Here is a 72,089-nt window from a genome sequence, read left to right on the forward strand (position 1 = left end):
GAGATATCAGCTTATCCTGTTAGAATGGCTATTACTAAAAAGTAAAAAAATAATAGATGGTGGTGAGGATGTGGAGAAAAGGGCATTCTCATACACTGTTGGTGGGGATGTAAATTAGTACAACCTCTATGATAAACAGTATGGAAATTTCTCAGCAAACTAAAAATAGAACTACCATAGGTTCCATCAATCCCACTCCTGGATACCTACCCAAAGGAAAAGAAATTAGTATATCAAAGGGACCTGTTCATTGCAATACTATTCACAATAGCAAAGATATGTAATCAACCTAACTGTCCATCAATGGATAACTGGATAAAGTAAATGTGGTATATATACACAATGAAATACTATTAACCCATGAAAAATCATGAGATAAGGCTGGGCTTGGTGGCTCACACCTGTAATCCCAGCACTTTGGGAGGCCAAATTGGGAGGCTCATTTGAGCCTGGGAGTTTGAGACCAGCCTGGCCAACATGGTGAAACCCCATCTCTACTAAAAATACAAAATTTAGCCAGATGTGGTGGTGGGCGCCTGTAGTCCCAGCTACTGTGGAGACCAAGAAGCACAATAATTGCTTGAGCCTAGGAGGTGGAGTTTGCAGTGAGCCAAGATTGTGCCACTGCACTTTAGCCTGGGCAAAAGAGCAAGACGCTGTCTCAAAAAAAAAAAAAAAGAAATCATGTCATTTGCAGCAACATGGTGGAACTGGAGGTCATTATGTTGAATGAAATAAGCCAGGCCTAGAAAGACAAATATTGCATGTTCTCACTCATTTGTGGGAGCTAAAATAGTTGATCTCATAAAGATAGACAGTAGAATGGTAGGTATCAAAGGTGGGTGGGTGCGGCTGGGGTATGAAAAGAGGTAAGTTAAGGGGTACACAAATACAGTTAGATAAAAGGTAGAAGTTCTATTGTTCCACAGCAGAGAAGAGTGATTATCATTAACATCAATGTATTGTATACTTCAAAGTAGCTAGAAGAGAGGACTTGAGTTCTTCCCAATATGTAGAAATGATAAATGCTCAGAGTGATGGACGACATCTCAATACCCTCACCTGACCTGATAATTACACATTCTATGCATGTTACAAAATATCACATGTACCCCATTGATTTTTAAATATTATATATCAATAAAAAAATAAGCCGGGCATGGTGGCTCACACCTTCAATCCTAGCACTTTGGGAGGTCTAGGCGGGAGAATCACTTGAGCCCAGAGTTCAGGACCAGCCTGGGCAACATGGCGAAACCCTGTCCCTACAAAAAATTAGCCAGGCATGGTGGAGTGAGCCTGTAATCCCAGCTACTTGAGAGACTGAAGTGGGAAGATCGCCTGAGCCCGGGAGGTCGAGGCTGCAGTGAGCGAAGATTGTGCCACTGCACTCTAGCCTGGGTGACACAGTGAGACTCTGTTTCAAAAAACAAAAATAAAATAAATAAGCCAGGTACAGCCAGTACCTGTAATGCCAGCTACCTAGTAGGTTGAGGCAAGAGGATTGCTTGAGCCCAGAAGTTGGAAACTGCAGTGAGCTATGATCATGCCACTGCATGGGCAACACAGCCTGGGCGACACAGTGAGATCCTGTCTCTAAAACAAACAAACAAATAAACAAGTTAGAAATAAATACAGCATTTAAATTATTAGCATTATGAAATTTAAATATATAGTCATTATGTAAACATGTAATATTATTTAACACTGAGTCAGTAGGATTGGAACAGCAGAGAAGGAAATATACTCCTGCTTCACTAAACCTGTGCCTTTGAAGGAGAATGCTTCCTATTTGGCTGATGACTTTTTTGTAATTTCTCAAATTTTTCTCAGAGTTCTAGAGTGGCTTTTTAAATTCTTGTTGAGAAAAAAATAATTCTTCTTGGCCATCTCACTAAGTTCTTTCAGCCTCCTAATCTATGATTTGTAGAATGAATTCCATTCTGACATTGAAGACGTTCTTTTTTTTTTTTTAATACTTTAAGTTTTAGGGTACATGTGCAGGTTTGTTACATATGTATACATGTGCCATGTTGGTGTGCTGCACCCATTAACTCGTCATTTAACATTAGGTGTAGCTCCTAATGCTATCCCTCCCCCATCCCCCCACCCCACAACAGGCCCTGGTGTGTGATGTTCCCCTTGCTGTGTCCATGTGTTCTCTTTGTTCAATTCCCACCTATGATTGAGAACATGCGGTGTTTGGTTTTCTGTCCTTGCGATAGTTTGCTGAGAATGATGGTTTCCAGCTTCATCCATGTCCCTACAAAGGACATGAACTCATCACTTTTTATGGCTGCACAGTATTCCATGGTGTGTATGTGCCACATTTTCCTAATCCAGTCTATCGTTGTTGGACATTTGGGTTGGTTCCAAGTCTTTGCTATTGTGAATAGTGCCGCAATAAACATATGTGTGCATGTGTCTTTATGGCAGCATGATTTATAATCCTTTGGGTATATACCCAGTAATGGGATGGCTGGGTCAAATGGTATCTCTAGTTCTAGATCCCTGAGGAATCGCCACACTGACTTCCACAATGGTTGAACTAGTTTACAGTCCCACCAACAGTGTAAAAGTGTTCCTATTTCTCCATATCATCTCCAGCACCTGTTGTTTCCTGACTTTTTAATGATCGCCATTCTAACTGGTGTGAGATGGTATCTCATTGTGGTTTTGATTTGCATAGACGTTCTTTTTATACCTTCTAACTTCGTGTTCCAGCCACAGAGCTGCCATCTGGTCATTTCTTCTCATTGCAGTCCCTGGGTTGGTGTCATTTTTTTCAGATGCTATGTCATTTTTCCAGAAGGGTGTGTCAAAATAGTACTTTATAAAGCATTTTTTCCTCACACTTGATTTTGTTGCTGCTGTGAACGGTAGCTTACTTTCAGTTATCTTTTCTAAATGATGACTGCAGAACAACACTATTGATAAGTAGATCTTTTAGTTGGGAACTTTGCTCAACTCTCTTATTAGGTCTAAGAGTTAACTGCTTTGGAGATAAAAGCATCTACAAATAATCAGTTTGATCTTTTTCCTTCCAGTCCTTATTTTTTTTTTGTCGCATTGGTCAGAACGTCCAGTACTATGTAGGATAGAACTGTAGGTCCATATGATTTTTTTTCTTCCAAATTTTAAAGACATTGTCTTCTAATATTCAGGGACCCTGTTGAGAAATCTAATATTACGTAAAATTCCATTCTTCTGTAGGGAAACTGTTTTTAGTCTAGAAGCTTTAGGATATTCACCTTTTCCTTGGAGTCCTGTAGTTCTATAAGGATACACTTAGGTATAAATCTTTTTATTTATCCTAATGGCATTTTGTGCTGTACACTTACATCTTTTTAGCTCTAAGAATTTTCTTCTATTTTCTCCCAGTTAGTTGTCTCTTTTTTCCTCCTGTAATGACTATTTGACTAATATTAGGCTTCCTCAGTTGATCCCCATTCTCCAACTTTTTTCTTGTATTTTGCATGGTTTCATCTTTCTGGTTTACATTCTGAGACATTTTCCCAACTTTCTCTTCTAGGCCTTTTATTGAAATTTTAATTGAGGAAACGATACTTTTGATTTTAAGGAATCTTTCTGGCACTTAGTCCTTTTTTTTAGAGGGGCATATCTCACCTATTGTCTCAGATATTCCTAAGTATACTAATGATATCAACTTCTTTTAATTGCAAGTGATAGAAAATCACTTCCTAAACTGCATAAGGAAAGAAGGAACTTAATGCTCACAAAACTAAAAAGTTCAGTAGTAGGGCTTACTTTGGGTATAGTTTAGTTTGATATAGGAGCTTAAATGATGTCACAAGGACCTGATTTCCATTTTCATCTTACCTTTGCTTGTTGTAGCTCCATTCTCACTCTCCCTTCATGGTAGCAATAGACAGCAGCAGGCTCAACCCACACAAGCTAATATTCCATGAGAATGAGTGAAGTCCTCTTCCTAGAGTTCCCAGTAGGGGTCTCATTGCAGTGTGCTGTCTCTGACTGGACACATTCCTAAACAAATTCCAGTTGCTGTGGGAATGGAGGTGGGAAGGTGTACACTAGTGCAGCCATAGTCATCTTTCTTCCATTAGGGAAGAGCCTGTCTGACCATAGAGTTTTGGCCTAGGTTGCAGAGTAGATTCAAACACAAAGGCTGACTGTAGCAGGATACGGCCGAACAGAGCAAAATGGGGTAACCTCAGGACAGGGAGTCCTAGCCATAACACATAACAAATACTTTCTGCAATAATATAATATAGATAAATATTGGGCGTTTTGAATAAGTAGGGGCAAAAGGTAAATGAGTATTGGGCATTTTACTGAGATGGAGGGTAGTAAACTGGGGAGTGGTAAGTATGTACCATAAAAATTGTCCAGAGGTCCCTTATATCTCACTGTTACAGATGTATGTGAGTATGTGTGGAGGGGTAGGCAGAGAAATAAACCTTTTGTGTGTGTGTGTGTGTGTGTGTGTGTGTGTGTGTGTGTGTTTGAGACAGTGTCTTGCTCTGTTGCCCAGGCTGGAGTGCAGTGGTGCAAACACAGCTCACTGCAGCCTTGATCTCCTGGGCTCAAGCCGTCCTCCCACCTCAACCTCCCAAAGAGCTGAGATTACAGATGTGAGCTTCTGCATCCAGCCTAAACCCTTGATGATTAAAAGTATGTCTGTGTTTATATCTGAAATTTCACCAGTTTTTTTAGAACAGGGAGGTGCTACTGGGTGGATTGAGAAGGTTGAAAACTATTAATCACTCACATTTTATTGAGAATGGTCTTAATCAATTTTTCTATTTCTAGAAGAGATCAGCCTATACTGTACTTACACATATGGGAACATGGGAGAGAGAGAGAAGACTTTCTCAACATGACATCAAGGACTTCAAAGAGGAAGATGTCCTAGGGAAAGGGAGATTGGAAGAACTGGAGCTAAGAGGAAAATGAAGACATATCCTTTACTACTTTGATGCCATTTTCTCCTTTTCTCAGAGACTGGATCTCAGCTCTATTCTTTCTTTTTCCCCCTCTTTATTCTTTTAAGTTAACGTAACAAGTAGGACTTTTAGCATAAATAACTAACATGAGTAGTTTATCAGTCCATGTCTACCCTCTACCTGCTTCTGTGAACTGTCAACACAATGTGAATTTTCCTGGTTAGTTTGTATCAAAGTCCAGAGATTAGCCTTTAGAAGCAACTATATGAGGACAAAGGATGGGATGAGTAGATTTTATTTGCTGAATAAGGTGGAAGCATCACCTCCGATGTTAATAATTTTTTTTCCTTTACTTTCCTAAGCTCACTCTGCATATTACTCTGGTTGGAGTGTTAGTTCCAATTTAGGCAGCAGGCTTTCTTGTAACTCTTTTTATAATTCTCTCTGCTTTAATAGTTTTGGTTGCTGGAAGGATGAATCAATAAATTATTTGGAAACTGAGATATGGGTCAGACCATCTTCATTGTTAGACCTCACCTAAGGAAGCAGCAGCTAGGAAAAACTCTAGATGAAGTTTGTAGACTAGGAGTAAGCTGCTTTGATGACTGCTGGCTGGGGGATGGCAGGCTTCTGTTTCATAAAACGCACATGCTAGATGAGATCTCCAAGGTTATTACCAGCTTTGACATTTTATTATCTGGCAGACAATGTATAGGTTCTGATGTTTACCAAGAATCAGTGCAGACAGTTCTAGTCTATTTCTTTTAAGTTAATCTCTTCACCTGATAGTCACATCTCATTAGTGATGAGACCAGGCACTGTAGGCTTTACTGGGGGGCAGGGGAGAGGGGAGAGGAAAGGATGAAATCCCCATTTCCTTTATATTTCTATTTATATCACATGTTCGCCATCTCTTTTTGTCTCTTTCCTCTATTAGACTGTGAGCTTCTTGGGAACAGGGGCTGTGCCTTGTTCATCTTCTTCCCCATGTCCAGCATGGATGGTGCCTATCTAACATGGTGTTTACCAAATATCTGAATGCCTAAACTAGATAATTCCACCAACCTTCAATTCTACCGTTAAATTATAACCTTGATATAATTTGCCTTGTTTTTTCCCCATAATATTTGGAAAACCTCTTACTCAGTGTATTCTTATGCTATTTTATCTTTTTATAATTTAATTAAAAAAATTATTTTGTAAAGAAAGGGTTTGCCCAGGCTGGTCTCAAACTTCTGAGCTGAAGCAATCCTCCTGCCTGGGCTTCCCAAAGTGCTGGGATTACAGGTGTGAGCCACCACGCTGCTATTTTATCTTAATGATTCAAAAATAACTTTATGTTAGAAAGAGAACCAGTCTATTTTTCCTAGTTGCAATATCCATTTTCTTTAACTGGCATCAACAGTACTTTGGGGAAGGAGAAAATTTATATGGGGTTACTAGATAAAATTCAGGATGTCCATTAGAAATTTGACTTTCAGATAGATAACAAGGATCTTTTTAGGGTGAATATGTCCCAATTGTTTGTTGTGTTTCTGAAATTTTAATTGAACTGGGTGTTCTATTTTTTCCCCTAAATCTACCAATCCCAGGCTCTACTCTTGGAGTATCCAATATTCCATGCCGAAGCCTTCCAAACTTAGGTTCTAGAATATAATGGAGAAATAGAATCTTGGAGGCCAGGATCTAGCTCAGAAGACATGATCTGTTAGGCCAACACCCTTCTCTTACCACAGAACCATCTAAATTACAACCAAAGGTAAAGAAATATCCAACTGAGAGCACACAGCAGCAGCGCTCTGCTTTCCCCCCTTTTTTTTTCTTTTTGAGATGGAGTTTCGCTCTTGTTGCCCAGGCTGGAGTGCAATGGTGTGATCTCGTCTCACTGAAGCCCCCACCTCTGGGGTTCAAGTGATTCTCCAGCCTCAGTCTCCTGAGTAGCTGGGATTACAGGCGCGTGCCACCACGCTCGGCTAATTTTTTGTGTTTTTAGTAGAGATGGGGTTTCACAAAGTTGGCCAGGCTGGTCTCAAACTCCTAACCTCAGGTGATCCACCCGCCTCAGCTTCCCAAAGTGCTGAGATTACAGATGTCAGCCACTGCACCTGGCCTCCCATCTTTCTTTAAAAGGGATTTATTGTATATATTATGCCTGAGTAGCAACCCGCTCAAAGGTGGTAGTGGGACAATGGGTGTAGAAATACTGAATGGGCAGAAACTGGAAGCATTCCCTTTGAAAACTGGCACAAGACAGGGATGCCCTCTCTCACCACTCCTATTCACCATAGTGTTGGAAGTTTTGGTCAGGGCAATCAGGCAGGAGAAAGAAATAAAGGGTATTCGATTAGGAAAAGAGGAAGTCAAATTGTCCCTGTTTGCAGATGACATGATTGTATATTTAGAAAACCCCATTGTCTCAGCCCAAAATCTCCTTAAGCTGATAAGCAACTTCAGCAAAGTCTCAGGATACAAAATCAATGTGCAAAAATCACAAGCATTCTTATACACCAATAACAGACAAACAGAGAGCCAAATCATGAATGAACTCCCATTCACAATTGCTTCAAAGAGAATAAAATACCTAGGAATCCAACTTAAAAGGGATGTGAAGGACCTTTTCAAGGAGAACTACAAACCACTGCTCAATGAAATAAAAGAGGACACAAACAAATGGAAGAACATTCCATGCTCATGGATAGGAAGAATCAATATTGTGAAAATGGCCATACTGCCCAAGGTAATTTATAGATTCAGTGCCATCCCCATCAAGCTACTTTAAAGTTCAAAAAACTAAAGTTCATATGGAAACAAAAAAGAGCCCAAATTGCCAAGACAATCCTAAGCCAAAAGAACAAAGCTGGAGGCATCATGCTACCTGACCAAACTATACTACAAGGCTACAGTAACCAAAACAGCATGGTACTGGTACCAAAACATAGATATAGACCAATGGAACAGAACAGAGCCGTCAGAAATAATACCACACATCTACAACTATCTGATCTTTGACAAACCTGACAAAAACAAGAAATGGGGAAAGGATTCCCTATTTAATAAATGGTGCTGGGAAAACTGGCTAGCCATATGTAGAAAGCTGAAACTGGATCCCTTCCTTACACCTTATACAAAAATTAATTCAAGATGGATCAAAGACTTAAATGCTAGACCTAAAACCATAAAAACCCTAGAAGAAAACCTAGGCAATACCATTCAGGACATAGGCATGGGCAAGGACTTCATGTCTAAAACACCAAAAACAATGGCAACAAAAGCCAAAATTGACAAATGGGATCTAATTAAACTAAAGAGCTTCTGCACAGCAAAATAAACTACCATCAGAGTGAACAGGCAACCTACAGAATGGGAGAACATTTTTGCAATCTACTCATTTGACAAAGGGCTAATATCCAGAATCTACAAAGAACTCAAACAAATTTACAAGAAAAAACCCCATCAAAAAGTGGGCAAAGGATATGAACAGACACTTCTCAAAAGAAGACATTTATGCAGTCAACAGACACATCAAAAAATGCTCATCATCACTGGCCATCAGAGAAATGCAAATCAAAACCACAATGAGATACCATCTCACACCAGTTAGAATTGCAGTCATTAAAAAGTCAGAAAACAACAGGTGCTGGAGAGGATGTGGAGAAATAGGAACACTTTTACACTGTTGGTGGGACTGTAAACTAGATCAATCATTGTGGGAGACAGTGTGGCGATTCCTTAGGGATCCAGAACTAGAGATACCATTTGACCCAGCCATCCCATTACTGGGTATATACCCAAAGGATTATAAATCATGCTGCTATAAAGACACATGCACACGTATGTTTATTGCGGCACTATTCACAATAGCAAAGACTTGGAACCAACCCAAATATCCAACAATGATAGACTGGATTAGGAAAATGTGGCACATATACACCATGGAATACTGTGCAGCCATAAAAAGTGATGAGTTCATGTCCTTTGTAGGGACATGGATGAAGCTGGAAACCATCATTCTCAGCAAACTATCGCAAGGACGGAAAACCACACACTGCATGTTCTCACTCATAGGTGGGAATTGAACAATGAGAACACATGGACACAGGAAGGGGAACATCACACATGGGGGCCTGTTGTGGGCTGGGGGGATGGGGGAGGGATAGCATTAGGAGATATACCTAATGTAAATGACGAGTTAATGGGTGCAGCACACCAACATGGCACATGTATACATATGTAACAAACCTGCACGTTGTGCAGATGTACCCTAGAACTTAAAGTATATATAAAAAAAGAAATACAAGTCTTAGATCTTGTTCATGGGCTTCTGAAGAACAAACTTGAAGTGTCTCAAAAAGATTTAAAATTTCTCATATAGAATTGAAAATTCTTCCCAAATGGAAAATTTTTATACATTTTTGATTTATTACGGAAATAATTGAGGGGATAGGTAGACAACATTTTTTTCCAGTTTTTTTCCTTGATTCTCCAATGCATGCATTATGACTGACATGGATTTCTACTTTTTCCCCCTTTATTCCTTTCTGGGTTTATTGCTGACTCTAAAACTTGGTTACTCCAAGGAGTACCTGAAGATCCAGGAACGGTTTGGAAAGTGCTGCATGAATCATTAACACTGCTTGATAGTGGGTGTGACAGCCACTTATTAAACATATCCCCTCTCATCACAGTAGCATTTGCTACTGGGACCATGTTCAGAATCTGACCAGGGATGGCCCCTTTCCCATCCTTCTCTGGTCCCAGCCTTTGCAGAGGAGAGCATCTGTGAAGTCGAGATAATGCCACCATTGTGTATTGTATATTGTGCATTGTGAACACCCTTCTCTTCCCACAGAACCATCTAAATTACCAAAGGTAAAGCAGTGCCCTGTTTCCTATCTTTTTATCTTTTTGAGACGGAGTTTCGCTCTTGTCTCCCAGGCTGGAGTGCAATGGTGTGATCTCGTTACTTTTAGTGATTATTGCATAGACATATAATGTCTTTTGTAGTAATTATTGCTTATGCAATGGCAAAAGCATTTTGTTTTCTCTATCAAGGTTAACAACATTTAAAAGTGAAAGGATCTTAAACCTTGTTCTTAGGACGAGGTTTAATATGTTATATGTAGCATGCTATATACATTAAGTTATGTTGTGTTCTGTCAAATAAATGACTAAGTAATCAATATAACTTTTCACATCGGTAAAGTTTTAGTGGGAAGGACTTTAAATTTGCCTTTGCCTTTGAGTACATTACCAAAATAATCCACGAGATGGCAGCAGAGAAATGTTCATTTAAATTTATCATCTATGGAGAGGTTGCTACAAGTGCACTTTAACAAAAAATAGACTAACCTTTGTAATTTGGTCCTTTCTAAACATAGAGCAACCAGTTAGAATTTTTAAGTCATTTCTCATGTCTTTTATAAGAGACGTAATGAGAGTTTTATTTTATTTTAATTTTTATTGGTCTTAAAGTTGTTTTCCTTGCTCACTACATTTTGCAGCAAGAACCAGGTCTAAATGCCTGGAAATGTACTTGCCGGGCTATGTTTTTCTTTCACAGTGAGCATTCTCATAAGTAATCTTAGAAAAGCTGGGAACAATAAATTTTGGGACATCACTAAGAGTGTTCTTTGTGGTGATTTACAACCTGATGCCACCATCCTTTAGGAACAAAAAGAAAGTGAAAAGAGATGGTTTTCAGGTATTGGAGCCTGAGTTTAGGTGGGGGAGTGGGTGGTGAGTGGGGTAAGAAGAGAGGGAGTGTGTGGGGAAAAATGATATTTCCATAGAGACTGCAGTTTTCACCTAAATTTGTATTATATTTACATTATCAGCTACGTTTTCACTTATTTGTTAGAGGGAGTAATTGGAGTTAACAATAGATAGTTGCAGGTGCTTTTTATTCAGAAGAAAAATTGTTTTCCTATAAATGACCTCAATTTTCTAATTTTAGTGTCATGTATTTCTTATGAAGTGATAAAAGGCACAATATAAGTCTGTTCTATAGATATAATTAATAACAAATTAATTACCACTGCTCTGTGTCATTTATTACTTTGGATTTCATTATGCCTGAAGCTTGGAAACTTAATTACACACACACGCGCGCACACACACAAGCACACACACACACAACACATATGCACGCTTGAATGTGCTTTTTGTTTATATAAATAGGACATGCTTGTTGCAAACTTTTAAATCATACAGGAATATATGAAACAGAAAATGAAGAGTCCCACAATCCCTTGAGGTAGTTTGTGAATATTCTTGCAGATATTTCTCTAAGGAAAGATGAACACATTTACATATTTTAACAAATGAGATCATACAGCACTGATACTGCGTTGCGACTTAGGTTTCAAATTTACTCTATAATGGACATCTTTCCATGTTTGGTTTTTATAAGCCACAGATTATTCCATTACATATTCGTGACATAATGTTTTAAACTAACTCTATTGATGGATGTTGTTTTCCATGTTTTTTGTTGCTATAATTACAATGCTGCACGGAGCAATTTTGTATGTTTCTCTGTGAGTATTTAAAATCTAAACTTTTGACCAAATAGCATTTTCAGAAGTGGAACACCACAACTGAAATTAGTAATAAAATCCTATGATGACACCCATATGGGCAGAGCTGGTACATTACACGTGGGAACATGTTGGTGAAGCTCTCTTCTTTTTGAGAGCACTAGGATGAAGCCTGTGTGTGAACAGCGGCAGCGCGCGCCCGCTCTAGGCTTGCACCAGGCACTCCGTGGCCACGGCTTCCCCCGAGCTCGGCTCTCCGCTGCGGTCTTCACACCTGTGAGGCCCCGATAGTACTGGCTCCAGGCGCACCTCGCTGCGCCAGCAGGTGTTGGCTTTTATCTACTCAGCCAGGCAGGAATGAAATGCGCTGTCCCTGGGGACCCTCTTTCTCTTCGATTCCTCCACGGTGCCAGAGATCAAGGAGGGGAAGTTCTGAAGTCTGGGAAGCCAGGGGCAGGGCATTGTCAAGGAGGCACGCAGGACTCTGGAATGCGCTCCGCCCGGGTCCAGCAGGGCCGGGACTGTTTGCCTTCGGGGCACAACGGAGGCCCCATCTGTTTGCTCCAGCGTTTTCCTGAGTGGTCGCCTTATGGCGGCCCCCTCACCCGCAGGCCCGCCGAGCTGCGGAGATCATCTCATCATCTCTGCCACTTCACACGGAGGGGCGAACGCTGGCAAAGTATTGTTTTATGACAATTTCTCAGCCAAGGGATTCAGACTCTTATTTATTTCATGAAAAGGAAGGAAAACATTTTATACAAATAATGGAAATTCAAATATAAGACAACAGGTGTAACATTTCACATTCAGAATTCCTTTTCAAGTCCCAAGAGTGTTTTTTAATCGAATCTTGTATCCCAGTCATTATATAAACCGAGTATCTGGCCTTTTTGGGGGTTCTGGAGGGTGTCTCTGGGATTGCAGCAATGGATGATCTCAACCTTTATCAACTAGGTGATATTTAAAAATATCCTGGGTAACTAGGATCTTGAAAAAGATCCGGACTCTTCCATTTATAAGGTCCTAGGATTTCTAAACAAGACCATTAGACACAACTTTTTCTTACCATATAAGGCAGCCATTTTCTCATTATTTCTATATCTTATTTTTTATTTTTTTTGAGACGAAGTCTCACTCTGTTGCCCAAGCTGGAGTGCAGTGGCTTGATCTCGGCTCACTGCAACCTCCGTCTCCCAGGTTCAAGTGATTCTCCTGCCTCAGCCTCCTGAGTAGCTGGGACTACAGGCACATGCCACCATGTCCGGCTAATTTTTGTATTTTTAGTAGAGATGGGGTTTCAGGATGTTGGCCAGGCTGGTCTTGAACTCCTGACCTCATGATCTGCCCGCTTCAGCCTCCCAACATGCTGGGATTACAGGCGTGAGCCACCGAGCCTGGCCCTCATTATTCTTTTACAATAATGTCTGCCTCTTCTTGCTCCATTTTGAACTGCGTCTAGTTTTGTAGACTGGACTCCTAGATGTGGGTCTAGTGTTTAAGAGGCACCCTTTAGGTTCTGAAGGCAGCAAATGCATTGTTGATGACTACAGAAAAAGAAAGCAATATGGTTTTGCTGCTTATGAGCAAAACATTGGAAAGTTAAAGCACTGAATGTGCCCTCTGCACTGCAGAGGCTGTGTTTTATATGTTCTGTATCTCTGTGAAGTTTGAATAGTAACAATGGCCAAATAGTAACAATGGCCAAATGTTCTGTATCTCTATGAAGTTTGAATAGTAACAATGGTCAAATAGAAAACTTGTAGTAAATTAATATTTTGAGTTCATTCATTCAACAAGTTTGCATTGAGAAATTGCTGTATGCCAGCTATTGTTCTTGTCACTGTTTTATGAGCAAAAGAGATAAAACTTCTTGCCCTCAGGGTACTCAATTTTTAGTACATAGGGACAGTAAGCAAATTAACCATTCTTAGTATATGAGGTGGTGATCAGTGCCAAGGAGAAAAACAAAGCATGGAAAGGGGATGAATTGCATTGTTAGGTGGGACGTCAGGGTAGGCTTTACTCATGGATGAGTGGGATGGCATTTGAACAGTGACCTGAAGGAATGGATGGAAGGGAAAGCAGTGCCCCAAGCAGGACGGATGGCAAATGCCTGGCAAGTATGAGGCCAGGCCTTTGTGGTGGGGGTGGATTGCAGAAGGAGAGAGTATGATGCCAGCTCAGGGAGGGAAGAGGGCTGGACTACATGGGCCTGTGTAGTCTGGACAGGACTTTGCCTTTACTATGAGTAACCTGGGGGAACCATTTTGGATTTTAAGTGGAGGAGTAAAGTGATTTGATTTGATTTTTAAAAAGGTTATTGGAGCTGCTGTATTGAGGACAGACACAGGGGCAGGAAGGGAGACCTATAGAACTGATTGCTGCAGTCCTAGAAAGACATGACCGTGGCCTGTCCCGGGGGTAGCAGTGGAAATAGAGATTGTGCCTGTATTTTGAAGGTGATGCTGACCTTCCAAATCAATTTTTCCTGATAGTCCAGGATCTACCTAGCAAGCCTCCAAGGAAGGAGAGAATTTCTAAAACAATTTAAGTGAATGGAGAAGCAGAAGAAAAAACTTAAAAGAGCAGAGTGGGGTGGGATCATTAAGGAGATAATCCTGTCAAGGGAGGGAGAGTTTTGGGAGGAGGCTAAGAATTCAGGTAATTCCTAGCATCTTGATGAACCACACGGTAAAGACTTTTGATGTGATCGGAAGGCCTGTGCGATTCCATTATGGTTTAAGAGTGAAATAGCCCCCAATTTATAGCAGAACATGGAGAAAATACCTTCGTCAGCAGTAATAAGGCTAGTCTAAAGGCAAAGAGTGTTGGAAAAATATAAGAAACTCAACAAAGCTGTAGTGAGCGAGGGATAGAAGGGAAGGGGTAGTTATGAAAAATTTGTTACAGAAAACATTGGCAGAACTTGGCAACTAATTTAGCATTCTGAGTATGGGCTAGGAGATGAATTCAATACTATTCCAAGGTTTCTACTTTGTAGCTTTGAAGAGATGCTGGCAGTCTTTCCAATACTTGGAAACTAGAACCAGGGAAGGGCCACGCATGAAGAGTAGGTAATGTGTCTCTTGAGAAATGCTTAATATAACAGTTCTTATAGAAAAAGCACTAGGCAGAGTACATAAACTCATGGTATGAAAATTCAGGATAAAGGAGATTGGGGTGTTTAGTGGGGCCAGGCGAAGTAATAGCCAAAGAGCAAATGATTTTCTCTTATCCTAATTAGAAAAAGGAAATGGTCATTGCAGTGCTCTTAGATGATAAAAAGCTTCCGGGAGAGGACAGAAAGGCTGAGGGAGGCCGTGATCCAGGCCAAAGTTTCACTGGGCACCAGCTCAAACAGGATGCTGAGAGGCTGATGGTGCCCTGTGGTGTCACAAGTTACAGAGAAGTTTGATGTAGGGTCTCTGGACCATGGGCCATAACAACCCAATTGGCAAGGAAGCTAGACTTTTGTCTTGTCCTCCGAGGATACCAGCAGGATTGGAGATTATTTTATTTTTTTCAGTATTGCTGGGAACAAGTTTTGGGCAGAAAAGAAAAAGAGAAAGATGCAAGTGTGAATTAACATGAGAGAAGAGACCTCCATGAAGTTCCTATCTATTTTTGTATTTTTATAAATAGCCAAGTGATGAATAAAACCGACTAAGTGTTTGCTATAACAGGTCATACAATTGACATTACTGCTATATTTTCACAAAGAAAAGAACTCTGTGCCTTCAGTAACTGCTTGCCTAAAATCCATAATTCCTTATTTGACAAAACTCACATGGCTCTGGTTCTGTGTCATTTGTCAAATTAGATTCTAAGAATACAAAACTGCCAGGCGCGGTGGCTCACGCCTGTAATCCGAGCACTTTGGGAGGCCGAGGCAGGTGGATCATGAGGTCAGGAGATTGAGACCATCCTGGCTAATGTGGTGAAACCCCATCTCTACTAAAAAATACAAAAAATCAGCCAGGCGTGGTGGCAGGCGCCTGTGGTCCCAGCTACTCGGGAGGCCGAGGCAGCAGAATGGCGTGAACCCGGGAGGCGGAGCTTGCAGTGAGCCGAGATCGCACCACTGCACTCCAGCCTGGGCAACAGAGCGAGACTCCGTCTCAAAAAAAAAAAAAAAATTCAAAATTGAGCAAGATATGAATCTTATCCAAAAGATCCTTACAGTTTAACTTGGGAGAGAGAGACATTCAAACAAGCAATTACAACACGGTGTGATAAGGTCAACAAAGTAAAAAAAAATGAAAATGGCTTGGGCTTTGTAGTCGCACAGATAAGCTGCGTCACCACTGCCTTCCTTGTGTAAACTTGAGAAATTTACCTCTGATTTTCAGTCTCCTTATTTGAAAATGGATATAACTTTTGCCTTGCATTTCGGGGGAACAATATAGGCTACAAAACAGCATGGACAGTAAGAAGTTTGAGAAAATCAGATATGAGGTTTTCTGAAAGTAAATTTTTACAGTAGGGAATCAGGGAAAGTAGACAGAGGAAAGAGGCCTTTGATCTTTTAAATTTGGTAATGTCTTTATGAAAAATACTGCTATCTGCTAAATACATTACTACATATCATTCCAGGCCCTGGCTTTATAAGACAAGTAGAAATCTCACATTTCAAGCAACTTGACTCTTTCCTGTAGTCTTTATTTCAGCCAGACTGCTACTGTTTCCCTACATGTCTTGCTCTTTCCAGCTTTGGATCTTTTATTTGGCTGTTGTCACCGTACCACTTCCTTGCAAATATCCCATTCATCATTTGAAGCCCATTTCAAATGCCACACAATCTAGGAGAATTTTCTTCGCCCCCAGCCGTCTGAGCCCTCTCACCCCTTTGACCTTCCTTAGCAATTTTCTGCTTAGTGGACTTTCCCTACCATAATTTGCATGCCCATAGCCCTGGATGAAAAGTTCCTTGGGATCAAGAATGATGTCTTATCTATCTTTGCATGCCCTCAGACCTTAGCTTCTTGTCTTACACATCTCACACATAGTCGATGACATCTAAATATTTGTGAAATTGAGTTTGGTTAGTGAAACAATTTCTTATCTTATAGCCACAGAACAAGAGCTAATCCATAGTTGTAAGAGGTTCTGGATCATTGAATGAAAGCTGCTCGTTCAGCAGATCATAATTGTGAAAAACTGTTAAGTGTATACTTTTGATGAACAGGTTTTGCTGTGTTGCTGAGTTCATGTTGCCATGACAACCTTAACTTTTGGCACTTTCTGAATTTAGTGTCCTACTTAATTTCCTGTATTTGGCTCTGAGAGCCGTATTGTTCTGTCCCTTGTGCTTGCCTATATGAATCTTTAAACTGAGAGTCATTTATGAATGTATCTTATTTTGCTTTATTAGGTAATACATTCTTTAAGATTGGGAACTTGGTCTTATCCTTATGATCCTGACAATACCCAAGCGTGCCTTGTGCATTTTAGATAGTCAATCTGTCAATACGTATTTTAGATGAATTGAGAAATCATTGATGTAGTAGGCTGTTACAGTGGCCACCCAAAGATGTTCATGCCCTGATGCTTGAGACCCATGAATATGTCATCTTATATAGTAAAGGGGACTTTGCAGATATGGTCAAGAATTTTAAGATGAGATTATTCTGGATTATCCAGATGAGCCAATGTCATTGCAGGGGTCTTTATAAGAGGGAGGCAGGAGGACCTGAATCAGTAGTAGGAGATATGATGATGGAAGCAAGAAGTTGAAGTGATGTGAGAAGGGGACCACGAGTCAAGGAATGCAGGTGCTTCTAGAAGTCCTGCAAGGAAAAGGAAATAAATTGTACCCTGATGCCTCCAGAGGGAGCATAGCCCTGCCGACACCTTGATTTTAGATTTGTGACCTCCAGAACTGTGAGAGGTTACATTTGGTTGTTTTAAGCCATGTAGTTTTTGGTAATTTGCTATAACAGCAGTAGAACATGAATACAATTGGGCCACTCATTTTAATAAGTTTCAAAGACCCCTGAGAGGAGTTGTTAAGCACCAGTCCAGTTAGAGGTATTATTTTGGTCAGGCTCTAGATAATACTACTTCTAATAGTACAAAAGGATGAAGTGAGAAAGAAGCATAGAGATTATCTTGCTAATTTGAACGTAGTCACTGTCAGAATTCCAATAATATATAAAATAGATATAGAGTTACCTATAACTAACCCACAAAGTTTGAAAATGCCATTTATTCAAAAAACTTACACTGAGTGTCAAATGAGTGCCTTGCATTGTGCTAGAATACTGGACCTATTCAGCACCCAGGTCAGATCTCACAGAAGTCTTGATGGAGATTTTCTGTGGTTAGAGAGGACTTGTACCTTCTGGCCACCTATGGCCTAGTACATACATATGATTTCAGGGAGGAATGAATAAGATTTGGTTTATTATGGAGTAGAAATTATTAGGTCAAACCACGTGTCAAAATCCAGAATGGATGGTGTCTTCAGAATCCATGTGAACTTTCCACAGCAGTTTTTCTCAATGTTGACTGGACGTCAAAGTCTTCAATGTGTGTGTCAGGATGTACCAGTCCATGAGTGGGGAACTGCAGTGATCTTAAACTCACTTGTGATTCATCAATTCACAAACAAATAAACAAATGTCACAGTATTTTTCTAACCAAGACAGCGAAAAATGGGACACTTCCTCAAATGAGCAGTACCTAATTAAAGACCCTTAATATTACTGAAAAAAAAAAGTATAAGTTTTGGCCGGGTGCTTTGGCTTATGCCTGTAATCCTAGCACTTTGAGAGGCCAAGGCGGGCAGATCACCTCAGGTCAGGAGTTCGAGACCAGCCTGGCCAACATGGTGAAACCCTGTCTCTACTAAAAATACAAAAAAATTAGCCAGGCATGGTGGTGTGTGCCTGTAATCACAACTACTTGGAGGCTGAGGCAAGAGAGTCGCTTGAACCTGGGAGGCGGAGGTTGTAGTGAGCTGAGATCGCACCGCAGCACTCCAGCCTGGGCAACAGAGCGGGCCGTTTAAAAATAAAAAAAGTGTAAGTTTTAACAATCACAGAATCACACAACTTCTATCAGGTGGTAATCCCTATATTGGTCCCGGATGGGAGGGCTGCTGTTTACGCAGTACTCACTGCTGACCACATACCCTGCATGCTTTCTCTCATTTCCATTGATGGCTACTCATATTACCACTACCGTTTTAAAGATTAAAAAAAAGAGGCACAGAGGTTAAATGGCTTGGCTGAGATAAAATACCTGTCAATTCCACATCTGTTGTTCCATGGAATACTGTGTGTTTTATGTGCAGTGCATCATTTAATCCCTCTACAAAATGTACAGGGGAGGAATTAATGTGAGTAAACTTGTCTCAAGTTTCAGCTCATATATGACAAATCTGAGACTGTCTCCACAGATGCATCCTCCCCATGACTAGGGCACCCCACTTTTGTCTTCTTTGGGTTGGTAGGGAAAGGAAAAGTGTTTTGTGTTTCAACAAATGGTGGCAAAACAACCGGACATTCACATACCAAAAAATGAACCTAGACACAGACCTTCACCTCTTCGTGAAAATTAACTCAAAATGTATCATAGACCTAAATGTACAATACAAAACTATAAAACTACTAGAAGGTAACAGGAGAAACATCTTGATGACCTTGGGTTTGATGAAGGCTTTTTAGATAGAACACCAAAGGCATGATCCATGAAAGAAAGAATTGATGAGCTGGACTTCGTTAAAATGAATAATTTTGGCTGGGCGCAGTGGCTCATACCTGTAATCCCAATACTTTGTGAGGCTGAGGCAGGATGATCACTTTAGCCCAGGAGTTTGAGACCAGCCTGGGCAACATCAGGGACCCTGTCTCTACAAATAACAACAAAAAATATCTAGGTGTGGTGGCACATGCCTGTAGTACCAGCTACACGGGAGGCTGAGGTGGGAGAGTTGCTTGAGCCCCAGAGGTCTAGGCTGCAGTGAGCCATGATTGCATCATTGCACTCTAACTTGGGTGACAGAGTGAGGCCCCCTCCCCAAAAAGAAAAAAAAAAAGAATATCTGCTCTGCAAAAGACAGTAGACAGTGTCAAAAGAATGAAAAGATAAGCCACAAACTGGAAGAAAATATTTGCAAAAGACATATGTGATGAAGGACTGCAATCCAAAATATACAAAGAGCTCTTAAAAACTTAACAACCCAATTAAGCAACCTGATTAAACAGCCCAATTAAAAAATGGGCAACAGATCTGAACACACACCTCACCAAAAAAGACATACAGATGGCAAATAAACATATGAATTGATGCTCCACGTTACATCTCCTTAGGGAAAGGCAAACTAAAAATAACAATGCGATATCACTTCACGCCTATTAGAATGGCCAAAATCCAGAACACTGACAACACCAAATGCTGGTGAGGATGTGAAGCAACAGGAACTCTCACTCATTGCTGATGGGAATGCAAAATGGTACCCCAGCTTTGGAAGGCAAGTTGACAGTTTCTTACAAAACGAAACACACTCTTACCATATGATCCAGCAATTGCACTCCTTGGTATTTCCTAAAGGAACTGAAAACTTAGGTCCACACAAAAACCTACACACATGTGTTTATTAAACCTTTATTTGTAATTGTCAAAACTTGGCAACAACCAACATATACACCCAATCAATGGAATATTATTCTGTGCTAAAAAGAAATGAGCTATGAAGCCATGAAAAGACATGGAGGGAACTGACATGCATATTACTAAGTAAAAGAAGCTGTATGATTCCAATTAGATGAAATTCTTGAAAAGGTGAAACTATGGAGACTGTACAAAAAAGTCATAGGTGCTAGGGGTTTGGAGGAGCACCAGGTGGAGCACAGAGGATATTTAGGGCAGTGAAACTGTTCTTTATGATACTACAGTGGTGGACATATGTCATTATACATTTGTCCAAACTCATAGAATGCACAACACCCAGTCTAAACTATAAACCTTGGTTGATAATGATGTGTCAATGTAGGTTCATCAGTTCTAACAAATGTTAGAACTGTTAGAACCATTCTGGTGGAGGATGTTGATAGTGGGGGAGGCTGTGCATGGGTGGGGGCAGGGATATATAGCAAATCTCTGCACTTTCCACCCAATTTTGCTATGAATCTATAACTGCTTTAAAAAATGATACCTATTAATAAAACTTTTTGTGAATGATAGCTTCACATTATTCTTTAAAATGAGGCTTGAAGATTCACATGTAGAAAGCTGTACATAATCAGATACAACTCTTTAGTAAACAACAAAGCTGCCTCTGCCTGTCTATTTGTCTGTCATTTAATCTATCAATCTCTAGCTGGTGAAAATAGTTCAAGATCACTCAATAGAAATAAAAACAAAACCAGAAAACAATTGATAGAGGGGCTAATGTGAAAACCAAGAAACATAAAAATTAGCTTATCCTATCACCTCTGATTTCTTAACCCACATGCATGGGACCATTTGCTGAGCTAGGAATCTGGCAGTAAGTCTCAAGGTTCTTCTTACATATTTGTCCCATCATTAGTAAATATCTATCAAAAACATATATATATATATAAAATATATATACACACACACCCATATATATATACATATACACACACACATATATATACACACATATATATATATATCTGTATAGCCAAAAAATTTATACTCACTTGGCTGAGTTACAAATACAATTATAAATCAGTTATTCATTCCCGGTGTTGCCACCAATACTGCATAAGGGCTGAGCTTTGGAAGTTATGAAGATGATATCCCTTTCCATGTGATTTTTATACATCTTCTGTGTTGAAAACCTTTCTTCTCTAACTCAGTAATATGATTAGTATCAAAATGTGCAGGTCTGAACTATGTTACCGTTTGCCACTGGTTCTTATTATGCATGGAAACCCCAGATGATTTCAGTAGGTTTCCTACATGCAGCTCTACCTCCTTGCATTCATTCTTCACTGTTCCTGCCAAAACAGTTTCCTCTGTTTACTGTTTTGATTTGAGAAATGCATTCATTATCTATTGCTGTGTAACAAGTTACCACAAATTTAGAGGCTTAAAACAGCACCCACTTATTAGCCCACAGTTCTGTAAGTCAAAGTCCAGCATGGCAAGGTGGGGTTCTCTGTGTAGGATGAACTCAAGGCCAAAATCAGGGTGTCACTTGGGCTGAGTTCTTGTCTGGAGGCTCTAGAGAAAAATCAACTTTTCAGTTTATGCTTGTTGTTAGCAGAATTCCCTTGGTTGCAGTTGTGGGATGAGGATTTCCACCTCCTTGCTGGTTGTCAGCTGGGGCTGCTCTCAGCAACCAGATCCTGCTCACATTCCCTGCCACGTAGCCCCTCCATTTGCAGACCTGCAATGATGAAGCAAATCCCTCTGATTCTCCCAGTCTCTAATCTTCCCTTCTGCCACTAGCTAGAGAAAACTCCCTGCTTTTAAGGCTTTCAGGTCATTGGGTTATGTACATCTCAATAATCCTTCTTTCTTACAGTCACCTGTGCCATATTACATAATGGAATCACGGGGGAAACATTCATCACATTAACAGTACTGGGGATCCTGCAGGGTGTGTACAGAGAGGGGGGTGAGGAGGCAGGAAATCTTGGTGACCATTTTAGCATGTTGCCTGCTGCCCCACACACAACCCTATGGTGCATTGAATCTGTGAGCTTTAAAAGTCTCTCCAGAGTACCATAGACAACCTACATTCCTCTGGGCCCTGGTCTGCCTCTGCTATGTCATCATTCTTCTATTCTCAAGCCTCTCTCAAGGAAACACCTCATGGTGCAGTTCCCCAAATGTCCCCAAATGTTCACTGAGCTCCATCACACCAGTCCTTAGAAACTCCAGCTGCTCCAATTCAGATCCGTGGGGATCTTTGGCTTGTACACAAATCCGTGTTGTCAGACACAGGGGAGAGCCCTGCCAATTTTCTCCAAGGATGGCCTATGAATATTGAGATATGTTACAATGATTAAAAACAACACAAAACAACACAACAACCACAAAACTGAAGACAGCACAGTTCTCAAACCTCAGAGCTTATAGTCACTTAACTGAATTACTTAAAATCTTAAGAGCTGACAGTCCTCAAATTTCTACTAAGAGACCAGAAATTAAGTTCTTCCAATCTGCCATCTGGGCCCTGAATGAAAGAGAAAATTGCATCTAATCCTGATTCCAGTTTTGTTCAGAGATTTAAAAAAAAGAAGAAAATAAAAAAGTAAAAAAGGTCTTTTGCAGGCAGAACCTGAGAAATGGTATGGTGTCTTGTTCTAAATTATCATACTTGCTCATTTGTCACAGAGTCTGGGTGGCCTGGTGATAAGTACTATATAAAATTATAAGCCAAAAAATGCTTTATTTAGTCTTTGACAATGTGCTTCTTGATTAGAGTTTTAATAGTTTTTTTCTGGATCTGTTAGATCTTTATTAGTTAGCACTTTATGTTGTTATAAATAACTGAAAACTGGCCAGGCATGGTGGCTCATGCTTGTCCTCCCAGCACTTTGGGAGGCTGAGGTGGGAGGATCACCTGAGGTCAGGAGTTCAAGACCAGCCTGACCAACGTGGTGAGACCCCCGTCTCTACCAAAAATACAAAAATTAGGCAGGTGTGGTGGTGGGCGCCTGCAATCCCAGCTACTCGTGAGGCTGAGGCAGGAGAATCGCTTGAATCTGGGAAGCGGAGGTTGCAGTGAGTCAAGACAGTGCCATTGCACTACAGCCTGGGCGACAGAGGCTTCTCAAAACAAACAAACAAACAAACAAACAAATAAACAAACAAACAAAAAAACCTAAAAAACTGAAAGCCTGTCTTAAATTACCTTATTATTAAGAGGGGCCAATTAGTTTATGTTGCTGTAAAACAAAGCTAAGTTGGGCTTCAGAATGTGGTGTCGAGGCTCAATAATATTATCAAGGGCGGGGGGGCATTGTTTTTCTTCCCTCTACTTTGCCCTTTAAGGTGTCAGCTTTATCCCAAGTCTGATTCTCCCTAGTGCTTGCAAGATAACGTCCAGTAACTCTTAGTGCTGTGTGTTTTTATAATTTATTTTAATGGGGAAAAGAATACATCTGAACCAATATTCTGAATTTCATGTTTACTGGCTCTCGTAAAGGCCCATGGTCATCCCTGAACAATGACATATGCAGGAAAATAGAATATGTTGGTTGTTGACGTCAACATAGGATACCTGGAGAGGAGTAAGTTACCTGAAAAAAAAAATTGTAGTCTTGGCCGGGTGTGGTGGCTCACGCCTGTAATCCCAGCACTTTGGGAGGCCAAGGCGGACAGATCATGAGGTCAGGAATTTGAGACCAGCCTGACCAACATGGTGACACCCCGTCTCTACTGAAAATACAAAAATTTGCCGGGTTTGGCAGTGCACGCCTGTAATCCCAGCTACTCGGGAGGCTAAGGCAGGAGAATCTCTTGAACCCAGGAGGCGGAGGTGGCAGTGAGCCGAGATCATGCCATTGCACTCCAGCCTGGGTGACAGAGCAAGATTCCGTCTCAAAAAAAAAAAAAAAAAGAAGAAATATATATATAGTCTTATGTACAAGATACTAAATACTATATAATAAAATTTCTGTATTTAAAAAAAATCTGTAAAAGCATCTTTTTAAACTTTTAAGGATTTTGGCATATTGTCACCTCAGCAGCAGTCAGATGAGTCATTTTGGGCATTTGTATACTTTGTAAGGTTTTTATTGGGTTTATATCTGGTTGAAAATCTAAGGAGCTTCATGTGCTACCTGTCCTTTTGACTACTTTTTCTAAGTGGTGGGTGATACCAAAATGTTGCAGAAATAATTTCACATTCCCTTAGTAAGAGACATGAAGATGCTGCTCACAGATAATATCCCAGGAGTATCCACTTAAAAGGCAGACATTCCTCTGGTTGGAAGTAAAGGCAGCAGTGGAGTAGAAGGGCTCAACACTGTTGAGAAGCAGTGGGAGAAGAGAGGAGCGCAGCTGTTTGCTCTCTAAATTAAGGGTTGGATATTTTCAAACTAATACAAATAACTGAGTATTCTCAAAATGTCTCAGCAAGTTGATTCTAATACCAGAGAGTAACTTTTAATAAGCAGAAGAAATTGTAATGGATTTCAAATATGCTTGTTCCCCAAATGGCAAAATTAGGCCTTCCTTTACCTAGAAATGGGAGTTCCACTTCTGCTCTCGGGATTCTCATAACTAGGAGATATTAATGTAAGTGCTATAATTGCTTAGAATGTATAATTTGGTAAAGAAATAAGGCCAACACCTGAGATAGAGTTGGAACAGGATCTATATGAAAAGGTCCTTTCGTGACAGCAGGTGTCTCTCTTTCTTTCTGATTCACACACATCCAGAAACCTTTAAACTACTATTTGGTGACACCTGACAGAGAGCAAGACCTTTCCTTCCTCTAAAACATAGCTATCAATTTAAATGTTAAAAAAAATGCCTAAACTTATCTCATCTATGCTCTTTACAAAGCTGCAAAAGGGAATTTTCTGACCAAATACCTGGGCTTTGGTGTAGTTACATTTTTTTCTCTAAATGATTTTAACTCCTTTATTTCTCTTTAATGCCTGTACTGCCCCCATCCCTCTGCATGGTGCCTGTGTAGCTCAGTGGACTCTGCAGCCAAATAATGGCCAAGTAACGGCTGTGACTTCTCACCCAGGGCTGACAAACCACAATGTCAAGGGTACGTATTCAATGAGAGAAGATGATTTCTCAACATCTTGCCCTCAAATTCTAGAACTTCCTCCTCAATACTTCTTGGAGATCTTATAAAAAAATGTATCTTATCTATTTCCTCCAGTGGGATATTTTACCTTTGTTATTATCACAACTATTTTGCTACGTGCAATGAAATTAGCAGAGATTCCATTTGCTGAAATCATATGTAGAAAGCAGTGCTCTCTGCCTTATTACCAAATGAGTACAGCATGCCCTTCAATAATTCTTTAAACTCTCAAATGCCTTGGAAGTAATATGCTGGAATATTACTGAGCTGTGACTGAAGCACCATTTGTGCTAAATATGACAGTGCACAAATGATATTCCTCTATAAAAGTTCAAACTACATTAATCTTTTAGGGAGGCTCATTGACTGGGAAGATGGCTTAGATATAAAATAAAGACACTGAGGGCTCATTGAGGAGAGCTTTTCTGGTCAGGATTTCTAGGAACAAGGTAAGGTGAGGTCCATAATTTAACCCTTTATGATTAGGATGTGAGCAAATGAATGCAATTCCCAGGGTAGAGATGGAAATGATAATGAACTCTTCTCAATATGAGGGAAGACAGGCTTTCAGGTCAGAGAAATAGAAATTAAATGGTATTAAACAGCTGAGCCAAATAGACAATATTATTGGTGCTGGGAATCTGAACAAAAATGTGATGAGTATTCCCAAGTTTATGTTAATAGTTCCAGCCCTTAAACATATTGCCATTTAGAAGAATGGCAGATTCTTCCTATGTAGTCTCTCCAATGTCATTTTTTTCAGTCATTTTCACTTATCTTAGGGCTGCATAAACAAGAAACAATTGCACAAATGTCTTCTTTTCTTGGATTTCTAGATGTGGCCAATCAGTCAGTAGGGTTGTAGTGCATATCAAGAGGGAGGAATGGGTAGAAGATTTAATTAGCATTAACAAGGTAGCTTCAATGTAAATATGTACTACTGTTCAGGTTTTTAGTATTAGTTTTACTAAAATATATAAAACATATAAAAAAAAACATTGCTGTTTTTAAAAATTATAGAAATAGGCCAGGGGCGGTGGCTCATGCCTGTAATCCCAGCAGGTTGGGAGGCCAAGACGGGTGCTTCACCTGAGGTTGGGGGTTTGAGACCAGCCTGGCCAACATGGAGAAACCCCAGCTCTACTAAAAATACAAAAATTAGCTGGGTGTGGTGGTGGGCGCCTATAACCGCAGCTACTTGGGAGGCTGAGGCAGGAGGATCGCTTGAACCCGGGAGGTGGAGGTTGCAGTGAGTGGAGATCAAGCCACTTCACTGCAGCCTGGGTGAAAGAGCAAAACTCCATCTCAAAAAAAATTATAGAAATAATATATATTCAATGCATAAGACATGTAGCAGTGTAGAAAAATGCAAATGGAAAATCACCTGTTATCATAATGTCCAGAGAAAATCATCTCTAACTTGTTATTGTGTATCTTGTAGTCTCTCTTCTCTAAATACAGATGTGGTATGAAATGATAGATTGCTTTTTCACTAAACAATGTCATATATTTCCCCATGTCAATAAATAAGTAGGGCAAGGCTTTCCCCTAATGCAACAGCTTATTAATAACCTTTTTATTATAAAATTATTTTATTATTTTTTATAAATGTAATATACAGTTTTACAAAGAAAAAGTAAGCAATGAAAGTGTCTAAAAATTAAAATTTACTGGCATTTGTATCATCCAGATAAGATAAGCCAGAAAAGATATTAGAAAGATATGGATGAGGCAAAACCAACATGATTTAATGATAGAATGGATGGTGGAGGAAGGAGGAGTCTATGATAATGCCTACATTTCTGACTTGAGTCCTGGTGTGGGAAACAGAAAAGAAACTGACTTTGTTGCTGCAGCTCTACCTCTTACTTGGCCACAGTAGCCAACAAGGGCTTCCTTGCTGTTCCTGGAATAAGCCAGGCACACTCCTGGATTTGGGCATTTGCTCTGGCTATTTCCCCTGCCTGGGATGCTCTTCCCACAGCTATCTGCTTGGTCAACTCTTCCTCCTCCAAGTCTGCTTAGATCTCTCCTTCTCCATAAGGACTCCCTGGTCCAATGAGCTAACTAAACTCTCACACTACCGTACTGATCCTCCTTACCTTCCTTTACTTTGCCTTTTTTTTTTTTCTCACAGCACTTATCACTTTCTAAGATACTATTTAATTTATTTACTTACTATGTTTCTTGTTTGCCCGTCTCCCCTCAGTAGAATGCAAACTCGAGGACAGGAAGTTTTGTCTGCTTGGTTCTGAAGTACCTAGAATAATGTCTGCCACATAAGTAGCTGCTCAATTAATGTATGTTAGATGGATTAATTAAATAGTATCAGAGAGTTTGAAGACTGCTGAAGGATGAGATACTGAGAGTGGCAATGGGTAAGAAGAGAGGAAAATTTGAAAGCTATAAGACTTAGAGAAGAAATGAATCAGAGATGCCTTTAAGATCCTGTATGAAAATGATTTCCTGCCTTTTTACACTGAATGATCCTGTCCATTTTTTACATTGAATGATCCTGTCCATTTTTTCCAAATAACTTATAGACACAGCCTACTAACTTAGAGAGATTCACGGAACTAGGTTAAAAGAGTCTATTATTTTTAGGTTAAATATATATTGAATACTTGGCGCCAGAACCAGTTGACCTATTGATTAGAGACAAGACAGAAAGTCCATTTATCTGTCAAGTTCTGATTTTCTATGTCAGAAGAATCTTTACAACACTGATTAGCTGTTTCTGGCAACTATGAGTATATTTCAGCACTGGATGTTTCTAAGTAAGGATTAAAGTAGAAATGGTAACTTTTAGATAACAATTAAAGCAATGATAACGGAGACCAATATTGTAAATAAAGATTTTCTATTACACGAGCTTATGGGGCAGGATATTGATTTTGTCGTTAAGACTCACATATTACAGGGAAGTCACTTAATTTTCCCCCCAAAACATTTCTGTTTGCCTTTGAGTCTTGCCTGTGGCATGAAGATGGTAAAGAACATCCCTGCCTAGACTCTTCACTGTCATCAATATGTGGTGTGACAGCACTAATAAGCTACATGACGATGCATAAATATTTTGTAACTTTTTTCTGACTTACATATGAAAGATCTATTCAGCTTCAATCTGCAAGCTTCACTTTCACCCTGCCCACTGAAACCCCAAATACTTGCTCTTGGATACTCAAAAAGCCAACAGATCAAACCCTAAATGTTGATACTCACTGTAGAGGGGTGAGTCCCACACAGCTGGAAACTCCTTTGGCATGGCTCAAATACCTGACACTTGACACACGTTTTCTTTTTATTAAAAAAAAAACTTGGAAATAGATTTTTATTATTTAGAACTTTAATTTCCATTCAAAAGAAGTAAAATATAAATTCAATAAGTTGGTTAAAGTATTCCTAAAATGACTCCACATTTATATTTTATCCCTCTGAATTACATGTCAAAATCCTATCTTTTTCACAGGGTATCAGTCTCTGGACCATCAAGATCATCAATAATGCAGCATTTCTTTTTATTTTTCTTTCTTTTTCTTTTTTTTTTTAATTTGAGACAGGTTTTGCTCTGTCACTCAGGCTGGAGTGCAGTGGCATGATCACAACTCACTGCAGTCTCTATCTCCTGGGCTCCTATCTCAGTCTCCCCCCGAGCAGCTGGGACTACAGGTACAGGCCATCGTGCTGTGCTAATTTTTAATTCTTATTTTTAGTAAAAACGCGGTCTCCCTATGTTGCCCAGGCTGGTCTTGAACTCCTGAGCTAAGGCAATCTTACCATCTTGACCTTCCAAAGTGTTGGGATTGCAGGCATGAGCCACTGTGCCCAGGAGCATTTTTTTTCTTTTTTAAACAAATTTTTAAATGTACAACACAGTATTGTTAACTACAAGCACAATTTTGTGCAGCAGATCTCTAGAACTTATTCATCTTGCATAACTGAAACTTTGCATCCATTGAACATCTCTCCATTTTCCCCTCCCTGCAGACCCTGGCATCCACCATTCTGCTCTGTGCTTCTGTGAACTTGACTACTTTAAATACCTCATATAAATGGAATCATTCAGTATTTGTCCTTCTGTGACTTGTTTATTTTTCTTAGTATAACATCCTTAAGGTTCATCCATGTTGTTGCATTTCACAGATTTTCCTTTAGTTAACGGCTGAATAATATCCCAGTCAGTGTATATAACAAAATTAAAAATAGAATTACAATATGATTCAGCAATCCCACTTCTGGGTATTTCTACAAAAGAATTAAAATCGGGATCTTGAAGAGACACTTGTACCCCCATATTCATTGCAGCATTATTCACAACAGTCAAGATATATAGGAAACAATCTAAATGTCCACTGAGGAATTGACCCACATTTTCTTATTTACATTGTCAGTCAGTAATACCTTCTTCAACAATAATGTTTTCCTGAGGAGGTTTGTTTTCCCTCCTTAAACTTCCATTCTTCCTACTTCCCCCTAATTTTCCACATCACAGTAAAAGGCATCACATACCCCTGATTACTTCAGCCAGAAATACAGCAATTATTCAAGATTCCACCATTATTCTCATCGACCATATCCAGTCCAATTAGAAACTCTATCTGTAAATATCTTTTAAGTTTTACTTCTTTATATCTTCAATATGACCCCCTTTATCCCTCTAACTGCCTTCAAAAAAATCTTACCTCTTTAGCCTTTGATCCCTTTAACTCACTCTCTACCCAGCAGAAAAGTAATCTACAACGTAAATTGGATTGGATCAATCTCTGTTTAAGCCCTTCAGTGACTTTTTTTATGTGCACCCCCTTTAGAATATAGCCCGTATAAGACAAAGACCTTTCTTATGTGCCATTGTATTTTTGGGGCTTTGGACAGTGCCTGGTACATAGTTTGTGCTCAGTAAATACTTTTAGAATTAAAAAAGTTTGATGACTTCCTTGTTTTTTTTAAAAACGTGAGGTCTTCACCTTTTTTGGAATCATAGCAGTAAGAGTTTAACTGGACCTTAGAGGTTATCTGGTTCAACCTCCTTTTGTATTAAATTCTACAGTATGCTCCTGGGTCAACATTTTGGAGTTATTTTGGTGCTAGTCCCTGCTTCAGGCTTCTATCTGGTCAGTTTCCAGTGTCTGCTGATTCACTATGGACAGTATCATTTAGATGGGGTTCTCTCTCATTGTTTGTAAAACTGCAGACCCTTCCAGTTTTCATCCCTGTGTGTTCAAATTATCGAGATAATACTGTAACTCAGTTTTCTTTTGGTTCATTTTCTTGGATTTTTTTTTGTTAATAGATTAAATTTTCTCAGATATTTGTTAGTCTGCTATTCTTCTACTGAAGAATTTACCTGCCTGATCAAATCTGAGTTCCTTCGCTTTACACTAAGGGAGACCGACCAGCTTATTGCCTCTGTACCTATGCATGCCATTCCTGTCATGGCCTCTTCTTTTCAGGCAAGGCTTACAATAAAGAGGTGCTTGTTCCCACCTTTGTTTGAGGTATTGCCCTGACACCTTCTTCATGATTAAGGTCAAGACTTATTGTCTCAAAGACTTAATTTCTAACTAATTCACTTCATATACTTACTTGCATTTCTTTAGCTATTTCTTATGAAACAAGGGCATGGATGAGGCCTAATTGGCAAGTATGTCTTTAAGAAATCTGGGATCACAGTGCTAATAGCAGACAACTTATTCCCATAACAGGACTAGGAGTCCTAGAGTCTCCTAGGTCTTCTGCAGTGAAGACAGCTTGTGGGCTTATTGTTGGGCCCCTGAGAGACCTGAGATAAATATATCTCTATGAAGAGGAGAAGCAAAAGTTACTTGTGTTAAAAAAAACTTAAAAGGGCCTGCCCTGGCAAGAAAGAGGGTTGTTTAAGGTCATGCATGCTGTCTGAAATTAGGTCTTGACTGGCCTCAGGGCAATGCATTTGTCACATTTTTCCAAATAAGGAATAAAATTCAGGAAAATTTAAGGTGTGTAATCATCTCTTTAAAAATCTTCTACAAATGTTTATGTGTATGAAAGCATAACATGGGCATTGGCTGTGTGGAAGCAACTCCCCAGTTTGTACATTTGCTGGAGTGTGGAGTCAAGAACACTGTGAAACTGTCATTTGGAGGCATCTGAGTTGCAAAAGAAAGACCTTAATACATATTTGTTATGTGAATGAATTGGCCTCATTTTCCAAGGAATAAACCTCTTGAAAATTAGCCAGGCGTGATGGTGGGTGCCTGTAATCCCAGCTACTCAGGAGGCTGAGGCAGGGGAATGGCTTGAACCCTGGAGGCAGATGTTGCAGTGAGCCACGATCGCGCCATTGTACTCCAGCCTGGTAGACAAGAACAAAACTCTGTCTCAAAAAAAAAAAAAAAAAATCCTCAAAAACCCCCCACAATCTATTGCTAGTCTGTGCTACTGTTCTAGAATGTTCTTAAGATACAGAAGTTCACAGGATGTGTCCCTTGGGATTTGTGACTATACTATTATGGGTTTGATCACTATGCTTACCATGCCAGTTTGCTAGTGGAGACATTTTGGTCTAAAGAGATACTGATAATTGGACTTGGATATTCTTTACACTCATGGCCTTGGTGCTTCTTTATTACATAGCCATTTCGAGGGTTGCTCCTGTTAAAACTGATGATAGTCCTCCCGATATGGGGAAATATGTTTTCTCTCTCTCTCTCTCCCTTTTAAAAACCAATAGGAATCTGAATCAGCCAAGCGTGGTGGCTCATGCCTGTAATCCCAGAACTTTGGGAGGCCGAGGTGGGTGGATGACTTGAGGCCAGGATTTCGAGACTAGCCTGGCCAACATGGCAAAACCCCGTCTCTACTAAAAATACAAAAATTAGCCATGTGTGGAGGCACGTACCTGTAGTTCCAGCTACTCAGGAGGCTGAGGTATGATAGCTGCTTGAACCTGGGAGGTGGAGGCTGCAGTGAACCGAGATTGCGCCACTGCACTCCAGCCTGGGTGACAAAGCAAGACTGTCTCAAAAAAAAAAAAAAAAAAAAAAAAGAATCTGAATCATTCTTTGCAATAAAATAATTTCCTGCTTTGAGAAGTCTGTAATTACTCTCTGAACCATATAAACAGCAATACACAATTCCCAGCTGGCATGTGGAAATTCTCGGTTGTCTCTTGAAATATTTCAAAATGGTCTTCTGTTGTAATACTGGACTAAATTTTTCTAAACAGCATGCTCTTATCCATAGTATTTCACAGAAATGTGACTTAAAATGCCAGCATCTCAGCACATTTAGGTGTATCTGTCCATTGCCTGGGCAAAATAATCACTTTCTTTAATCTTTAAAACCAGCTGTTCACAGACATTAATTGCCATGTCACTTACACTCCTTGAAACATTATCATTCGACAAAGACACACATTTTAATTTGTTTGCTGCGTCTGGTCCTATTACACTTGATATTCAGCCATTGTTGGTGGTGAGAGTTTCAGCAACTGTGGGTGGCTGGCATTGTTGTGCAAAATGTAATGATTCCAAATAGGACGTTTTGTGAATAATTGCATTCATAGGCTATTAGTTTGGAATATAAGTCTTTTCTTAGTCAAAATCATCAGATTTTCAATGAGTGCACAAAAGAACTCAGTGCTGACTTGCTTTTTTGCAGCTGGATGCATTTATTTTTGGAGTCAGGTGGTGACGTGGAGGGCTCTGTATTTTCAGCTGACTTGCCTTCATAATCCACTGACATTTCTTTTTTTTTTTTTGAGACAGTCTATCTCTGTTGCCCAGGCTGGAGTGCAGTGGCACGATCTCGGCTCACTGCAACCTCCACCTCCTAGGTTCAAGCCATCCTCCTGCCTCAGCCTCCTGAGTAGCTGGGATTACAAGCATGCACCACCTGCCCTGCTGATTTTTGTATTTTTAGTGGAGATAGGGTTTCACCATGTTGGCCAGGCTGGTCTCGAACTCCTGGCCTCAAGAGATCCACCCGCCTTGGCCTCCCAAAGTGCTGAGATTACAAGTGTGAGCCACCGTGCCCGGCCTGCACTGATATTTCTTTAAGAAAATAACTAGTGGCATACCCAATGGTTGGGTCAGCATATTTTTCCATTTTCTTTTCTTTCATTAAGATTTTGAGAAACATTCAATAAAGAAGCTATTTATTATTAAACTATTATCTTTAGACACTTTCACATAAAAATACATGATGTATGTAAACCTATATCAACTCGAATTATAAAAAAAAATTCTATACAGCCTAACAACTGATTGATGAATTGATTCGTTTTTTCAAGCATTTATTTATTTTACATTTATAGAGTAGCTACTCTTTTCCAGGCAGTGTGCTAGACTCCAGGAGTATAAATAGAAGTAACATATTTCTATGCTCTATAACCTCAAGAAATAAAATGGAGAAAAATGTGTAAAGATGTAATTATAATACAGCAGCAGTGAGACAGAAAAATGCAGTCAAAACATTATGGGAACTGAGAATATCTAATGATTAATTCTACCTGAGAGTTCAAGGATTGACTTAATGACAACCTCACAGTCAGAATTGAAATTTTTTGTAACTTCTTTCCTCCTATCTTGACTCTAAAGGCAGAGAACAACTTACCTCTGAAGGTCTGGTGACCTGGGTTGAGAAGCGGGTCTTTTTTTTGTTTTTTGAGACGGAGTCTCACTCTGTTGCCCAGGCTGGAGTGCAGTGGCATGCTCTCGGCTCACTGCAACCTCTGTCTCCTGGGCACAAGTGATTCTCCTGCCTCAGCCTCCTGAGTAGCTGGGCCTACAGGCGCATGCCACCATGCCTGGTTAATTTTTTTGTTTTTTGAAACAGAGTCTTGCTCTGTCGTCCAGGCTGGAGTGCAGTGGTGTGATCTTGGCTCACTGCAACCTCCCTTTCTTGGGTTCAAGCGATTCTCCTGCCTCAGCCTCCCAAGTACCTGTGACAACAGGCATGCACCACTACGCTTGACTAATTTTTAATTTTTATTTTTTGTATTTTTAGTAGAGACGGGGTTTCCCCGTGTTGCCCAGGCTGGTCTTGAACTCCTGACCTCAGGTAATCCACCAGCCTCAGCCTCCCAAAGTGCTGGGATTACAGGTGTGAGCCACTGCACCCGGCCTAGAAAAGGATCTTTTATAGCCCTCTTGGGTTGCTGCAGCCCAGGGAGCGAAGGTGCTGCAGAACACAGGAGACTTGCTTCCCTCTGCGGGAGCCCAGGTCGTCTAATTCTGTGTTCATCTGTGTTCAACGCTCTCCGCCATTCTCACTTCCTGTCACTTTGTTGGCCTGTTCCTATTTATTTTGGGCTTCAATGTTTTCTCCATAGATGCTTTCCCTGGCTTCTTAATCTAAATTACTGTCATTTCAAACTGTTCATCAAACTCTTTAACTTTCCTCCATAGCCTTTATCACAGTTTATGATGATAGATTTATTTGAATGTCTACCTGTCCACATGGCAAGAACTGCATTTGTTACTGTGTCATTTTCAGTACCCATCAGATGGTGTGGTATGTAGTAGGTGTTCAATAAGTACTTGTGGGATGAAGTATTTGTGGTGTATACAGCAACACAGTCCGAGGTATAAAGTACCCAAAATGGAGAACTTACTTCTCTGTTTTAGCCCATTTTCTGTTGCTTATAACAGAATACCCGAGACTGGGTAAATTACAAATTAAAGAAATTTATTTCTTGTATTACGGAGGCTGAGAAATCCAAGGTCAAGGGGCTACATCTGGTGAGGGCTTTCTGCTGGTGGGGACTCTGTGCAGAGTCTCAAGGTGGTGCAGAGCATCGCACGGTGAGGGGCTGAGAGTGCTGGTTCTCGTCTCTCTTCTTCCTATAAAGCCACCAGTCCTACTCCCATGATGCCCATTAATCCATGAATGGACAAGTCCATTCATGACAGCAGACCCCTCATGGCTCAGTTACCTCTTAAAGGCCCAACCTGATAATACTGCCAATTGGAGATTAAATTTTAACATGAGTTTTTGGAGGTGACAAATATTAAAATCTTAGCACCCTCTGAAGTTGCAAACACTGCTTCTTAAATTTTTTGCTGTTTTTTACTTTTTGCCAAGGGGTTTTTTGTTCCGTCATTGCTCTTTGAACTGAGTTAATTCTGGACCTAGTCAATAATGACGGTCCACACTCCAGGACACACACTATGTAGCCTTCCCCGTTCTTTTTTTTTTTTTTTTGGAGACGGAGCTCGCTCTGTCGCCCAGGCTGGAGTGCAGTGGCACGATCTCAGCTCACTGCAACCTCTGCCTCCTGGGTACAAGCGATTTTCCTGCCTCAGCCTCCTGAGTAGCTGGGATTACAGGCGTCCGCCACCACGCTAGGCTAATTTTTTGTATTTTTAGTAGAGATGGGGTTTCACCATGTTGACCAGGCTGGTCTTAAACTCCTGACCTCAAATGATCCTCCTGCCGTGGCCTCCCAAAGTGCTGGGATTACAGGAGTGAGCCACTGCACCTGGCTGTCTTCCCCGTTCTTCACCTAACAGCCTGAATTCTTAGCTCGTGTGGGTAATGACACCAACACTGTTCATTATGTCACTTAATTCTCCTTTACAATAGTGTATGTTTCTGATCTTAAGAACATGGGAATTATACTTTAAATTGAAAGTGTTCAAGGAGTGCTATAGTTGTGTTACTGGGAAAAGGTGCTAGTCCAGACCCCAGGAGAGGGTTCTTGGATCTCATGCAAGAAAGAATTTGAGGCAAGTCTATAAAGTGAAAGTAAGTTTATTAAGAAAGTAAAGGAATAAAAGAATGGGTGCTTGAGTGCTGCAGGTTGCCCTTTTTTTTTTTTTTTTTTGAAAAGGAGTCTCGCACTGTCGCCTGGGCTGGAGTTCAGTGGTGCGATCTTGGCTCACTGCAACCTCCGCCTCCGAGGTTCAAGTGATTCTCCTGCCTCACCCTCCTGAGTAGCTGGGATTATAGGCGCCCACCACCACGCCTGGCTAATTTTTGTATTTTTAGTAGAGATGGGGTTTCACCGTGTTGGCCAGGCTGGTCTGAAACTCCTGACCTCAGGTGATCTGCCTGCCTCAGCCTCCCAACCTGCTGAGATTACAGGTGTGAGCCACCGTGCCTGGCCCAGGTTGCCCATTTTTATGGTTATTTCTTTATTATATGTTAAACAAGGGGTGGATTACTTATGCCTCCCTTTTTAGGTCATATAGGGTGACTTCTTGTTGTTGCCATGGCATTTGTAAACTGTCATAGCGCTAGTGGGAGTATGCAGCAGTGAGGAGAGCAGAGGTCACTCTCATTGCCATCTTGGTTTTGGTGGGTTTTGGCCAGCTTCTTTACTGCAACCTGTTTTATCAGAAGGTCTTCATGACCTGTATCTTGTGCCGACCTCCTACCTTATCCTGTGACTTAGGATGTTTAACCCTCTGGGAATGTAGCCCAGTAGGTCTCAGCCTTAATTTACCCAGCCCATATTCAAGATGGAGTTGCTCTTTTTCGAATGCCTCTGACAGTTAGACTGATGATACAAATATTCTTGTAGTTTACTTTCATTAGCAGTAGTGATTGCCACTAACATTTTGTAGCAACTGTTTGCTTAGAGGTTGTTGTCTGTCATAAGCACTGGTTGCCCCAGGAAAAAGTGGTAGGGGAAAGGAATCAGATCAGTGAAGTTGAAGGGATTAAATGAAAGCATCAATACCGGGGAGGTAAGGGTCACCAGAAAAAGATAGTCCTTGATAAAAGAGCAAATTAAAATAAATCAGAGTCAGGATCTTGGAAATGAGTTTTCAAGAAGAAAGTCAGTGGTACAATAATTTGATTATTGGATCCTTTTAAAAACTCTTATGCCATCTTCTTTTTGCAACCATAGAACAGTGGCTTAAAGCAGCAGTACTTGTGTTCTGTGGTCTACACAGAATACTTCTCTGGTTATTGTCTCAGCTCATCCTTGTTGTCAGTCTTCACAGTCTTCCTGGCCACTTGCTTAAACCATTATCCTTTAGTTCTCTGGAAAGAATGGACTTTCCCTCCTGATTGTGAATGGGCCTTTCCCTCCTTGTTATAAATGGGCCCCTCCCTCCTGATGAAGTGCCCCTCCCTCCTGGTTGTGAATGGGCCCCTCTCTCCTGGTGATGAATGCACCCCTCTCTCCTGGTTGTGAATGGACCCCTCTGGCTATGAATGGGCTTCTCCCTGCTGGTTGTGAAAGGATCCCTCTCTCCTGGTTGTGAATGGGCTCCTCCCTCCTGTTGGAGGGCACCTCTCTCTTCACATCAGGAAGGCCATCGCCCGGCACTTTCCCTACCACAACATTTGCTACCCGTTATTGTGAGCACAATATCTAGTGTCTACTTTCTCTTCCATGCGTTCTGTGAGAAAAGGCATGATTTTGTTCTTGTTTACCTCTATATTCCCAAGGTCTGATCAAAGGATGGCACCCAGTACATGTGCTGAATGACTGAATAGGGGCAGAGTCCCTTCCTGGTCCTGAAACGTGGAAATTGATTATAGCACCATGCAGGAGTTTCCCCACCCAGTGAGCTGGGGCAGAAGATGTGAGTTACTACTAGATTCAGGGTTTGGTGGGCCCCTGGGTAAGCACATCCCTTGCTCAGTGTCTTAGTGAGAATCAGGCCAGGGCTTATTTATTTAATCCTGGCATCATGGGTCATCCAAGCTGAATGGCCTTCTGCCATTGTCCTTGGTTCCTAGTCCACACTCTAGTACCTCATGGAGGCCTGACTTTCAATCCCATTCCCATTAGCTTTAAGCGTTGCCCAATTGTCTAGTTTATTTCAAATCTACCACCTCCCTCTACCCTGTCCCGTGTTGCTGCCACTTAGCTGTCTGAGCTTGGGAAAATTGCCTTACTACTCTAAATACATCTTTTCTTATCTCTAAAATGAGAATGGTGGTATCCACATCCCATGTTTGCTGTGAGGGTATCCACATCCCATGTTTGCTGTAAGGGTTATATGAGTTCATGTATATAAAGTATTTGGCACAATACCTGAGACATAATATCTTTCCTGGAGACATGATTAATACTGCACCCATAGCTGAGCCTTCTCAAAGATCTAATATGAAAAATGTCTATGTCTTTGTGATCTGACGGGGTGAGCCTGGCATTTTTTTTTTTTTTTTTTTTTGAGACAGGTTCTCACTCTGTCACCCAGGCCGGAGTGCAGTGGTGCAGTCTTAGCTTACCTCTGCCTCCTGGGCTCAAGTGATCCTTGCACCTCAGCCCCCTGACCGCTGTACTTGGCCCCCTGAACCCTGTACTCGGCCTCTTGACCTCTGTATTTGGCCTGCTGACCCCTGTACTTGGACCCCCGTCCTCTGTATTCGGGCCCCTGTTCTCGGGGGTCAGGGGGCTGAGGTGAGATTCTCACTTGGGGCTACAGGTGTGCATCACCGTGCCCAGATAGGTTTTGTATTTTTTGTAGAGATGGGGTTTCGCCATGTTGCCCAGGCTGGTGTCGAATTCCTGGGCTCAAGCGATCCACCTGCCTTGGCCTCCTAAAGTGCTGGGATTATAGGTGTGAGCTACCGTGCCCAGCTGAGCCTGGCATTTTTAAGCCTAAATCTGAACTAGCTGCTGTAGAGACTGCTCATTGTCCTGCAAAGTCTGTTCCCTCCTTCTTCCTTCAGTTAAAAAACCCCTATATACCTCTTAATTTCAGTGAGCACAGGCTGTCGGGCTAGGGACTATATTTCCCAACCTCTGGCCAGTGGGGGGTGAGCAGAAGTGAAATGTGCTACCTCCACTTTCTCCTTCCTCCTTTTGCAGGCCATGGTGGTGGTTAGCTAGCTTTGAAAATGGGTATGTAAACAGCAACTTTTGGATACAGTGGGGACAAGAAGGTAGAAAGAATGTGGGTCCCTGCATGATCTCAGGGAGCAGAGCTGCTGACTCTCAGGACTGTCCATCATCAGGTTGTGTGAGAGAGAGAGAAAAAAAAAAAGAGTTGTGTTTAGGAGTCTCTATGCTAAACAGCTGAGCCTGAAACTATTAATAACAAACCAGCCCAATAAGAAAACCTGGGAGTGTGAATGGGTCAGATTCAAGGAGAGAGAAGATGAAGCAGAGAGGAGGGCAAGAAAAACAATAGATGTATCTGATGCCTGTATTTCTTTTCTTTTCTTTTTTTTTGAAACAGGGTCTCACTTTGTCACCCAGGCTGGAATGCAGTGGCACAATGTCGGTTCACTTCAACCTCAACCTCCCAGGCTCAAGTGATCCTCCCACCTCAGTCTCCCAAGTAGCTGAAATTACAGGAGCCTACCACCACGTCTGGCTAATTTTTGTATTTTTAGTAGAGATGGGGTTTCACTATGTTGGCCAGGCTGGTTTTCAACTCCTGACCTTAGGTGATCCACCTGCCTCAGCCTCCCAAAGTGCCAGGATAAAAGGCGTGAGCCACCGCGCCTGGCCTGATGCCTGTGTGTCATTCTCTTCTTTTCTTTTATAGTCATGTTAACAAAAGGAGATGCACAGAATAGCAATTTTCAGTGAGACTCTCCCGAATTGTTGTAGGGCTTGGTAAAAAGTCCCATGTGGGAGAACCTTGAGTGTCCAGTGAGATGAAACACAGATTACTGAACCAGTAATCTGTGTTTTTTATTGGGCAATACTAGTACAGACTTAACCTAGACACAAGACTGTTATAATTCTAGAAATTTACAGTATGATTGATATAATAGCAGGTAGAAACCACGTTCCTTGGCGCTAGTATCGAGTACAGTTGAATAACTTTAAAGTGAAAGTTAACATTTCCAATCTAGATTTTGTTATCATGGGGAAAATAATGATTGTGATTGAACAAATCAATGCTCGCATGCAAAATTTTAGGTGGACTTTTCTGAGATCTTGTAGAAAAAAAAATAAATTGGGTTTTTATTGTCTAACCACAGATAGAGTAGAGTTTTGTTTTCTGGATCTGTCTAGTAGATTACTAAGCTTCCTTGTCCAGTGTGAATAAATAAGTTTGTGGGGGCATGGGTGATGCAGGCAGTTTTAGCAGGACTTGTGTATTTTACTGGGTATGAGAGTAGACTTAGCATAAAGTGCTTGCAATTTCTCTCCACAATTGCTGTGCTGACTGATTCATATTCTGGGAATTAATTTACTACTGAATTCCTGGTTGGTGTTAAGAGAATGGCTTAACTTCTAATGATAAAGCTGAGAAAATAAGGACTTCCTTAACTGAAATGTGTCCTCCTCAGTCTTGTTCTTGTACCGTGCTCTGTCTCTCCATCCATCCTAAGCTCTCTCTAGTCACAACACTTACTCATTCTTCCATAAATAGACTTGTGCCCAAAAGGGGACAGACAAAAGAAGCATGGCAACATGTCTTACAGATTAGCTTTCTCTTTTCTTCCTCTGTCTTCTTTTTTCTGCAATTCTCAACTACTTCCCTGGCTTCAGGAATAATCTCTTATGATGATCATTCTCAAATCAGTTTCTCCAGCCTCTACCTTTCTTTTACATTTCAGTTCTCAATTTTCATTTTGTAGGTATCCCAAACACAACATATCTAAAATCAATTTCATTCCCTGCTATTCCCCTGCTCCTCCACCTTTCAATCCCTCTCCCACCCTGCTCCCACTCCTGAAATTCCATTTTCATGTAAAGGCTTCACTACCCACCTCCTCACTCTACTCAACCTTATGTAAAACCTCTCTCATCTCCATTTCCAGTTAGTTTCCAAGTCCAGTCAATTTTACATGATATCCTACATGGACTAGTTCACTCAGCTTAATTATTATTAGCAAACACTAACGCATATTATGTTATTTCTACAGAAATCAGCAAAAGGTCCCGGGGTATCCTCTGTGTGGAAAATAACCATGATGCATCTTCAGCGTTGTGTGAATTTTCATGACATACATGAGGGACACTTGGAAGCATGAGTGTTCTTCAAGGGAGGTAGTTTGGAATGCTCCCCCACCTGGGCAGCTCCGGCAGTCACCTGGCTGAGGAATTCTCTGCACAGCGGGTGGTTCTGGGAGAGAAGTGGCAGTTCTTACTGCCCCAGAGAGAAATATGTCAGAATAGATAGAGGAGGGGAAATTGACCTGAATGTGCCAGTTATAATTTAGCAGAAGCACACCTCTAAAGTAATTCACCTCCAAAGCTAATGGAGTGTTAACCGAGGGAAACATTTTTTTGTGTGTTCTTGAGCGTGACTACCATGAACTGAGTCACTGACTGAGGCAGCTGAGAGGGAGCAGGAAGGAGAGGCCTTGAAGTGGACCCTGCAGAAAAACTCAGAGCGAGGACAGGTCTGGCCTAAAGGTTGATCTTAACAGAACAAGAAGGTCTCTAGCCTGGTTAAGTTAATACAATCTTATGTAGGTTGGAGAGAAATAAGTGTTAGTGACAGAATTGATGCTCTGGAAGCTGTCGGAATCCTGTCCAGAAATGACAGGGAGCTTTTGTGGCTGAGTCAGCCAGTGACTGTAACTGACAGACGGGATAGTATTTGGGTAGGAAAGACAGCCTTAATGAAACCGGCTAACCAGAGTCTGTGAGAATAGACTTAGTTTCCCGGAAAGTGCTCGCAATTGCCCTCTACAAATGCTATGTTGACTATTTCTTTATCCAGTAATGAATTTAATACTAAATGTCTTGGCAATTTTAAAATAATTTTAACCTTTTTTTTTTTTTTGAGACAGAGTCTCACTCTATCACCCAGGCTGGAGTGCAGTGGTGAGATCTCAGTTCACTTTACCTCCACCTCCCGGGGCTCAAATAATCCTCCTAATGCAGCCTCCTGAGTAGCTGGTACCATAGGCATGTGCCACCATGCCCTGCTAATTTTTGTGTTTTTTATAGAGACAGGGTTTTGACATGTTTCCCAGACTGGTCTTAAACTCTTGGGCTCAAGTGATCCGCCTCCTTCAGCCTCCCAAAATGCTGGAATTACAGGCATGAGCCACCATGCTCAGCTATTTTAACTTTCAATGATTGGCAAAATTCTGTTTCTTACTTAGAATACCCCAGTACATCAACTTTACACAAACCTCAGGGATGATGGGTTGCTCAGTTACAGCTACCAAATGACTTGGCACCTGGAACCATCTAGTAGAACTTATGTCCTGGACTAAGGTGCTAAAATCTTAGTTAAGGAGGATTCTGTTGAGAATGTCATCACAAGAGAAATAGCAACTGAAAGCACACTATCTAGATTAGCATATATATATTTAAATCCAAGCTGGAAGGACTTAATATAAAACATGGGGTATTTAGGCATCTTTTTGTGACGACTAATACAAAATCATGTTCTAAAGCCTTATTTTTATACAAAACTTCTGTAGACATGATTTCATTTGATTATCATGGGAACCTAGTGGTGGGTGTTATTGTCAAAATCTTGTCTACTTCCTGAGGCTGGCCTTCTTGGGCACGAGCAGGTGCCGTGGCAGGAATGGTGTCTGCAGTAGGAAGTCCACGTCCAAGGCAGTGGGGAGGGGTGGAGTGAAGGAGCTGCAGAAACTGAATGAATGAGCCAGGCCCAGACTCTTAAGGGATGTTCAAGTCAAAAAAAATCCACAGAGGATTTTGGAGAGTCCAAAAAAATCCAAGAGGGCTGGAGAGATGGCAGCTTCAATAATGGAGGGAGCCCACTGATGAATGAATGGTGGGGTCAGGTGTGACGGTTGTGTATGTCCAGCCTGACAGACCAGGGCTTCCTTGTCCTCACTGACAGATAAGACTCATGGAAGTTCCCCAGCTTAAGTGAGTTTTCCAACTCACACAAAGCAGCAAAAGTGAAATTTGCATTGACTTAGGCTGATTCCTACATCAATTTTCATCAATTTTGCTTTCTCTCTCTCTCTCTTTTTATATATATATATATATATATACACACACACACATAAATACATGTATATACACACACGTATATATACATATATACATATTAGTTTTTATTTTATTTTTTTGAGGCAGGGTCTTGCTATTGCCCAGGCTGGAGTGTGGTGGCGTGATCACAGCTCACTGCCTCGAATTCCTGGGCTCGAGTGATCCTTCTGCCTCAGCCTCTTGAATAGCTGGGACTACAGGTGCATACCACCACACCTGGCTAATTTTTGAATTTTGTAGAGACTTGCCCAAGCTGGTCTCAAACTCCTGGGCTAAAGCGATCCTCCAGCTTCAGCCTCCCAAAGTGTTGGGATTATAGGTGTGAGCCACCACGCCTGGCATGCTTTTAATATATTATATGATATTTTAAAATAGTTACTGATTTGTACTTTTGCACTTATTTAAATGTAAGAATTTTGATCAAATAACCACCTTGTCCACAGGTTTTAAGTAAAATATCCTTGTAAATTTTAACTTCCTAACTGATGATTCTTAGCTAACATTTTGTAATTAGATCTGACCAAATAAAGTGAACAGTTGCATAAAATTTTAAGTTAGCGGCAGATATGTGAATTAACAATTGTAATCATAGTATCCCCGAGTCCTCCAGCCTTCCTATTTTTCTTTAACATCTGTTCCAAACAGCGTAACTGAAGCTTTCATCTCATCACATGTTGTCTGTCTAGTGCCCTCCCCAGTACTTTCTAGGATTCTTGTTAGAGCTTCTATTCTCTCCTGCCTTTTCAACTCATAATTCGTATTAGCTCTTTTATTTCATTTTCTCCTCACCAATCTCCCGTCCTTTGGCTCCTGGCTTTTTCCTGCCCACATGACCCCAGATCGGCCCCAGTGCCTGCTTCCTCGTTGCCTCATGCACCACCGACAAGGCAATGCATACAACAGACTGTTAGGAAGGTTGTAGGGGCTGGGTGTGGTGGCTCATGCCTGTAATCCCAGCACTTTGGGAGTCCAAGGCAGGCGGATCACTTGAGGTCAGGAGTTTGAGACCAGCCTGGCCAACATGGTGAAACCTCATCTCTACTAAAAATACAAAAATTAGGCCGGGTGTGGTGGCTCATGCCTGTAATCCCAGCACTTTGGGAGGCCGAGTTCTTGAATTCCTGAGGCCAGGAGTTCAAGACCAGCCTGCCCAATATGGTGAAACACTGTCTCTACTAAAAAAAAATAAAAATAAAAAAATTAGCTGGCGTGGTGGAAATGTGATATGAAGAACTGGTAAAAGCTTTGATTTTTGGAGAAAGAAAATCAAATTCTTGATGATCATTTTTTTTTCCCCTTTGGATATAGAGTCTCACTCTGTCACCTAGGCTGGAGTGCAGTGGCATGATCGTGACTCACTGCAACTTTGAACTCCTGGGCTCACGGGATCTTCCCACCTTAGCCTCTTGAGTAGGTAGGACTACAGACCACCTACCTGTAGCACCACCACACCTGGCTAACTTTTAAATTTTTTGTAGAGGCAGAGTCTTGCTATGTTGCCCAGACTGTGATCAAATTCTTAAGCAGTTTTTTTTCCTACTCACAGTTTGTTAGTGAAGGGGTGCAGTTTAAAATTTATTCTCCCCACTTCAAGAGTGATGATTGATTTTTATATTGCTGCTGCTTTTTTTCCTCTTACATAATAATAATACAAATAATTATTTATTAGTATACTTCATAAATTCTTATCAAACATTTTACTGTGTATGGGCACAGAACTTAGAGCTATAGTTGCACCTATTGCATTTAACCGTTACAAACATCATGAGAAGTAACTACTGCTATTACACTCCATTTTCCAGTGGCTGGAGGTGAAGTTCAGAGATACGGTGTCTTTCCTGAGTTGTGCAGCTCATGCATGGAGGGATCAGGATGGGAACTGAAGCAAAGTCTTTGCTTTGAAGTGCTGCAAATATGGCTTCCTGAGGAGGACTGCCCTGGACTGCAAATTTGTATTACACAGACAATACCTTTTCCCAGTGCCTTCTTCTGGACTTATGCCTATGTATTTAGTAAATAACTTATGAGTTTGTTTTTAAAAAACCTATTGAGGGCTGGGCGCGGTGGCTCATGCCTGTAATCCGAGCACTTTGGGAGGCCGAGGTGGGCGGATCACGAGGTCAGGAGTTCGAGACCAACCCCTGTCTCTACTAAAAATATAAAAATTAGCTGGGTGTGGTGGCGGATGCCTGTAATCCCTGCTACGCAGGAGGCTGAGGCAGGAGAATCACTTGAACCTGGGAGGCAGAGGTTGCAGTGAGCCGAGATTGCGCTACTGCACTCTAGCCTGACAACAGAGCTAGACTCCATCTAAAAAAAAAAAAAACCTATTGAGCCCAGGTGCCTTGACTCATGCCTGTAATCCTAGCACTTTGGGAGGCCGAGGCGGGTGATCACTTGAGGTCAGTAGTTCGAGACCCACCTGGCCAACATAGTGAAACCCTGTCTCTACTAAGAATATAAAAATTAGCTGGGTATGGTGGCACACGCCTGTAATCCCAGCTACTCAGGAGGCTGAGGCAGGAGAATCACTTGAAACCAGGAGGCGGAGGTTGCAGTGAGCCGAGATCGTGCCACTGCACTCCAGCCTGGGCGACAGAGTGACTCTGTCTCAAAAAAACAAAACAAAACAAAACAAAACAAAACAAAACAGCAAAAAAAAAAAAAACCTATTGAAATGTTTGACAGGGAGAGGAATAGGAGATTAAGGGGAAATGCTACTTGCTGGAGGCCAGTGGAGAGGTAAAGAGGTTGGTTACAATGGCTCAGCAACCTCACTTGGTTTGCCTGGCCTGCAATTACTGGGAACATAGAATGAGGTAACTCATCATAGAGGACAACTGTTAAATGGACAAGGATGAGGGGAAAACATCTGTTGTACAAAATTACTTGTTGTGAAATACTTGTAATAAATTTATAAAATAATCTTTGGGTAATGAAAACAAACTTTGTTGCAATGAAGCTTTCTTGGTAATGTAAAATTACTTGAAGTTATCTTTAATTTTATTTGGAACAGTTTTAAACGTTATTTGCCAAGCTTGCTGTTACTTGACACTTTTTGATGGTTTTCTGTATTTGCCTATTCCTATCTAGTTAGCATGTCCAGTGCCAGGATCCCTTTTCAGTAATTATGGTGCCTTAAAGTCCTGAGGTAGCTTTAGAAAACAGACAAACAAACAAACAAACAAAAAAAAACAAAAAATGAAGGGCAGCTTTGGCTCCCAGGAATTTAGGGGTTGCCACTGATGTAGTGGTGCCATGTAAGGAAGAATATGAAAATCTTTAACTTGCTTCTGAAGCAGACATCTAAAAAGGCTTATGTAAGAAAGAGACGGGGATAATGGTTCACAACTGTGGGAATGCACTTAATACCACTGAACCGTACTTAAAAATAGTTAAGATGGTAAATTTTATCTATGTTATGTTACCAAAATAAAAAAGAATAATAATTGGTAGGGGTTGGGGGAAGAAAAAAAGAAAAAAGAGAAAAACTGCAATCCTAATGTTGCCATTCTTACCTTCCCCTGTTATTTAGAGATGTTTCGCCTGGTAGACTTCTAGGAGTGTCCAGCGCTCTGAGCCCTGGTGAATCTTGACTTTTAAAAACATCTTGATGCTCTAGTCCCCCTCATATCCAGGAAACACAGATAAAAGACATACACAGAATTACAGGAGTTCTCAGTGGAGGGAAGAGAGGGATACATGGAAGTATAAGATAAGGGTCATATTCTCAAAAAGATGACAGTTGGGCTGGAAAAAGAATTTGCAAAGGTACCCACACACTTACACATGTACAGCTAAGGTACCATACAAGGCCTTTAAGTGGTAAGTGGTTAATACTGACTGTAAGGGTTTAGGAGGTGGGCAACGGTGAGAATCCCTGAGTACTAAGTCCGTGAGGGAAGAATTCATGAAAAAGATGAAACGTGTTGGAGCTTCAAAGAGCAGTAAGAATCAGGATTGTTGTAGAATTCTTCACAATATGAGAGACAAATTATGGTTGTATCCAATAATGAGTTTTCATTCTCTTCCTTAAGATAACTCCATTCTCCATCTTCATTGTTTTCATAAAAACATCTGTATTTCTTCATCTATGAATCATTCAATAACTCATTTCTGAGCACTATGTGACTTGCACACAGCCTGACTCTCTCATGCATGCATTGGGGGTACACTGTGAACAAAATGGACAAAATTTCTGTCCCTACTGAGCTTACACTCAGTGAGGCAGAAAGAAGACGAATAAAATACAGGAGTCAAATATAGTTCTAGTGATAACTGCAAAAACTCAAAGAGGAAAAAGAAGTAAATTGCTGGGGAATATTGAACTAAGATGAGGTGGCCAGGGGAGGCCTCACTAAGAAGGTACATTTTGAATAAAGATATGGATAAAGTGAGGGAGCTGTCTCAGAGAAGGACATCCCAGGCAGAGGATCAAGCAAGCATCTAGGTCCTGATGTGGAAACGTGCCTGAGGGGTTCAGGGAAGTGCAGAGGGCCAGTGTGGTTGGAGGGAGGATGAGTGGCAGAGAGGAGACACGTGAGGTAATGGAGAGCCATACCATGTAGGATCTTTTAAGTAATGGTAAAGACTTTGAGCGAGCTGGATCAGTTTGCAGGTTTTCAGCATGAAAGTAATATGATGTGTCTGGGTTGAAAAAAGGCTGATTCGACAGGGGCTGAAGGAGAGAGACTAGTTAGGAGGCTACTGAACTAATCCAGAAGGGAGACGACTGTTGCATCAAAATAGAGACCGTGGGGATAACGAAAAGTACTTGAGCTTTTGATGAATTTTATTTTGAAGGTACTACTGATAGGATTTGCAGATGGTAGGACCAGATGTAGGAATTGGGAAAAAAAAGGGGGAGGTGAGTTTTTAGGCTAGAGTGATTGGAAGGATAGAGTTACTTTCAATGAGATGCAGAAGACTATAGGTGAAGGAATTGTTTTGGAAGAATCTCAAGAGCTCATTTTGGGCATATTGACCTTGAGATGCTTATTAGGCATCGATTGTTGATATCAAGTAGGCAACTGGATATATAGGTTTGGAGTTCAGGGGAGAGGTTCAGGTTATAGATATACATTTGGGGCAAAAGGATATGTTTAAGATCATGTGACCAGATGAGAGAAAATAGAGAATGAATATAGATAGAAGAAGACCAAGAATGGAGCTCTAGGGCTTTCCAACATTCCAAGATTGGGGAGATTGAAATCTCTAGAGTTTCCTTAGAATAGGAGAGTTGAGTAAAAAAAAATATCTGGGGCAAAAGACATTTATTTTTTTAATTTTAAATTGTATTTATTTTCTAATTGACAAAAATTGCACGTATTTGTGGTATACTACACGATGTTTTGATTTATGTATACATTGTGGAAAGGCTAAATCAAGCTAATTAACATGTCCATTACCTCACATGTTTCTCATTTATTGTGGTGAGAACATTTAAAATCTACTCCTAGCAATTTTTAGGTATATAATACATTATTATGAATTATAGTCATTATTTGTACAATAGATCTCCTGAGTTTATTTCTCCCATTCTACAGAAATTTTGTATTGTTTGACTAACATCTTCCTAATCCATCTAGCCCCCAGGCTCTGATAACTATCATTCTACTCTGTGCTTCCTTGAGTTTGAATTTTTGGAGTCCACATATAAGTAACATAATGCAGGAATTGTCTTTCTGTGCCTGGCTTATTTCACCTAACATAATGTCTGTCAGGTTTATCCATGTTGTCATCAATGATAGGATTTCCTTCTTTTTGAAGGCTGACTAGTAGTACTCCATTTTGTATATATGCCACATTTTCTTTATTCATTCGTCTGTTGATGGACACTTAGATTGATTTCATATATTGGCTATTGTGAACAATGCTGAAATGAACGAAGGAGTGCAGATATCTCTTTGATATGCTGATTTTTATAGGTTTTGAATATACACCTAGCAGTAGGATTGCTGGGTTTTATGATGGTGCTGTTTTCAATTTTTTGAGGAAACTCCCTACTGAGTTGCATAAGGATTGTACTAATTTACATTCCCACTAACAGTGTACAAGTGTTCCCTTTACTCCACATCCTCACCAACACTTGTTATGTATCTTTTATGTGCAAAAGAAATTTAGAAGAAACAGTCAAAAGCAGGGGTAAAACCTGGAGCATGTGGTGTTTGAATCACTGGTGACGTTAAATAGTTTCAGTGAATCAGTAGGAGTGAAAACTGGTATGTACTCAAGAGAAAATGAGAATGGAGAAATAGGAAGAAACAGAGTACTATCATCAAAAATAGCAAACAGAGAGGGTGACTTTCTAAAAGAAAATAATGTCTGTTTGGGAATAGGCATTGCAAGGCATATGCATACTTCAGTAAACCATGTGTGTATTCAGGGAGGTAAAGAAAGAGAAAGCTTTTTAAAAGAAAAAAAGAGGAGGATTATATAATTGCTCTGAGATAATTATTTTTGGCTGCAAAGATCAATAGCAAGGGTGGTGTCAGCCCAATGTTGGACAGACAGTTGCTGGGCATATGTCCTCGAATAAGTATTTTTTATGTGTTAGATTGTGATGGACTTTGTGCAAGGTTGTGTTTTTTTCAGTCTTTGGTGGTAGTTTTGTTATCAGGCATTTGTGCATAAGAACTCTCCCTTCATGACCTTTCCTGGCTGTTTTTCAGGTTTTTTTCTTTTTTTTTTTTTTTACACAAGTGACTCCATTTTGATTCTGACAACTTTCACAGTACCAACAACTATTTCAAGAAGTTTTACTACAAATAGAAGGAAAGAAAAATAGTAGCAGCTGAAAAAGAGAATTGAAGTCAAAAGAAATTAAAAGAATAAAGGAGAAATATCTGCAGGTTTGCATGGTGATGGAAATAATCTAGTAGGAAACATCTAGGGAATATTGATGATGCAGGAGAGAGGGAAATACTTGCTGCAGAAATAACCGTATGAAACATGAACTTGGGCTTAGGGAACAGACGTAATTTGAAGAAACCTGAGAGAAGTTAGAGCACATATGAACACATGAAAGTAAGCGGGAAGATGTGTTCACGGCAGTTTGCACTTATATCTCAAGGCATCTTTTTTTTTTTTTGGAGACGAAGTTTCGCTCTTGTTGCCCAGGCTGGAGTGCAATGGCGCGATCTCGCTTCACCACAACCTCTGCCTTCTGGGTTCAAGCAATTCTGCCTCAGCTTCCTGAATAGCTAGGATTACAGGCATGCGCCACCATGCCCAGCTAATTTTGTATTTTTAGTAGAGATAGGGTTTCTCCATGTTGGTCAGTCTGGTCTCGATCTCCCGACCTCAGGTGATCTGCTCGCCTCCTCCTCCCCAAGTGCTGAGATTACAGACGTGAGCCACCATGCCCGGCCATCTCAAGGGATCTTAACATTTATTTTCTGTTTACTTAGAAAAGTCTTTTATGAACCTCCTTAAAGACAAAGATTATCACTGCATTTTTGTACATGACCCCGTGCCTAATTTATAATAGCCATTCAACAAATGTTTCTTGAATGAATGAATAAAAATGAAAAACTCAATATTTATGGCTTTGAATATACACAAACTAAAAACTAGATTTTAAGCATGATAAGAAACAAAATGAAATCTCATATTTTTAGTCCTTCTTTATGAAGGTTAGAAGTTGTTAGCAAGATATAATGAAAGTTTTATTCTCGAAATAAAAGTTTTTATGATCACCAAAGAACATTTTGATAAGCATTAACTTTTAAAAAAATAACAGCTTTGTTGAAATATGTTGGCCAGGTGCAGTGGCTTATGCCTGTAATCCCAGCACTTTGGGAGGCCGAGGACGGATCACGAGGTCAGGAGTTCAAGACCAGCCTGGCCAATATGGTGAAACCCTGTCTCTACTAAAAATACAAAAATCAGCTGAGTGTGGTGGCCCACGCCTGTAGTCCCAGCTACTTTGGAGGCTGAGGCAGGAGAATCGCTTGAACCTGGGAGGCGGAGGTTGTAGTCAGCTGAGATCGCGCCACTGTACTCGAGCCTGGGCAACAGAGTGAGACTCCATCTCAAAAAATAAATAAATAAATAAATAAATAAATAGGTCATATACCATAAAGTGTACCCTTTTAAATATACAATTCAATGGTTTGTCGTATTTTTAGAGAGCTGTGCATCCATTATCTCTATCTAATCCAGAATATTTTCATAATCTCAAAAAGAAACCCCATAGCCATAGCAGTCATTCACCTTCCCCTAGCCCCTGGCAACCACCAATCTACTCTCTATCTCTACGTGTTTGCATATTCTGGAAATTTCACAAAAATGAAATTATACACTATGTGGCTTTTTGTGTATGGCTTCTTTAACTTAGCATAACATTTCTAAAGTTCACCATGTTGTACCCATTTTTGCGAGGACATATGTCTTTAATTCTCAGCTCATTACAGCATCACCCCAAACTCCACAATCTCATCTACATCTTATTAGCTCAACCATTCTAAATTTGATTATCTAAATAATCTAAATCAGGTATGGGTGAGGGTCTGGTGGTAATCCATCCTGGAGCAAAATTAATCTCCATCTATCGACCTGTGAAACTAGAAAACAAATGATCTGCATACAAGATGCAATAGTGGGACTGGCATAGGATAGCAGTTTAGACATTTCTGTTCAAAAAGAGAAGCCATGGAATAAAAAAAAGGAGCCACTAGACCCAAGTAATTAAAAAATTCAACGAGTTGGGTGGATCACGAGGTCAGGAGATCGAGACCATCCTGGCTAACACGGTGAAACCCCGTCTCTACTAAAAATACAACAAATTAGCAGGGCGTGGTGGGTGCCTGTAGGCCCAGCTACTCGGGAGGCTGAGGCAGGAGAATCACTTGAACCTGGGAGGCAGAGGTTGCAGTAAGCTGAGATCAAGCCACTGCACTCCATCCTGGGCAACAGAGCAAGACACCATCTCAAAAAAAAAAAAAAAACAAAAGAAATTCAATGAGAAAACTTTATTGGGTTTCAAGGCCTGAGAATACCTGTCTGTAGCTTGGGTCCTACTGTTTAGGCTCTCAGCTCTGAGTTACCTCTTCTTTTTCAGAAAAAGTAGCACATTTTTGCAATTGAGTAGTTTTATCAGTTTACTGCCTGTAGACTTTTGGTTGTCCAACAGCCATCTTTCATTTTGTACCCTATTTGTCCTTTTAGATCTAAGACAGCAATGTTTCTGCTCGTATTTAAAATTCTCAAGAACCTTGTAGGTCTCCAGTATATGTCACATGCACTGGAGATTCACTCCATTAGACAAGAGGTCCTCCAAAATCTTTCTTAGACAATCTCATCTTTATTTTTGGCTTCTCCTGAGAAGGCTGAAGAGATTTATTAGTCACACACTTAATCTTTTTTGTGACATATGACTAAATACCTTGACCTTTTGATGATTTTGAGGTATTAGCAAAAGTTTATGCATCCACATGCTCAGCTTTTTTTTCTCTCCTGCCAGTGAAAGTCTTAAATTTTAGCATCAATTGCAATCCAGAAAGGCTGAGAATCCCCCAAACCAGCAAGTCCTGGTTAACTGGTTACATTTTTGCTGAACAGTTTTTCCTTTAAACCTACCAACAGTCTGTTAATGATTACTGAGCGACTTTCTTTTCTTTTCTTTTTTTTTTTTGAGACGGAGTCTCGCTCTGTCTCCTGGGCTGGAGTGTAATGGCGCGATCTTGGCTGACTGCAACCTTCGCCTCCGGGTTCAAGTGATTCTTCTGCCTCAACCTCCTGAGTAACTGGGATTACAGGCACCTGCCATCATGTCCTGCTACTTTTTATACTTTTCTAGTGGTGAGGTTTCACCATGTTAGCCAGGCCTATATTGAACCCCTGACCTCAGATGATCCACCCGCCTCGGCCTCCCAAAGTGCTGGGGTAACAGGCGTGAGCCACTGTGCCCAGCCTCCTGAGCAACTTTCTAAGGTGATATATGCTTTCTCTACCATGCTCCCCTATTTCCTTCTCAGGCTTCATTGACAGCGTCATTAATGTCCGTATTTCTTGAACAGACTCTCATCTGTTCATGGCAATCTAGGATTTTTCTATCGTTCTCCTCAAAATGTTTCCAGCCTTTGTCCACTGCCCAAGCCAAAAGTCACTTCCACACTTTCAGGTATTTGTTACATCAGCACCTCACTCTCATTACCAAAATCTGTAATTGGCTTTTAAAAAATGTAAAAGATTGCTTTAATCATTTTTATATTGATTCCTTATTGAAATAATATTTTTGATATATTGGGTAAAATACAAAATATATGTATATTTTTTGAGATGAGGTCTCACTCTGTTGCCCAGGCTGGAGTGCAGTGGAACAGATCACAGCTCCCTGTGGCCTCGACCTCCCTGACTCAGGTGATCCTCCCACCTCAGCCTCCTGAGTATCTGAGATCACAGGTGTGCACCACCATGCCTGGCTAATTTTTGTATTTTTTATAGAGACTGGGTTTCACCATGTTGCCCAGGCTGGTCTCGAACTCCTGGGCTCAAGTGATCTGCCTGCTTCAGCTTCCCAGAGTGCTGGGCTTACAGGTGTGAGCCCTGCCATAAAATATATTAGCAAAATTAATTTTACTTTTTACTTAAATTTTTTTACTGATACATAATGATTGTACATATTAATGGGGTACACAGGATCTTTTGACACATACATGTAATGTGTAGTGATCAAATCAGGGTATTTGGGATATCCATCACCTCAGATGCTTATTATTTCTTTGAGTTGGGAACATTTCACATCTTCTAGCTATTTTGAAATATATAATGAATTATTGTTAACTATCGTCACCCTACTGTGCTATTGAATAGAACTTATGCCTTTTATTTAACTATATGTTGGTACCCATTAACCAACTCACATCCTTCCCAGCCTCTGGTAAGCATCATTCTACTCTTTACTTCCATGAGATCAGCTTTTTCAGCTCCCACATATGAGTGAGAACATGTGATGTTTGTCTTTCTGTGCCTGGCTTATTCATAACAGGTTTTCTGTTGTTGCTGTAACGGGTTACCACACACTTAGCGGTGTAAAACAATACGAATTTATCATCTGTGGGTCTGAAGGTTAGGCGTCTGACACAGGTCTCATTGGGCTGTAATAAGTGTCAGCAGCCTGACAGGGCTTATGGGAGAATCTGTTTCCTTGCATTTTTTTCAGCCTCTAGAGGCTGCCCACATTCCTTGGCTTTTGGCTTCTTTCTTTCACCATCAAAGCCAACTACAGGAGGTTGAGTTCTTCTCACATTGCATCACTCTGACCACTTCTTTTGTTCTCCTTCCTGCTTTTAAGAACTTTTATAATTACGTTGTTTCATGTAATTCAGGAAAATGTATTTTAAAGTCTTGGTCTATTAAGTCTAACATCTGGGCTTCCTTAGGAACAGCATCTATTACTAATTTTTAAAAACGTATGTCATACTTTCCCATTCTTTGCATATCTTGTAGCTTTTTGTTGTTGTTGTTGAAATCTGGCAATTGAAATTATATAATGCAACAACTTTGGAAATCACATTCCTCTTCACTCCTCTCCCATCCCCCAAGAGTTTTTGTTGTTCCTATTGGTTTGTTTATTAAGTGATGTTTCTGGGCTAGTATTCTGTAAAGTCTGTGTAAAGTCTATAAGGGTGTATGTGGCCACTGAAGTCTTTGCTTGATTAGCTTAGTGATCAGCTAATGATTAGACAGATTTACTTAATTACTTTGAGCCAATAAGGCTCTCAGCCTTTGCTGAAGAACTCTCTTTGTGTGTGTGTGTGTGTGTGTGTGTGTGTGTGTATTTGTGTTTGAACACACCCTCGATGCCATGAAAGGTTATTTACAAGTCTGCCTTAGCCTTCACTTTCTGCATGAGGAGGGCTTCAATGTCAGCAGGGGTGAGAGATCATGGTCTTCTTAGATCTTTCTGGGCATGTGTGCAGTCCTGGTTTATGCACATAGACCTGCTCATTTACATGACTTTCTTGACTCTCAGGAATATTTTACGCTTTCAAAGTCTGTATGGGCATCTCATTTTCTGATTTTTCCTTTTACGTTTTCTTGGTCAGCCTCTTTTTAGCCACAGTTGCAATGCTGCCTCAGGCAGCCACTATGTTAAACAATTGTCATTTATTGTTTTTGACAAATGCCTTGTAGATAGGGCTGCTTGCACAGAGTGAGCTCTGAGTCATGTCAAATAAAGAAAGCTCAAGAGTGGAGCTTTTCAGTCAGCTCTCAGAAGGTCAAATAGTGACAAGTGTCTGGGGATGAAGCTTTTGTGGGAGTTCCAAGCACACATTGCTTCCTCCAGTGGCTGCAAGATTGCTGTTTTTCATTTTTCACAGCTACCATGGAGTTTTTATTCTCATGGTTTCCGTCTTGCAGCTTTCTTTAAGAATTAGAGAGGGGCTAAAAAGTGAAATTGTCGTTTATTATCTTAAGGAAAAAAACAATAAAAAGGAGAGATTATGTCTCCTTAAAAATGAGGACTTGTTCACAAAGAATTTTATTAAAAACAGAAAGGTTAAGTGCCATCTGTCACTTCCACTCACCACCAAAAACAATGGTGATTTCTCCACAGTGTTGGGAAAATGACTCTCCATGAATTTCAGAGGATCCTTTTTCAGGCAGATCCAACTCCCTTCATGTTGATTCAGGCACAGAAATTGTCTAGATTCATTTTATTTCATAACAGCACTTAGGTTTGCTCTACAGTAGGTAAGTTAAATGCCTTAAACTGAGATTAACTTGCTATTCCTGAATTGGAAATTACAAAAGTAGCCTGAGTATGTCAGAGGGCCCCTGCAACTGGATTTTTATCTTTGCCATGTAAATTTGGTTATGCCAACCTCTAGGTTCTAGGCTGTAGAGCAAAATTTTCAGCCATCATCATCCTTGCATTTTCTGAAACTCAGTAGAGAACAAAAAAAACACACAACAGAAGACAAGCAAGGGACAGCTGTGGTGGCTCACACCTGTAATTCCAGTACTTTGGGAGGCTAAGGTGAGGGATCATTTGAGGCCAGGAGTTTGAGACCAGCCTGGGCAACATAGCAAGACCCTGTCTATAAAAAGTAAATAAATAAATAATCCACGTGTGCTGGCACATGCCTGTAGTCCCAGCTACTTGGGACAATGACATGGGAGAATTGCTTGACCCAGGAGTCTGAGGCTGCAGTGAAGTATGTAACTGTGACACTGCACTCCAGCCTGGGCAACAGAGCCAGGTCCTAGCAAAAAAACCAAACAAATAAACAAACAACCCCCCCCCCAATATATATCAACCAAAAAGCCACAAGGACAGAAATGTGAATTTTATAAAAATAAAGCTAGAATTACCAATAATTCCTTTTATTCTAGTGCTAGTTTCATGGAACTTGGGATTTAATTCAAAATAATATGATTCAATTTTTCATGTTTTCTCATATATATATATATATATTTTTTCTTTTCTTTATATTTAAATGTGAATGGCCCACTTAGTTGAATAGAAGATAGTGTCATTGAGTGCCTGGTATCTTGAGTTGAATATGATATCTCAGCTTTAATCAGTGATTAAACTTTGTAGTTGGTCAAAGCCAAAAGAAATTATATCCATAATTTCAATATTATTTCAGACTTTTTTAAACATGAGGAAAATAAACTGATTGTTTTGCTTATTTTCCTTTGTCTATTCCTTTGGTGTTACTTAAAATCTTTTAAGATTAGAATGTCTGAGTATTAATAAAAAGTTTCCTTGATGGAGTTACTGATAAATAGTAATATGGTTGAAAATTGGCATTTTTGGTAGAAAGAAGGAGTCACAAGCAATCTCTTCGACTATCTAATCCAATCTGGGGCCTGGGCAGCCAGTTATGTTTCATTGTCCTAGGAACCTTAGCAGATCTAAAGGCTAAAGCAGGTTTTTAAAAAATTTACTGTCACACAGGGATTTGTCCCACTGAAGCTTGGAGTTTCTTTCTCATTCTTGGTGCAGCTTTGTACAAAACTCACTACCCGATCAGATAAATATTTGCCTACGTATTAAGGTGACCAGCACTTTAGAAATATATAAGTCTACTTGGTTTACATGGCAGTGTATCACCATCAGTGTTGATGGTAGTTTTGGTTATGTAGAAAACCATACATACATGTTCTCCTCCCCAGCCTCTCTGTAGGAAGCACATGAATGTGGTGGCTGGTTTATGGAGTGGGGAATATCCATTAGTCTCTGGTGGCTTGAGACAACATAAATGATTCCTTAGAGCAGTGAGATGGAAAACTAGAAATCTAACTAGCTATACTCCAGACAGGTACTAGACCTCCTCCTGTAATTAACGTGCAAGGGGGAAGCATTGCTCCTTGTGAGGTTTGATGGCCTCTCTGCATCACTAGTTCATTGGGTGTGAATGATGTCTGCTTGTTTATCTGGAAATCTGGAAGTTTGCCTTTGTCTTATCTTTACACCTCATTGCCCCTCCATCTCTTTTTCAAATCTCATTTAAAAGGTATTTAGATATTTTCTCCTTGCCCATCTTTCTTAATTTTACTCTGCCTCTTGATGGCCTTGTGATTCCAATGTCTAACATTATTTTTTCCAGGGTGTCTGCCACTCTTCTTCAACTCAAACCTCGCTATAAAACATCTGCAAATTTTGCTCATGAAACTCAGCCTAGTGCACGGGAATGTAGTTGCCTAAATTAGTCCAGGACAGTGAATTATTTCTAGAATATAAATTGGTCACTTATGAAATTGCATTAATTCAGTTACTGATAGGCTTATAAGCTAAACTATTAGCCCGTTGTATCAATGCACTTAGAACTTAGGGAATATTTATAGAATAAAATACAGAAATGTTCTGAAATAAAATTATCATTTAAGAGAATGCTCCCTCTTTTTATAGTAAGAAGTTATTTTAGCCAGAAGAGTATGTAAGCACTAAAGAGATCTAGGATTTTGGAGGATTGCTGGTTACCTAGAAGGGTGAAAAGGGGTTTAGAAAATTATAAGATTTCCTGGCACAAAATTGAAGGGAGTATAACAGTACTTGACAATATTTAAATCTCTTGTAAGGCTGGGTGTGGTGGCTCAGGCCTGTAATCCCAACACTTTGGGAGTCTGAGGTGGGTGGATCAACTGAGGTCAGGAGTTCAAGACCACCTTGGCCAACATGGTGAAACCCCATCTCTACTAAAAATACAAAAATTAGCCAGGCATGGTGGTCTGTGCCTATATTCTCAGCTTCTCTGGAGGCTGAGGCAGGAGAATTGCTTGAACCAGGGAGGCAGAAGTTGCAGTGGGCTAAGATTGCACCACTGTACTCCAGCCTGGGTGACAGAGTGAGACTCTGTCTCAAAACAAAAAACAAAAAAACAAAATTCTTGTAGCTTCTGCATATTTCCTTTCCTTGCTAAAAAGACTGAGGGACAGGTATTCAGGAAGGGGACCATGAGCAGTCACACCTCCACTCTCTGTAGCCCAAGGGCATTTGGAAGTTTGCCGAGATAAACTTCATGTCAGCTTTATCAAGTGTCTGAATTCCACTGGATCTAGACTCAGGGCAGTCAATTAGTTTCAGTTGACCTACTGGAGATCCTTTTCCTTAGTGCTGAGCTTCAGTCACAAAGTAGAACAGAGACACTGGCAGGATCTACACCAGCATCATTGGCATCGTCGGGAGGTACACTTCTAAGTAGGATCTGATTTTGCCCAAGTCTGCAATTCTTACGCATGAACGACTTTTTTTTTTTCAAAGAAAGTATTATTTCTTGTGCCAGCCTTTTCTCACCAATACTGGTCTAGCTAGACCTCTCAGATATGTGGTAGTTAATCTAGACCAAAAAGTAGGGGAGCATGTCTTTTTCTGTTGTGAGTGGGCTGAGCATCTCAGTTTCTGGGCTACCTTCAAAGTTTGTGAATGCCAACATGTTTGTCTGTATTATTCTTGGCAATATTGGTCCTGGAGAGAGCATTTCTTGGATGGATGCTGCATTGCAGGAAATGAAGGTTTCTGGCCAATGTGATACCATTCCAAGGAGCTCTGCCTTCCAGGGAGAGGCTTTCTGTGAAATGCACCATACCACTGCTTTGAGATATGTGTATCAGTCTCTCAAGGAGTCTGATCGTGATCAAATGGCTAGAAGCAAAGCTTTAAGGGCAGATGACAGAGCACAACAGATTTTCCTCCACATCCATACCATTTGCAAAAACGTTTCAGAACTTAGGATCTGGAAGCTTGCCTATCAATATTCCCCAGAGAAAGAAGGCACAGCTTTAAGTTAGGCTTGCTTCAAATTGTCTTTTCTTTGATGCTTAGATTTTCTTTAGATCTCCTTGTGGGAGAATTAAGACATGGGATTCAATTTGCTTATTCATGGTGAGGCTGAGGGGAAACTGTTTTGGAGAAGGTAGTAATTTGCAATTGGTGTTTCTTTGTAGAAGAGCCCAAAGGAAAGGCTGAAACATCAAAATGGAAGAGAGGGATATATCCTGTGATATGCTGTCATGGCTTCCCAAATCTGTTGAGCTCCAGGATGCTACGAGGTCTCCCTAAGGGTTTCTGGAATGACGGTTTGCCAGGACTGATACCGAATCTTTGCCTACTCCATTATCTGTAGATCTTACCCTCATCGCTGTTTTCAGGGAAGAGATTTTAAGTCATAACTCCCTACCTTCAGAATAACACAATAAATTGAGCTGGATATATTTGTTCTTTTCCTCTTTTGGTCAACATTTACTAACGCCTATTGTGTGAAAATAGAAGTACATGAATTTTCTTCTGCCTGCCTGATAGAGTGTTTTGTGCTTTTAATAAGTCAGTCAACCATTGGTACCTGGGTTTGCTTCAGAAAGGGGAAGGTCATTTTCCTCACAGCAATGGTGTAAAGGGCTCATCCTTTAAAAGAACCTAGTTGCTGGGCCATAGCTGCTTTCTCATGCTGCTTCATCTAGGGTGGTTTTTCCCTTATAAATGGGATAAGCTTTCATGAGTTAAAACTATTTCCCAATGGTCTGCCTTGTCTCCTCAGAGTATCTTTCAGTTCAGTGCCCTTAGGTGATGATGACTATGCCTGGATATGAAAGTTTTTGGTTGAGGCTGAATAAGCTCACTCTAAGACAGATGTTCAGTCTGTAGAAATGTAATAGAAAATCCATTCAGTGCCTCATCAGCCTCAGGTTGATGATGTGATTCCACTTCAGGTGCTTTGTCTTCAGTGTAAACTTTTTCATCTGTTACTTTGAAGACAGAATGATGGTTTCAAATTGGATTTAGGATGCTGATGGAAACCAGCACCTACTTCATTGCTCCTGGAGGTCTGCACACTTGTTATTCTTGTCAGCTTGAGAAAAGGCTATCTTTTACCTCCTTGAGCCCCTTTTTGGTGAAGATTTCCCTTCTAGTCACTGTTGATTCCTTTTCCTTAAGGTCCACAGTGCTAAATCCTTTAGTTGTTGTGATAGGTCAGGGCTATTTCTGAACTTGTCTCTTCCTTCCTTTCCTTTCTTGCTCTCCCATCTTCCTCATTGTGTTCTGAGGGGAAGACCTCAGGTGTATTTGATCAGCAACTGCATTTTCTTTTCTTTCTTTTCTTTTTTTTTTCTTTTTTGGCTTCTGCTTCTGCTTCTTCTTCTTCTTCTCCTTCTCCTTCTTCTTTCTTCTTTCTTCTTCTTTTTTTTAAGTAGCAACAGGGTCTTGCTATATTGCCTAGGCTGGTCTTGAACTACTGAGCTCAAGCAATCCTCCCACCTTGGCCTCCCAAAATGCTGGGATTACAGATATGAGCCACTGCACTTGGCCAGCATCTACATTTTCAATGTGAGTCACCAGTATCCTTTTAAAATGCTCCTTTTAAAATGGATGTTTCCATATAGATAGGTGCAAAGCTGATGTGCAGCCAGTATACACAGGTATGTCCAAACTAGTGGTTAAAATATTGAAAAATGTCTGGATTGATTGGTAAGTGGTCCCTTTTTTGAGACCCTGGGTACCCACTCTGCTCCTGGGCTAATTTGGCCCCTAACTCAAAGCCTTCCTTGGAACTCCCTACAAAGGGAGCTCGGACCCTGCTTCAGGGCGGTGACATCCGGAATCCATAGTGGTTGGCCAGTGCCTAGTTATTAACTATTTGGAACATCACCCTTGGTTATGAGTCAGATTTTAGTGGCAGAGCTTTCTAGTCCTTCATGCCTATACTTCTTCTGGGGACTAAAATACTAGGTTGAGAAGCTTGACTTTCAGGATTAGATGTCTACTGACTTCTGGAAATGAAGGTAAGTGTCATATTAGAAAATAAAATTTGAATCCATGTAAATCCCATAGTAACCCAAAACAATTTCCCAGTCCTGGGCTAAAATCTTCATGATTTGCTTGATGTGTTCCAATCTCCCTTTTCCCCAAGGCAGTATTTGGAGTCAACTCAGCTTTTGTAAGTTTTGGGAAATGAATGATTGCATATTTAAGAATATTTACCTCCAGGTCATTAAGAAAAAGTCCTAATCTTCTTGAGTGCTTTTTTTTTTTTTTTTTTGGTGGTGTAGGGGGAAGGCTTTTCAGTTGTCACCTCTTTGTTTAGTGGTTTGGCAGGAGGAGATGGACTTAACCAGCTTCCAGGAATTAACATTTGTCTTTTCAAATTAAAAAATTTGTCCTCTGTTTGGTATTTTAAAAATGTGTTTCAACTTGTACTGTACATAGGAGCTCTGGCGTGAAATTTTTAGAGCTCTGAAAACAAATGGAATGAACTTGCTTTTGTGTGTCAATATGTGGGTTTATGGACAGGAATGGATGGGCGCATGCCCGTGGCAGGCCCATTCATTTCTCTCATGTTTGAAAGCTTCACTCTGAAATGCCTTTAATGGAAGATTATTGTGTAATATAGAGGTGGTTGCTCACTGTACCAGCACTGATGTGCTGCATTTTGACCAAATGACTAACTTTGCAAATAGACTATTTATGTTGAGTAGGAGCAAAGCTTCTCTACCAAAGTGCATTTTTAATGATCTACTTTAAGAGTAAGTGGGTTTAGAAGTAGCTGCCCAGGAATCTGATTGGCTGGCACCAATGCCACTTCCCATAATTACCCAATAAACCATAAGGGCTTTGTTGGCACATTTGTTCAAGTCTGTCATGTCTGACCAGCTGCCACCCAGCATTCTAAGTCCACTTCTAATATCCTCTTTAAAATCTTTGTGGAGAAATTTGGTGCCTACACACCTTTGAAAAATCTTAGTGGAGAAATTTGGTATTGATGCACTACAAATTTCATAATGAAACACTGTGCTATTTTTTTGTAAGTTGGTAATGTTTTCCCTAAATAGCTAAAATTATAAAAATCAAGATCTGGAGTAAGCTATATCAAGTTTTGAAAAATGCTTCACTTCTTAGTACATTTAGGATTTTCACTGAAAATATAGGTGTTATCTAACCTAAAAGATCCAAATCACAAATTCTATCTTAAAACTAATGCTTGAAACTTGTGGAAACAATACACTTAAAAAAATTAAAGAAATAAAAAAAAGGTAAATTGTGTCCTGGAGGTAGGAAGTAACCTGCTCAGTTTCTATGGTTAAAAAAACCGTATAACCATATAACTAATTTTATAAAACTATATAACCAATTTCATAATGTAAAAAATTAGAAAAGTATACACTAAGTACAATCACAGTGTTTTCTAATTTCTATATGAAGCATTTCAATTGTATTACAGACCAAGGATATTATAAACGGTTCTTACCCCATTTTGTGAGAAGAAAGAGGAAACTGTTGAAACTATAGTAAATATAGTGCATTCGGGAAAAAGCATTTCATTACACAGGAGTATAGAGATTTTGGATCTTTCAGTCATACCTGAAGATCTTTCTATTAAGATCTTAGGTGTATTTTTTATTGACTGGAGGGTGAGTAAATGACACTGCCTGTGGGTTCTGCCACTTGTTGTTGACAGCTACAGTAATTTAACTTATTTTCCCAGAATACAGTGTCACTGTCTACATTATCATGTAATTAAGTGTAACATGGGAACAGTGGTATACTGAATAAAGAATGTTGCTATACACTGAAAAGCTAAAAGAAATCAGCTCTTACAATGGCTGTGTGGGCCTTCCAGAAAGGAATAGCTTCACTTTCAAGAAACTATCACAGAGTGAATCTTTGTATCAGTGTAAAATATTTCTGCAGCAGAATATTGACTCTATGGGGAAGACAATATTGGCAATGAGCTAAAATGAAACAGAAGAAATTAAATGCACTTGACAGAAATTGGCTGAAGAAAATTCAGGAGATGCGATAGCAACAGAGCACAAGAAAATAACACAATTAAGGACACATTAGCCATATGCCTCTATTATATTGAGAACACAGCAATATAAATGACCAGGTGATGATGACCTTCAACCTAAACTGGAAGGTGTCTGACAAAGTCCATGTTGGTTTGGAAACTAAAGGTGGAAAATGAGATTAAATACTAAAGGGCATGGGATGGTAGTGATCTGCAACTTGGCGCTGATGTGAGGATTTGATAAGTTAAAGCTCAATAGGATGCAATGCTGGAAAAGATGGTTTGGGTATATCATATGGATCTTTTGCCATCTGTACTTTATGTCAGCAAATATTTATTTATTTATTTATTTATTTATTTATTTATTTATTTATTTATTTATTTTGAGACGGAGTCTCACTCTGTCACCAGGCTGGAGTGCAGTGGTGTGATCTCAGCTCACTGCAACCTCCACCTCCCAGGTTCAAGCGGTTCTCCTGCCTCAGCCTCCCGAGTAGCTCGGACTACAGGCGTGTGCTGCCAAACCCAACTAATTTTTGTATTTTTTAGTAGAAATGGGGTTTCATCATGTTGGCCAGGATGGTCTCGATCTCTTGACCTCGTGACCTGCCTGCCTTGGCTTCCCAAAGTGCTGGGATTACAGGCACGAGCCACCGCACCCAGCCTGCCAGCAAATATTTATATGTGGTACACGTTAATACACCAGAATAAGAGAGCCTTTTAATTCAAGGGTGAACACTCTTCCACAGCCACTGCATCTGGTGCATACTGCAACAACAACCCTAGTCAAATGGCTCTGTAATGATTGGTTTCCATGTCTCTCTCCTGTCCAGCCTCTGATCTTCTACTAGGCAGACACTGTGTCCTCAGAATCCTGCCTAGTGCCAAGCATACTGTGGTCCCTGAACCAATGGCTCTCACAGTGATTTTGTATCTGAGACTGGGTGTCTGAAAAGGCAGATGGTCTGGTTCTTTAGGAGCCTTCTCCACACCTCACATATATTTTGTTTCTTTTTCATGGGCTTCTCTTAAGGTAGGGTTTGGTCATAAAACTGTGTGGCTTTCTCTTATACCCACCAGATTCACGTTTGCTCTAAGGTTGTTGCCAAACTGTCCATGCAGCTAAAGTAAATATATGGTAAAGAAGGAAAAATAAGAAAGGATAAATGAAGGCATTTAATTTTAAGAACTAAAATCCCAGCAAATATTCTATTAGTAGAGGCAGGGTGAAGAATTTAATTATTAATCTATTTATAAATGTTTATAGAATTATAGGTTAGATAAGTCCTGTAGAAAAATTTAAGACCAGCTTTCTTTTCTGACTGTTTGGATCATCATGGCGGACGAGAGGCAGGACTAGATTGCAGCTCTAGACGGAGCAGCCTGCGGGGCTCGCATTGTGAATTTTAGCTCCAGATTGACTGCAAGAACAAATCAGCAATCCTAGAGGACCCACAGACCCTCTGAAGGAAGCAGACTGCTCCTGCAGGACCTGGGAGAGCCCCCCAAAACTGTGAGTGCCCCAACTGAGGAAGTGGGGAAGGGAGACCCTCCTCTCCTGAACACACACCCCCACTGGAGAAGCTGAAGGTCTGTTTGTGGGAGAAGTTTCCGATTTTACCTGCAGCGGAGTCAATTTGGAGAGCCGAGTGAAATACAGGGGTAGAGGAAGCAGCAGAAAGGTCCTGGGAGCTCACTGGGTCCCCAAGCAGCCCATTCCTGCCTGGCACCACAGGGATCCAACAGGAGAGGAGCAGGGGGTAAAACTCCACAGGGAGAAGGAAATCTCTAGCTGAACTCTAACAATTTGAACAGGGTGAGAAGCCTCTTGGCCAGAACTCGGGGGAGGGTGCAAATCTGGTGTGCAGACTCCACAAGTGGTGGAAGAACCAAGCCCTTTCTTTCGCAGCTGGTAGGTGGGTAGCCTGGGGCAGGTTTTCAAGCCTCTGTGGCTCTCCACCTGGAAATGGACTGGGGGCTGTTGAGGGCAGCACGTTGGGAGTGAGACCAGCCCTTTGGTTTGCGTGGGAGCTGGGTGAGGCCTGTGACTGCCAGCTTTCTGCCACTTCCCTGTCAACCTGCATGACTCAGCAGAGGCAGCCATAATCTTCCTAGGTACACAACTCCAGTGACCCGGAACTCTCACCTCCATCCCCCATAGCAGCCCCAGCAAGACCTGCCCAAGGAGACTCTGAGTTCAGACATGCCTAGCCCTGCCCCCACCTGATGGTCCTTCCCTACTCACTCTGGTAGCAGAAGTAAAAGAGCACATAATCTTGGGAGTTTTAGGGCACTGCCCACCGCTGGTTCCTCCTCATACTACCACAGCTGATGCTCTCTAGAAAGTGCCGCCTTCTGGCAGGAGGCCAACCAGCACAAAAATAGAGCATTAAACCACCAAAGCTAAGAAACCTCACGGGGACCATTGCATGCACCCCCCTCCACTGGAACAGGTGCTGGCATCCGTGGCCAAGAGACCCATAGACAGTTCACATCACAGGACTCTGTGCAGACAACCCCCAGCACCAGCCTGGAGCTGGGTAGACTCGCTGGGTGGCTAGACTCAGAAGAGAGACAACAATCACTGCAGTTAGGCTCACAGGAAGCCACATCCATAGGACAAGGGGGAGAGTACTACATCAAGGGTACACCTCATGAAACAAAAGAATCTGAACAACAGCCTTCAGCCCTAGACTTTCCCTCTGACAGAGCCTACCCAAATGAGAAGGAATCAGAAAACCAACTGTGGTAATATGACAACACGAGGCTCTTCAGCACCCCCCAAAAACCACACTAGTTCACCAGCAGTGGATCCAAACCAAGAAGAAATCCCTTATTTACCTGAAAAAAAAAAAAAAAATTCAGGAGGTTAGCTATTAAGCTAATCAGGGAGGGACCAGAGAAAGGCAAAGCCCAATGCAAGGAAATCCAAAAAATGATACAAGAAGTGAAGGGGGAAATATTCAAGGAAATAGATAGCTTAAAGAAAAAACAATAAAAAATTCAGGAAACTTTGGACACACTTTTAGAAATGTGAAATGCTCTGGGAAATCTCAGCAATAGAATTGAACAAGTAGAAGAAAAAACTTCAGAGCTCAAAGACAAGGTCTTCGAATTAACCCAATCCAACAAAGACAAAGAAAAAAGAATAAGAAAATATAAACAGGGCTGGGCACCGTGGCTCACACCTGTAATCCCAGCACTTTGGGAGGCTGAGGTGGACAGATCACGAGGTCAGGAGTTTGAGACCAGCCTGGCCAATATGGTGAAACCCTGTCTTTACTAAAAATACAAAAATTAGCCAGGCATGGGGGTGCACAACTGTAGTCCCAGGTACTCAGGAGGCTGAGGCAGAAGAATTGCTTGAACCCGGGAGGTGGAGGTTGCAGTGAGCAGAGATCGTGTCACTGCACTCCAGCCTGGGCGACAGAGCAAGACTCTGTCTCAAAACAAAATGAAAAAAGAAAATATAAACAAAGCCTCCAAGAAGTCTGGGATTATGTTAAACGACCAAACCTAAGAATAATTGGTGTTCCTGAGGAAGAAGAGAATTCTAAAAGCTTAGAAAACATATTTGGGGGAACAATTGAGGAAAACTTCCCTGGCCTTGCTAGAGACCTAGACATCCAAATACAAGAAGCACAAAGAACAACTGGGAAATTCATCGCAAAAAGATCTTCACCTAGGCACATTGTCATCAGGTTATCCAAAATTAAGATGAAGAAAAGAATCTTAAGAGCTGTGAGACAGAAGCACCAGGTAACCTCTAAAGGAAAATCTATCAGATTAAGAGCAGATTTCTCGGCAGAAACCCTGCAAGCTAGAAGGTATTGGGGCCCTATCTTTAACTACCTCAAACAAAACAATTATCAGCCAAGAATTTTGTATCCAGTGAAACTAAGCATCATATATGAAAGAAAGATACAGTCTTTTTCAGACAAATGCTGAAAGAATTCTCTATTACCAAGCCACCACTACGAGAACTGTTAAAAGGAGCCCTAAATCTTGAAACAAATCCTGGCAACACATCAAAACAGAATCTCTTTAAAGCGTAAATTACACAGGACCTATAAAACAAAAATACAAGTTAAAAAGCAAAAGCCAAAAAAAAAAAAAAAAAAACTAAAATACACAGGCAAGAAAGAGCATGATGAATGCAAAGATACCTCACATTTTAATACTAATATTGAATGTAAGTGGCCTAAATGCTCCACTGGATAAGAACTCACCAGCCAACTATCTGCTGCCTTCAGGAGACTCACCTTGCTTAAGGTAACACAAATTTAGCTTAAGGTGACATAAACTAGCTTAAGGACTCACATAAACTTAAAGTAAAGGGCAGGGGGAAGGCATTTCATGCAGATGGACATCAAAAGTGAGCAGGGGTAGCTATTCTTATATTAGACAAAACAAACTTTAAAGCAACAGCAGTTAAAAGAGACAAAGAAGAACATTATATAATGGTAAAAGGCCTTGTCCAATAGGAAAATATTACAATCCTAAACATATATGCACCTAACTGGAGATCCCAAATTTATGAAACAATTACTAATAGACCTAAGAAATGAGATAGGCAGCAACACAATAATAGTGGGGGACTTCAGTACTCCACTGACAGCACTAGATAGGTCATCAAGACAGAAAGTCAACAAAGAAACAATGGATTTAAACTATACCTTGGAATAAATGGACTTAACAGATATATACAGAACATTTCATCCAGCAACTGCAGAATACACATTCTATTCAATAGCACATGGAACTTTCTCCAAGATAGACTATATGATAGGCCATAAAAGTAGCCTCAATAAATTTAAGAAAATTGAAATTATATCAAGCACTCTCTCAGACCACTGTGGAATAAAATTGGAAATCAACTGCAAAAGGAACCCTCAAAACTATTAAAATACATGTAAATTAAATAACCTGCTACTGAATGAGCATTGGGTCAGAAACAAAATAAAGATGGAAATTAAAAAATTATTCAGACTGAACTACAATAATGACACAACCTATCAAAACCTCTGGGATACAACAAAGGCAGTGCTAAGAGGAAAGTTCATAGCCCTAAACACCTACTTTAAAAAGACCGAAAGAACCCAAACAGACAATCTAAGGTCACACCTCAAGTAACTAGAGAAACAAGAAGAAACCAAAGCCAAACTCAGCTGAAGAAAAGAAATAACCAAGATCAGAGCAGAATGAAATAGAAACAAAAAGAATATAAAAGATAAATGAAACAAAAAGCTGTTCTTTGAAAAGATAAATAAAATTGATAGACCATTGGCAAGGTTAACCAAGAAAAGAAGAGAGAAAATCCAAATAACCTTACTAAGAAACAAACAGGAGGTATTACAACTGACACCACTGAAATACAAAAGATCATTCAAGGCTACTATGAACACCTCTATGCACATAAACTAGATAACCTAGAAGAGATGGATAAATTCCTGGAAAAATACAACCCTCCTAGCTTCAATCAAGAAAAATTAGATACCCTGAACAGACCAATAACAAGCAGTGAGATTGAAACGATAATTTAAAAATTACCAACAAAATTAAGTCCAGGACCACACAGATTCACAGGAGAATTCTACCAGACAGTCAAAGAAGAATTGGTACCAATCCTTTTGAGACTGTTCCACAAGATAGAGAAAGAAAGAACCCTCCCTAATTCATTCTGTGAAGCCAGTATCACCCTAATAACAAAACCAGGAAAGGACATAACCAAAAAAGAAAACTATCTTTGATGAACATAGATGCTAAAATTCTTAACAAAAGCTAACTGAATCCAACAACATATCAAAAAGATAATCCACCATGATCAAGTGGGTTTCATACCAGGGATACAGGGGTGGTTTAACATACACAAGTCAAGTCAGTAAATGTGATACACCACATAAACAGAATTAAAACAAAAATCATGGCTGGGTGCAGTGGCTCCTGCCTGTAATCCCAGCACTTTGGGAGGCTGAGGCAGGTGGATCACTTAAGGTCAGGAGTTCGAGAGCAGCCTGACCCAAAGGTGAAACCCCATCTACTAAAAATACAAAAATTAGCTGGGCTTTGTGGTAGGCGACCACAGTCCCAGCTACATGGGAGGCTGAGACAGGAGAATTGCTTGATCCCGGGAGGCAGAGTTTGCAGTGAGCTGAGATCGTGCCACTGCACTCCAGCCTGGGTGACAGAGCAAGACTCCATGTCAAAAAAAAAAAAAAAATTACGTGATCATTTCAATAGATGCAGAAAAAGCATTTGAAAAAATCCAGCATACATTTATGATTAAAACTCTCAGCAAAATTGGCACACAAGAGACATACCTTAATGTAATAAAAGCCATCTATGACAAACTCACAGCCAACATAATATTGAATGAGGAAAAGCTGAAAGCATTCCCTCTGAGACCAGGAACAAGACAAGGATGTCCACTCTCACCACTCCTCTTCAACATAGTACTGGAAGTCCTAGCCAGAGCAATCAGACAAGAGAAATAAATAAAGGGCTTCCAAATCAGTAAAGAGGAGGTCAAACTGTCACTGTTTGCTGATGATATGATTGTTTGCCTTGAAAACCGTAAGGACTCCTCCAGAAAGCTCCTAGAACTGACAAAAGAATTCAGCAAAGTTTCTGGATAAAAGATTAATGTACACAAATAAGTAGCTCTTCTATACACCAACAGCGACCAAGCGGAGAATGAAATCAAGAACTTAATCCTTTTTACAATAGCTGCAAAAAACAAAAACAAAAAACCAAACCAAAACAAAACTTAGGAATATACCTAACCAAGGAGTCAAAAGACCTCTACAAGGAAAACTACAAAACACTGCTGAAAGAAATCACAGATGACACAAACAAATGGAAACACATCCCATGCTCATGGATGGGTAGAATCAATGTTGTGAAAATGACCATACTGCCAAAAGCATTCCACAAATTCAATGTAATCCCATCAAAATATCACCATCAGTCTTCACAGAATTAAAAAAAAAATCCTAAAATTCATATGGAACCAAGAAAGAGCCTGCATAGCTGAAGCAAGACTAAGCAAAAGAACAAATCTGGAGGCATCATGCTACCTAATTTCAAACTATACTGTAAGGCCATAGTCACCAAAACAGCGTGGTGCTGGTACAAAAATAGGCACATAGACCAATGGAACAGAATAGAGAACCCAGAAATAAGCCCAAATACTTACAGCCAACTGATCTTCAACAAAGTAAACAAAAATATAAAGTGGGGGAAAGGACACCCTTTTCAACAAATAGTGCTGGGATAATTGGCTAGCCACATGTAGGAGAATGAAACTTGATCCTCATCCCTCACCTTGTACAAAAATCAATTAAGACCTGAAACTGTAAAAATTCTAGAAGATAATACTGGAAAAATTCTTCTAGACATTGGCTTAGGCAAGGATTTCATGACCAGAAACCCAAAAGCAAATGCAATAAAAACAAAGATAAATAGCTCTGACCTAAATAAACTAAATAGCTTTTGCACAGCAAAAGGAACAGTCAGCAGAGTAAATCGACAACCCACAGAGTGGGAGAAAATCTTCACATTCTATACATCTGAAAAGGACTGATATCCAGCATCTACAATGAACTGAAGTAAATCAGTAAGAAAAAAACAAACAATCTGATCAAAAACTTGGCTAAGGACATGAATAGACAATTCTCAAAAGAAGATATACAAATGGCCAACAAACATATGAAAAAATGCTCGACATCACTAATCATCAGGGAAATGCAAATCAAAACCACAATGTGATACCACCTTACTCCTGCAAGAATGGCCATAATAAAAAACAAAAAAATAGTAGATTTTGGTGTGGATGTGGTGAACAGGGAACACTTCTACACTGCTGGTGGGAATGTAAACTAATACAGCTGCTATGGAAAACAGTGTGGATATTTCTTAAAGAACTAAAAGTGGAACTGCCATTTGATCCAACAATCCCACTACTGGGTATCTATGCAGAGGAAAAGAAGTCATTATTCAAAAAAGATATTTGCACATGCATGTTTATAGCAGCACAATTCACAATTGCAAAATCGTGGAACCAACCCAAATGCCCATCGATCAACGGGTGGATAAAGAAACTGTTTATATATATATATATATATATACACATACATATATATTATATATATAATGGAATACTATGCAGCCATAAAAAGGATGAATTAACAGCATTTGCAGTGACCTGGATGAGACTGGAGACTATTACTCTAAGTGAAGTAACTCAGGAATGGAAAACCAATCACATATTCTCACTGCTATATGGGAGCTAAGCTATGAGGATGCAAAGGCCTAAGAGTCAATGGACTTTGGGGATTTGGGGGGAAGAGCGGGAGGGGGATGAGAGATAAAAGACTACAAATATGGTACAGTGTACCCATGGGTGATGGGTGCATCAAAATCTCACAGATCACTACTAAAGAACTTATTCATGTAACCAAATACCACTTGTACCCCAGTAACTTATGGGAAAATAAAAAAATAAAAAAAATTTAAGACCATATACACACATATACATACATTAACTTATCTATACCTCATTTAATGTGACTGAATGTCGGGCAGACTCATAGATCTTCTGCCTCTGTTACTGACATACTTCTGTCTCAATTTTGTTTTATGAGCACTGGTTGTACAAGTATTCCAGTGATGGGCAAAATTTCAGGTTTTGTATTACCCTGGTTCATGTCCATGATTTCTGTTTTGTTTGCAGGAGGAATATAAATTTTAATCTCTGTTTTTATAGATGCCTGGTGTAGCTCAAAATTTTATATTTGGTTCTGAGTACGTATGTGT

The 72,089-nt window shown here is 40.4% G+C and overlaps 1 long non-coding RNA gene across 1 annotated transcript; it reads left to right on the plus strand.

Moving 5' to 3' along the window:
• Positions 1–9,736: 9,736 nt before the first annotated feature.
• On the plus strand, positions 9,737–45,678 carry LOC101124864 (uncharacterized). The gene is made up of 6 exons (XR_002007041.4): positions 9,737–9,794; positions 37,590–37,726; positions 39,332–41,042; positions 41,850–41,883; positions 44,841–45,141; positions 45,424–45,678. It is a non-coding gene; the product is annotated as an uncharacterized lncRNA (long non-coding RNA).
• Positions 45,679–72,089: the final 26,411 nt, after the last annotated feature.

The sequence above is a fragment of the Gorilla gorilla genome, chromosome 7 (genome assembly GCF_029281585.2).
Source record: "Gorilla gorilla gorilla isolate KB3781 chromosome 7, NHGRI_mGorGor1-v2.1_pri, whole genome shotgun sequence".
NCBI classification, from domain to species: Eukaryota; Metazoa; Chordata; class Mammalia; order Primates; family Hominidae; genus Gorilla; species Gorilla gorilla.